We start from the raw sequence: 72,089 nt of genomic DNA on the forward strand, positions 1-72,089 counted from the left end.
TTGACACATATGCATCTGTTTTGGATTTGCAGAATCACATTATGATTCCTCTGACAATGTTCACCACTATGTCAGCCTTTTGATTTGACAAATCATAACATGATTCTGCAAATCCAATACCGATGCATATGAATCAATGATAGAGTCATAGAGTCACAGAGATGTACAGCATGGAAACAGACCCTTTGGTCCAACCCATCCATACTGACCAAATATACCAACCCAATCTAGACCCACATGCCAGCACCCGGCCCATATCCCTCCAAACCCTTCCAATTCATATACCCATCCAAATGCCTTTTAAATGTTGCAATTGTATCAGCCTCCACCACTTCCTCTGGCAGCTCGCTCCACACACGTACCATCCTCTGCATGAAAAAGTTGCCCCTTAGGTCTCTTTTATATCTTTCCCCATTCACCCTAAACCTATGTCCTCTAGTTCTGGACTCCCCCACCCCAGGCAAAGGCCTTTGATAAGGTGCCACACGGGAGGCTGCTGAGCAAGGTGAGGGCCCATGGTGTTCCAGGTGAGCTACTGGTATGGATTGAGGATTGGCTGTCTAACAGAAGGCAGAGAGTTGGGATAAAAGGTTCTTTTTTGGAATGGCAGCCGGTGACAAGCAGTGTCCCGCAGGGTTCAGTATTGGGGCCGCAGCTGTTCACGTTATATATTAATGATCTGGATGAAGGGACTGGGGGCATTTTAGTGAAGTTTGCTGATGATACGAAGTTAGGTGGACAGGCAGGTAGTACTGAGGAAGTGGGGAGGCTGCAGAAGGATCTAGACAGTTTGGGAGAGTGGTCCAGGAAATGGCTGATAGAATTCAATGTGAGCAAATGCGAGGTCTTGCACTTTGGAAAAAAGAATACAAGCATGGACTACTTTCTAAACAGTGAGAAAATTCATAAAACCAAAGTACAAAGGGATCTGGGAGTGCTGGTTGAGGATTCTCTAAAGGTAAACATGCAGGTTGAGCCCGTGATTAGGAAAGCGAACGCAATGTTGTCATTTATCTCAAGAGGGTTGGAATATAAAAGCACCGTTGTGCTATTGAGACTTTATAAAGCTCTGGTTAGGCCCCATTTGGAGTACTGTGTCCAGTTTTGGTCCCCACACCTCAGGAAGGACATACTGGAACCGGAGCGTGTCCAGCAGAGATTCACATGGATGATCCCTGGAATGGTAGGTCTAACATATGAGGAACGGCTGAGGATACTGGGATTGTATTCATTGGAGTTTAGAAGATTAAGGGGAGATCTAATAGAAACTTGGAAAGGATGGAAACTAGGAAATTGTTTCCGTTAGGCGAGGAGACTAGGACCCGTGGACACAGCCTTAGAATTAGAGGGGGTAAATTCAGAATAGAAATGCGGAGACATTTCTTTAGCCAGAGAGTGGTGGGCCTGTGGAATTCATTGTCGCGGAGTGCGGTGGAGGCCGGGACGCTAAATGTCTTCAAGGCAGAGATTGATAAATTCTTGATGTCACAAGGAATTAAGGGCTACGGGGAGAGTGCGGGTAAGTGGAGTTGAAATAAGGCCATTCGACCCATCAGCCATGATTGAATGGCGGAATGGACTCGATGGGTCGAATGGCTTTACTTCTACTCCTATGTCTTATGGTCTTATGATCTTATAGGGAAAGTACTTCGTCTATTTATCCTATCCATACCCCTCATAAGGTCACCCCTCAGCCTTCGACGCTCCAGGGAAAACAGCCCCAGCTTGTTCAGCCTCTCTCTATAGCTCAAATCCTCCAACCCTGGCAACTTCCTTGTAAATCTTTTCTGAACCCTTTCAAGTTTCACAACATCTTTCCGATAGGAAGGAGACCAGAATTGCATGCAATATTCCAACAGCAGCCTAACCAATGAACTGGTAGAGAAACACAACTAATGAAAGCATAGAAAGTCATTTACAATAATGAGTAATGCCATATCACACTCAATCTACATTTCAAGTTGAAAAAAATCCACTGAAACCAGAAGTAACAACAGGCTTGAGTGACAAAACAAAGATGAAACTGCAGAAAGCCAAATTACATTTTGACAAAGCTGCTGAACTATTGTCAGTGTTGAGCCTTGGAGAGACAGAGACAATCAGGGTACAAACCTTCAACATAGTCAACAAGAAGCATTCCAAGTGGCAATTTGGGATCTGCGTAGAGTAATTGTCTCTTGAATCATTTGTGGTGAAAGCAAACAACCAGGTATACCATTGCAACCAGAAGTACATAAGCATAACTGGTGAAGCTGTTCCCCAACTGGAGATGGTTAGCCAAAAGATGCGAGCTAACCATCTGCACAGAACACACTACAGATCAACTATCTGTCTCAGAGGTCCACAGCACCTCAACAAAAGGAAATGAAGCAAAGGCAGCATGACATCAAGTAACACACAGCAGCAACTGGGAAAGAACATCACCCAGATGAACAACCTGTAACAAAATTCACACATATCAGTCAGAGATGGGCATGATTTAAAGATTGTGTGCGATACTTTTCACTAAATATTTATGTTTGTTTTGTATGAAAAGCAAAATGTTTGGTGTAGAAATGCAGTACTGTACCAATCCCTTTCAGACTTGATGTGACCTCTACCACGTGACACCATTTGGGGGTGGCATTTGCAGCCACTTCAATATAGTACACAGTGCAGACAACATAGAATATAGGACAGTACAGCGCAGAACAGGCCCTTTGGCCCTTGATGTTGTGCCGACATGTGAACTTGTCTAAGCCCATCCCCCTACACTATCCGATCATCATCCATGTGCTTATCCAAAGATTGTTTAAATCTCCCTAATGTGGCTGAGTTAACTACATTGGCAGGGAGGGTATTCCACGCCCTTACCACTCTCAGAGTAAAGAACCTGCCTCTGACATCTGTCTTAAATCTATCACCTCATAATTTGTAGTTATGCCCCCTCGTACAAGCTGACGTCATCATCCTAGGAAAAAGACTTTCACTGTCTACCCTATCTAATCCTCTGATCATCTCGTATGTCTCTATCAAATCCCCTCTTAGCCTGCTTCTTTTCAATGAGAACAGACCCAATTCTCTCAGCCTTTCCTCATAAGAACTTCCCTCCAGACCAGGCAATATTCTGGTAAATCTCCTCTGCACCATTTCCAAGGCTTCCACATCCTTCCTGTAATGAGGCGACCAGAACTGTACACAATATTCCAAAAGCTTTTGCATAGTTGCAGCATGACATTACAGCTCCGGAACTCAATCCCTCGACCAATAAAACCTAACACACCATACGCCTTCTTAACAGTACTATCAACCTGGGTGGCAACTTTCAGGGATCTATGTACATGGACTCCAAGATCCCTCTGCACATCCACACTACCACAAATCTTTCCATTGACCCAGTATTCTGCCTTTCTGTTATTCTTCCCAAAGCGAATCACTCACATTTAGCTGCATTGAACTCCATTTGCCACCTCTCAGCCCAATTCTGCAGTTTATCCAAGTCCCCCTATGGCACTATGGCACATGGCACTAGTTTGAACTAGTAACAGTGTTCAACCTGCTCAAACTGGCTTTTTAATTGTCTGATTTGTATTTGACCCACAATGCTTCACAAACTCATCAGTAACCATCTCTGGGAAATTTAGGGAGGCAGGTGGAAAGATTTGGGTTAATGATTCATAGCCTTTTTGACAATCTTCCCAGACTTCCTGTTGACCTTGCCTCCATTATTTGGTTGCCTTCCACAGATATGTTTCATACCGCATCTCTTCTGATTTGTAAAGTGTTAGTAGGGAAGTGTGACTTTATAGAATGTGCAACTTGGAAATAAATGCTATTACAATACTTTGATAATATTTTAGTGTACATTTCATTCATATCATTCTTGAAGAATTTTGCTTTGTGTAAACTGATTGACATGTTTATCTCCAAACAATTTATAGTCTGTAAAATACTTTGGACGTGAAAGTCATTATTATAAGTGCAAGAGAAAGTTATATTCTGACACATAGAAGACATTATTTTGATCCATTTTAATGCCATTGGGAATGAAGACAGTATTGTTTAAAAACAAAGCATGTAATAGATTAAATGGTAGAGAAATTAGGTGAAATACATGAAATTTTTTATCAGAAGATTTTATAGGTATGAAATAGACAAGTCTATATAAAATTTATGATCACATTTCATACAATCCGGCAGAGTAAACATTTTTACTTGAAGTGTATATTTAGTTGCATAGGATATTTGCATGTCGATCCATACAATATGTCAAATTCTGTATTGTGTTTGAGTCTCTGTGCCAGTAAGAGAGTGCTGTTTATTCATTTCAGGTCAGGTTAAGTCAGGGGCATTCAATTATCTAGATGATAATTATAAAAGTATTTGCTCTCGAGTAGTTCAGAAGAATTAAAAACATTCATTTCTAGTGCCAGTAACCTAACCTTTTTTAATTAATTAATTGGTGGTGAAGCCCCTGATGCAGACTTATAGGATCAGCATGAAATTGCCTAATTATTAAATCCATTTAACTAATTAATTCCAGGTCAGGTTGAGCCACAGTTTGTTATTTTTGTTTATCCCTTGATCAGTTCAAGTCAGGTTTGTCATATACTATTCCTGTGGACAAGTTATGTATAATAAGGATAGCAGCATGATCAAATCAACAGTTATTTCCACATATTGTATGAAACTATTATTAGATGTAAAGTAATGAGCAGAATGTATAATGTGATTATGTCTGGTGAGATAATGTCAGTGCCAAATATTATGTAGAGATTTAGAAGGGGGCAGAAGCTCTACCAGTGTTTAAGGGAATGTGTGTATGTACAATCCCACGAAGAATATTAAGGAAAGCACCTTGGACTCTGAAGGAATGCTTGGGAGCCTAAAGGCAATCAAACCTTCTACTATAAAATATCAGCTGTATTTACCATTCCAATATTATAGAAAAGTAAACACAGATTATATTTGTATAATCTAGATATCAACGTAAATTGTTTCCTTCAGGGTCTTAATCAAAGATGGTATTCAAAGTTGTCTGTTTCAATATAGAAACTTTTCTGAAGTAAAGGTTGAAAATATTTACTTCCATATCAGATTAGTTAGCTGGTTGCAAGAAACATAAAGATAACAGTACCATACATAATTGGCATCCATATTGTTCAGACCACAAAAGTGTCATCTATGGTTTGTGTATTACAAAATAGGAGAGGCAGGTGGGGGTTTGAAATATTTTGCTTTTGGAATTCCCTTGTACCATTTTCATCCCTTTCGGATTTATTTGATTAGCATGTCGGCATGGTGATTCAATGGTTAGCACTGCTGCCTCACAGCTCCAGGGACCTCGGTCTGATTCCAGCCTCGGGCAACTGTCTATGAGGAGTTTACACATTCTCCCTGTGTTTGTGTGGGTTTCCTCTAGGTGCTCCAGTCTCCTCCCACAGTCCGAAGATGTGCAAATTAGGTGGATTGGCCATGGGAAATGCAGGGTTACGGTGGGGACTCTGGATGGAGTGCTCTTTGAAAGGTCAGTATGGATGTAATGGGCCAAATGGCCTGCTTCCACACTCTGGGGATTCTGTAATTTAATACTTTGCTCCCACACACCAAATGACCAACTGCCTTTGGGCAACTTGAACAGTCACAATGCTGAGAATATTCTGACAATGAAAATTTTTTGTCTGAACAAATTGCCTCCATGCGAAGGAAGTTATGACTTCCAAAACACATAACAATGCAAGAGGAATAATTCTAACTTGCCTTTTCCCCCCCACTGAATACACACATGCACGCACACATATTTAGAAGGGAAGCGATTTGAGTGATTCAGCAATCAAGGTAAAGATCTTGCAATGACAGTAGTGACTATAGTCATAGAGAATTGAAGCATATCAAATGCGCCAGTCAAAAATAACCACCTAACAATGCTAATCCCATTTTCCAGCACTTGGCCCATGGCCTTCAGTGCCTTAGTATTGTAAGTGTACATCTAAATTCTTTTTAAATATTATGAGAGTTTTTGCATATACTAACATTTCAAAGTATAAAATGAGTGGCCAGACCTCACTGCTCAGTATCCTGCCAGATATCTATGGTTAAAACAATCCTTTATTCGTACCTGGCTTTTCAGAACTAAGCGAATAACTTATATTTATGCATGCCCTTTCTCCCAATGAAATATCCCAAGGCATTTAATATATATAAATATAAAATGTTGGCATAGATCCGTTCAATCAGATGTTTGTGAGTGAAATGGGAAAGGTACACTCTGACTGCTGGAGGTCACTGATGAAAACAATAAAGCGATACCACAAGAGTACAAAAGTAGGGATCACCATTCACAGGCTAACAGACAACATCCAAAACTCATCACTACAGTCTCAACCAATCAAAGCACACACCAATTCATTCTGATTGGTAAACCAGTCCAGAAAGAACAGGTTAAAATTAAGTGAGTTGAAGTGGTAGTGTCCGTACATCTGGGAGGAAACCAGAGGAAACCCACACAGAATGTGCAAGCTCCACACAGACAGTCATCCAAGGCCAGAATTGAACCCAGGTCCCTAGCGCTATGAGGTAGCAATGCTAACCACTGAGCCACCATACCACCCTAGGTTTTGCTAACTTTCAATGTATTTAATGACTGTACAAATGACTAACAGGAATTTTCTAAGATGCAAATTCTCAACTATGCTGATATTCTCTATCACTACTCAATCAGAAACATTTGAGGACATTTGGTGGATCATAATTTACTCAGTGTATTTTTAGAATATTATTATACACAGTCTTTGAAGGGCAACACTTGCATAACTCCATGTTATTCACTTAAAACAGTGTCAGATCAGGCAAAATCTCCAGATAACATAACTTGGTCCGATCCTTGACCACTGTGATATCCAGTTTACATTGAGGTCATATTAGACCAAATATGGACATGGAAAGGAAAATGAAAAGAACTTCAGTGTGGTTTAACAACTGGGAGCTGACCCCAAAACAAGACAAGCAAGCAATCATGCCCTTTGCTACTCAATTGTGGGGCATTGTGCCTCATATGTTCATGGTTGAATTGTACACACACAAAACAGATCCATAATGTAATTGTCATTTTGCATCATCATTTTGAAACTGACATGCACAGGTGACCGCACCACCATATATTTGCTAAACAAAGGCAAAAGCAGGACCTTAGATATATATTCCTACACACTATCCACCACTAAAGAAACTTAAAACCAGAAAGAGCTTGATTGGAAAAAAATTTATTCGCCCAAAATACTAATGTGGAAGGTTTAAATCACTAAAATGGCAGGAAATGCCCAGAACCACGAGAATTTGGTTCATTGGATTCCTTCGACATTACCCTCAAACAAATTCATTGGTTGGAGTCAGACTTGGAATGAGAATGACTGGTGACAATATCATCAAATGAAAGTAGAGAAATAACCCCAAATACAAATGTGGGCAGCCTAATTAAACACAAACATTGCAGGGATTCAAGATGGCAGCGCCCGAGGAGGTCTGCATTGCTGAGCTCTGCACCATAGCCCAGACAAAGTGGAGCACTCACCCTCCCATCACTGTCCAATTTGTTGAAAATAACTATTTCCTGACCCTTGGAACTACTTAGCACCAGTTCTGAACAGTTTAGTGCAGTTTAAAAGACGACTAAAGGGAAAGGAGCATGGGGCTCGCATCAGGCATGGACCCCCTGCAACAACGGACTCAAAACTCTGAGAGAAGATTGACTTGTCAATGGTGGAGACCCGGTCCAGGCTGGAATTGATCTCGGTCATGCTGCAGAGGCATGATCCGGAGATCCAGCATCTCGAGCAGTGTGTCAGGGGCACGGAGCAATGGGCCGCGGATTCCGAGACCGCGACCGAATTCTCAGCGGGCTGGATTCAGGCCTTGGAATGTTAAGTGCAGGCCTTGGAGGAGCAGTTTGACGACCTTGAAAATAAAGGTAGTCGGAAGAATATCCTACCCGAGCGGGAGGAAGAAGGCCATCTCATCAACTTTCTGGAGCAATGGCTCCCACAGTTTCTAAGGCAGGTAGGCTGGGTGTGGGTTGCTCCCAGTCCTAGTGTGACTCCAGGACTGTAGAGGCAAGCAAGTGTTGCTGGAAGCCCCTAAAGCACTGGGGAAGGACCACCAGGCTATGGTATATAAAGGATCATGAATCATGCTTTTTCAGGACTTTTCCCTAGTCATGATTCACAAGAGGAAGGCCTTTGATGAGGTAAGAAGGCAGCTGAGGGACCTGAATATCCAGTATTCCGTTAGATATCCGGCGATACTGCACTTCAGCCAGAGAGGGTCCATATTCAACTTTGATTCGCCGGAAAAGGCAAAGGACTTCTTGGATGCTCTAAAATAGACTGATTGGCCTGAATTACATGGACAATTAGCCTATTCTGCTTTTTTTTCTGTAATGTGCGTGGTTTACCTGATTGTCGGGGGGGGGGGGGGGTGATCTTAGTCTTCCTTTTAATATATGTCAGGGTCATAATTATCTCTTTTCCCTTTTATTTGTTCCCTCCCCCCTCTCTCCCCTCCCCGTCATCCTTTGTTTGGATGGGGGAAGCGGTGGGGGGAAGCGGGGAGGGGTTTTTTTTTTGTTGTTCTACCAGAAATGCCGAGGATAACAGTATGGAAGGGATGGGTTGGGTGCCCACTTTTAACTCTCTTGTCATAAGATATTGTTTTTTTTCCATACTCTGTGTTGTTTGGGGTGGAGTATGGCTCCAGCTAGAAGGAGTCATGGTGGGATTGATGGATGTATGAGCCCCCCCTGTGGACAAGGGGGAAAGTCTCTTTTCAGTTATGTTTTATGCTGTTATGTTGTAGAAGTAGTTGTTAGAGTTTTGATTTAGTAGTTTTGGAAGTTGCATTTTAAGCTTATACGTACTGTTTAAGGTTTTCACTCAGCGTGCTACGAGTGGGGTTCTTCTTCCTCTATATTGGACGATCATGGCTAGCCATTTGTTTAAGTGGAGGACCTGGAATATTAAGGGGAGTCACTAACCAATTAAGACAAAAAAGATACTGTCAAACCTTAGAAAAGAGAGGGTCGATGTAGCCTTGTTACAAGAAAACATTTAACTGATAAGGAGCATTTGAAGTTGCTACAGGCTAGGTGTTTTTCTCATCTTTTAACTCGAAAAGTAGAGGAGTGGCTATTCTCATCCAGAAGAACCTCCCGTTTCAAATGCTAGGCCAAATAAAGGATGAGTCTGGGCAGTTTATAATACTTAAAGCTTTAATACATGGAGAGGAGTATGGGATTCTGAATGTATATTGCCCCCTGGCACATCCCTTTAAATACATAACGGACGCACTCTCTAGATTAATGGCCCCTGAGGCACGTGATACAATTATAGGGGAGACTTTAACCGCATTATTGACCCCAAGGTGGGCAGGATGCCTAAGGGTCTTGGGGCGGCATAGTGGCTCAGTGGCTAGCACTGCTGCCTCACAGCACCAGGATCCCAGGTTCGAATCCAGCCTTGGGCAACTGTCTGTGTGGAGTTTGCACATTCTCCCTGTGTCTGCGTGGGTTTCCTCTGGGTGCTCCGGTTTCCTCCCACAGTCCAAAGGTGTGCAGGTCAGGTGAATTGGCCATGCTAAATTGCCCGGTGCGTTAGGTGCGTTAGTCAGAGGGAAATGAGTCTGGGAGGGTTGGTGTGGACTTGTTGGGCTGAAGGGCCTGTTTCCACACTGTAAGGAATCTAATCAGGTATGTCTCCGTAATCTAGGCAGTTGGTGGACTTGAACAAGGAGTTGGGGTTGGTGGATGTATAGAGAGGTCTTCACCCCCAAGGTAGGGATTTTACCTTTTTTTCTAATTCATGTAAATGCTATACCAAAATTGACATTTTTTTTTGTCCCATCGGCCTTTTTGAACTCGTTACTGTCCTGCAGAATAGGGAATATAGCCGTTTCTGATCATGCAGCAGTGTATATGGGGGTCAAGGCCGGAGGTGGTGGGGCGGGTTCCTGGCACTGGTGCATAGACCCTTTCCTCCTGAAAGATAGCAAGTTTATAGAGTATTTTTTGCGGGAGTTTAAAATTTTTTGGGATATCAATTCAGGCACGGCCAGCAACCCATCTGAGCTGTGGGAGACTGCCAAGGCCTATGCACAGGGTTTGATTATTTCTTACTTTACGACCCAGAAACGATAGTGGGGCGAACAGCAACATTTGCTCGATGCTTTCCTGAAGGTGGCTAAGTTAGCATGCTTTGATAGGCCGTCAATAACTAAATTACAGAGAATTACAGCCCTTAGGGGTACTTTGAATGCTGCGCTTACCCAAACAGCAAAGAGGGAAATCTCTTTTGCGAAACAGAAATTATTTGAGTATGGTGATAAACTGGGTAGATATCTACTGTACTTGGCCAGAAAGGAGAATGCCCCCCCAATCTATCACATCCATCAGAGAGCGTGCTGATACTCTTAACTGCAATGCCAAAAAGATTAATGCACAATTTAGAAAGTTTTATTTTGAGTGTATCAGTCGGAGGGCTGTGAGGATAGAATGATGAAGATGGAGTTCTTTTTTAAGACCTTGGACCTTTCAGGTGTAACCTCAGAGCAGGCGCCCTTTTTGAGTGCCCCCCCCGACAATTCAGGAAGTACAGGAGGCTGTGAGGCTGCTCCAGAGTGGTAAAGTGCCAGGCCCAGACAGATTTCAAAGTGAGTTTTTTCAAGAGTTTATAGACAAGCTGGCCAGGCCACTCTTGGATATGTACAATTACTCATTCAGTCAGGGGTGCCTCCCTTCTTCTTTGAGAGAAGCAAATATTTCTCTTATCCTTAAGAAAGGAAAAGCCCCAGAATACTGCACTTTGTGCAGGCCCATATCATTACTAAACATGAATTTTAAAATCCTGTAGAAAATGCTAGAGTTAAGGCTGAAGAGGGTATTGCCTTTAATTGTAAAGGAGGACCAGACGGAGTTTATTAAGGATCATAGGTCTACCAATAATATTAGAAGAGTTTTAAATATGGTTCAAATATGTCAGCAAAGAGCAATACCAGGTTTGGTACTCTCCCTGGATGCAGAGAAAGCATTTGATCGGGTGGAGTGGCCGTACCTCTTTTATGTCATGGAACGGTTTGGTCTTGGAGAGGTTTTTACCAAATGGGTAGCAGTGCTGTATCATGATCCGAAAGCAGCAGTGCTCACTAATGGTATAAGGTCAGATAGTTTTAGTGTCGGCAGGGACTGCTGTCAAGGGTGCCCTCTCTCTCGCCACTACTATTTACATTGGTGATCGAGCCGCTGGCGGAACCCATTCGGACGGATCCCAATATAACTGCTCTGGAGGTAGGGTCAGGCAGGTATAAAATTACCCTCTATGCGGATGACGTCCTTCTCTTTTTAATCAATCCAATGACATCTGTGCCCTGCTTAATACAAGTCATTAATCTATTTGGTTTGTTTTCAGGGTATAAAATTAATTTCATGAAATCAGAGGCATTGCCTGTGGGGGGTCTTACTAGTATATCCAAATTTGGGGATGGAACCCGTTTCCCTTTCCGGTGGTCACAGGGAGGTTTTCTGTGTTAAGGCATTTTTATTACCCCGGTTTTCAATCAATTATATAAAGCCAATTATAAGCAGCTGCTAAAGAAAATCAAGCAGGACCTTCGGTCTTGGGACGATCTTCTGCTAACACGGTCGGGTAGAATAGCTCTGGTTAAGATGAAGGTTCTTCCTCGCCATGAGAATGCTCCCTTTGATGCTGCCAAGACAAACACTGTGCAGGCTTTACAGCTGGCTTGGATCTTTTATTTGGCATCATAGGCAGCCTCTTAGTAAGCTAGATAAATTGCAGCTTTCGCAAGAGATGGGGGGATGGGGGGGGGGGGGGGGGGAGTTGGAGGCGTGCGCATCTAGATTTTCCGGACTTCAGGAAGTACCAATTGAGTTCCTTTTATTCTATGTGGCTGAATGGACTTGTCACTATCCGCGACCAATTTAGCTAGACATTGAGGCCTCCCAGACAAAATGGACAAGATGAGAACAGTTATGGATCACTGGAAAAACCCGATTGGCCCAAACACAGTTAAAGCATGGAAAATGATGTGGCAGGGCGAGGGCAATTTATAAAAACTTCCCCTTTCACTCTCATAGTGGGAATGTTGGGATTCCAGCCAGGTACAATGGACTCTGGCTTTAAGCTTTGGGATTTCAGAGAAATCTTGTATTTGGGAGACCTATTCGATGGGGAGGTCATGATGTCCCTTGAACAGCTAGGTCAGAAGCTCGAGCTACCTAGGAAGTATCTCTTTTGTTACTTCAAGGTTAGAGACTTCGTACAAAAAAAAGACTACATTGCTGTTTAATCCTTACAAATTGGACATGGAGAGGAAACTGCTCCGGTCTATGGGCACCCTCTCAGTTAGCATTCTCTATCACTTCAGATTAGATTCCCTACAGTGTGGAAACAGGCCCTTAGGCCCAACCAGTCCACACTGACCCTCCAAAGAGTAACCCACCAGTCCTATTTCACTCTGACTAATGCACCGAACACTATGGGCAATTTAGCATGGCCTGCACATCTTTGGATTGTGAGAGAAAACCGGAGCACCCAGAGGAATCCCACACAGACACGGGGAGAATGTGCAAACTCCACACAGTCACCCGCGGCTGGAATCGAACCTGGGACTCTGGTGCTGTGAGGCAGCAGTGCTAACCACTGAGCCACCGTGCTGTCCCGGTAGTAATGTTTTCAAGGACATTGAACGGCTATATAAAACCTTGAGTCAAGAATTAGAGGTGGGAATCTCATGAGAGATGTGGGAGGATATCTGGGAAAATGTTAGGAAGATCTTGATTTGTAATAGGACCCAGGTTATTCAACTAAAGGTACTCCATAGGGCTCACCTGGCACCAGAACAGCTTGCGAAATTCAAGACAGGAGTGTCCCCAATGTGCCCCAAGTGCAAAATGGAGGTTGGTACTCTTACTCACTGCTTGTGGTCATGCCACAAGATCTGCAGGTATTGGGATGACATAGCGAGGGCTTTGGTAAAGATTTTTGGAACTGAGGTTAGCTTGGATCCGGTATCCCTCCTTGTAGGTCTTCCAAATCTTCCCTCCCTGGATGCGCATGGGAAGAAATTGTTTAATATTCTTTCTTTTTGCACGAGGAATAACATTCTAATGAGCTGGGTGTCGAAGAATCCCCCAGGACTCTTGAGTTGTTATAGGATAGTCATGAAACATGTACCCCTGGACTTCCTCACGAATATGGTGTACCAGAAAACAGAATTGTTTTACAGAACATGGCGGCCCTTTCTGAATTATATGGATGTTGATATATTGGCTATATTATTCAGGATCTTTGTTTAGCTATGAGGACTGTATCTGTCAGTTTGGGGGCCTCTGGGAGGAAGGATCCCGAACAAATATAGGTTTTCTTGCTATTGCTCCTAGTGATGAGGAGCTGTGATGAGATTGCGCCAAGTGCAGTCATTTAATTGAATATCATTTAAGTTACCTTGTTACCTTTGGGGCGGCACAGTGGTTAGCACTGCTGCCTCACAGTACCAAGGGCCCGGGTTCCATTCCTGCTTCGGGTAACTGTCTGTGTGGAGTTTGCACGTTCTCTCCGTGTCTGCATGGGTTTTCTCCGGGTGCTCCGGTTTCTTCCCACAGTCCAAAGATGTGCCGGTTAGGTAGATTGGCCATGCTAAATTACCCGTAGCATTAGGTGGATTAGTCAGGGGTGAATGTAGGGGAATGGGTCTGGGTGGGTTGCTCTTCGGAGGATCGGTGTGGACTTGTTGGGCTGAAGGGCCTGTTTCCACACTGTAGTGAATCTAATTTCCCTGGTTATTTATTGAACTGTAGTTATTATAGATTTTTTGTGTTTCTGTAGTCTGTGAAGTAGAGTAGTAGTTTGTTTTCTATTATTGCTATTGTATTATAAAGTTGTCATACCATTTTGTATTGGTTTTATAATTTTGTACAAAACCTAAAATCTTTTTTTGAATAAAAGTATTTATGAAAATATACAAAAGTTGCTTGATGCAGTGTATCCTGTCATATTTCTGTATGCCAGAGGAAGCAACTATTTGAGATAATTGACAAAACTTCTCTGTGCTTTCAGACTAACAATTTATAATAACGATCTGCATTTTATACTGTCCAGAACTGTACAGGATGACAGCTGAGGCATTAAATTTAAAAGTCCTATCTTAGTAAAGGTAATTGACTGAAGGGAGAAAGTACTCCCTCCTGATGTCAAATTTGGTTGTTAGTCTAGAGGACACTCACTTGTTGGTTCAATGATCACGGTGGCTATTTTCCTTTTATAATGAGTTCCAGGCACAATTACTGGGAGCAAACCAATAATATTTTGATCAATGCAATATTGTCACTCTGGGCAGCAACTGGTACAAAATCCATTCAGCCAACTAGGTACTGTACTGACTAATTAGCAAACAGAAAATCCTGCCCTCGTCTCTGTAGTATAGCAGTAACTTAGCACAGTAGAACTGTCATATGTGCCAATGGGTTTGAAATATAAAGATTTTGAAATTTGCACGATTGATTGTTATTCTGTACGTTCTGACAAAAATGTTTGTGCACAGACCAGAATTGGTTGATGTTTAGATTAGGTTCCTTACAGTGTGGAAACAGGCCCTTCGGCCCAACTAGTCCACATTGATCCTCAGAAGAGCAACCCACCCAGACTCATTTCTCCTACCCTATTATTCTACATTTACCCCTGACTAATCCACCTAACACTACAGGCAATTTAGCATGGCCAATTCACCAAACCTGCACACCTTTGGACTGTGGGAGGAAACTGGAACACCCAGAGGAAACCCATGCAGACACAGGGAGAATGTACAAACTCCACACACACAGCCACCCAAGGCAGGAATTGAACCTGGGTCCCTGGCGCTGAGTTAGCAGTGCTAACCACTGAGCCATTGTGTTCTCCATAGCCTGCCAGTATAGTGGTTCAGGAATCCATGTGGGAGCTAGCCAAATGGATATAAAACTATCTTGCAGGTCTAAAACAGGGGATGTTGATGGAGACTGCTTTTCGACTGGAGATTTGTGACCAGCGGTGTACCGCAAGGATCAATGAAGGGTCCACTGCTTTTTGTCATTTATATAAATAACTTTGATGTGAATTTAGGAGGTATGCAGATAGCACCAGAATTGGAGGTGTGGTGGACAATGAAGAAGGTTATCTCAGTGCAAAACGGGACCTTGGTCAGTTGGGCCAAACAGCTGAGGAATGGCACATGGAATTTAATTTAGATAAATGTGAGAAGTTGCGTTTTGTCAATGCAAATCAGGACAGGACTTATATAGTTAATGGTAGGGCCCTGGGGAGTGTTGCTGAGACTTAGGCATGCAGATGCATAGCTCCTTGAAAGTGGAGTCACAGGTAGTGAAGACTTTTCCCCCAGGTTAGCGGAATCTAAAGCTAGAGGGCAAATGATTAAGGTGAGAGGGAAAATATTTAAAAGGTGCGTAAAGGGTGAGCTTTTTCATGCAGAGGGTGGTACATGTATGGAATGAGCTGCCAGAGGAAGTGCTGGAGGCTGGTACAATTGCAACATTTAAGAGGCATTTGGATGGGTACATGAATAGGAAGGGTTTAGAAGGATATCGATTAAATGCTGACAAATGGGACTGGATTAATTTAGGACATGTGGTCAGCATGGATGGGTTGGATCAAAGGGTCTGTTTCCATGCTTTATAACTCTGACTCTATGTAAAGCATGGAGGACTGTTGGTAATCTAGAACCGTATTTAAGAAGGAATCAATATCTTTGGTCGAAATGGAGAATAAAAGATTACTAGTTGTGATCTGGGTACAGTCAGGTTTTCTAATCATTTCTCCACACTTTGTTGTCTGACACTTTCCTATGCAGTAGTTAGTAGGAACTACCCATTTCCAATTTCATGTTGCCAAATATCATTATTGTTTTCCCTTATAGTCTACAACCCTCAAATCTTCCTTCAGCAAATTCCTATGCATTAGAATATGCCTTATCTGAATCAGTTATCTTTCCTAGATAATAATCATGAATGATATTTCCTCTACTAACATGCTAAGGACATTTTCTTGCTCTTGTATTCTCACTAACTAACCTACTCCATCTCTTTCGAGGACTAGTATAAAAGAAGCACCAAGTGGTGCACAGAAATATGGCCAGGTAGGAGCTCAATGGGGGTCAGTGGTGGGATTTGCGATGATCAGGCCTTGATGGTGAGCACAGCAGAAGATCTAGTTACTTACGAATCGCATGAATGAAATGGGAAAATATTATAGATTCAAAACTAATGCAAAGCCAAAAGTTATAAAGATCGGATGAGATAATGGTTGGAAAAAAGAAGTGGAAATAAAAATGGAAGCAAGTGTTATACTTCACTGGAGTATCACACTGGAAATCAAGCCTTAATATTCCTGGAGTTATGACACAAGTTAAAGATTTTTAAAAGTATGAAGAATTCCCCAAATACCTGACTTTCAGACCCAGATTTTTGTGCTTAGCAAGAATTACTGTTTATGAGCAACATTATAAATGGTCTCTAACTTGTTAGCAACAAGAAAGCAATTATGAACTATCAGTATATTAAAATGCTAACCCCCTTTTAACCTCTCCATCTATACATGCAAAAAACACAAACAGGAAAAAAGAACATAGGTATTATTGTCAGTAGGAAAAGCTGAGAAAACAGTTTGAGGGTTCATGTTCACATGATTTACTCAAATAATTCTTGTACTGGTCAGAATGCTGCTTCTCAATCTTCCTTCTCCAGATACTTTCACTTGTTTGCAGGAGGCACAGGGTGACTGGTTCACCCTTATAAATGGTTTCTAAGCTGTTTGTTTAGAATCACAGCTTACAGCAACTGCCGAAAGAAAAATAAACATTTCTTTCAGGTTTAATGATTTTGCTTTTACTGCAGAGAACAGAAACACCTGCTGAATTTGTTGAGATTTGATAGGTTCTTCCCGTCTTGTTCACAACTTCCAGCTACCTCAGAGCTAACTGGTCACTAGTCCACAGACTAATCAGTTATTGTTGCTGACTGATTCCCCATTTGAACTGAGCTGTTAGCTCTGGCTCATCTGCAAACTATCCATTACTGCTGGAATCAGCAGCTGTGTAAACAGCACTTACAATGAGTGTTGAGTACTTGCTGTAATTCTTCAACAATCCTTGGTTTTTAAAACAGTTTTTTTCCCCCACTTCAATTCATAATCAAAAATACAGAAAAATAAAGTCTTCATGCAGGTATCACAATTTAAGTAGTGGGAAGCACTTTTACAGAATGTGGTCCCTGCCTTCAAGAAACAAGAGGTAGAACTGTAACTGCAAAAATATTTTCCAAACATAAAGTAAATATGATCATGACAGTGAATGTCCTGTTGTATGTGGCTGAATCATGATTCTTAAGGAAATCTGCCACCCAAAGATTAGAAAGTTGTGAGGAGAAAGGAAAAAAAAATTCATAGAATCTGTAGAGTAAGGAAAAAGGCCATTCAGCCCATCGAGTCTGCAGACGCCCTCCAAAGAACATCCCACCTAGACCTAGTCTGAGACCCTATCCCCGTAATCCTGCATTTACCATGGATAACCACCTATCCTGCACTACCCTGAACACTACAGACCAATTTAGCATGGCCAATCCACCTAACGTACATCTTTAGGGTGGCATGGTGGCTAGCACTGCTGCCTCACAAGTTCAGGGACCCAGGTTCAATTCCTGCCTTGGGTGACCATCTGTATGGAGTTTACACGTTCTGCGTGAGTTTCCTCCTGGAGCTCATGTTTCTTTCCATAGTCCAAAGACGTGCAGGTTAGGTGGATTGGCCATGCTAAATTGCTCTGTAGCATCTAGGGATGTGGGATGGGAAGCTGGAGGGGGCAGTGGGTGGGTCTGGGTGGGATGCTCTTTTGAAGGTCAATGCAAACCTGATGGGTTGAATGGCTTCTTTCCACACCGTAGGGGTTCTATCATTCTAAATGGTAGATCTGATATTAAACACAGTGTTGCAAATTTTGCAATCGTGGGCTGGTTGGTAAATCAGTGTCTTGTTTTTTGCAAACAGCTGAAGAGATGTGCTATTTGATATGCTCTGTCAGTCTTTGGGACATAAGGCCTACATAATTGGCATCCCACCAGCAGTGAAATTCATAAACAAAATTACTCATCAGAATGATAGAACATTTTTTGACTTGACAGCAGTAGCCCGTGAGTGTTGAACACCAGCTGTGTTGCTACTACATAATAGCAGGATGAATCAGTTCGCTTCAACTGTTGCTTAAAACTCTGAGTTACTTTCTACATCCAGGGCAATCTGAGGTTGATTGGCCTCTTTTCAGACCTAAACTTTCCTGAGTTTGTGCAATATAGAACTAGAAATGAACTGATTATGGTAGCTATTATCAAGCAGGAAGGCTTTGATGCATCCTACTTCAGCATTAAGCTTGCAAAGTGAACAAATGGCTCAGTCCTTATTTTCAAAATTGCTGGTAAGGCCAATTTTATAATGTGTTAAACTAAAGAAATGCTAACATGTTTACTGACCAATGGTTTTGTGGCAAACAGTAGTAGAAAACCACTAACTGATTTCTCAACTAGGACATAGATGAAATTGAGCATTTGACCATTCTCTTTCACATTTGAGGTTGACTGGATGCTACCATCAACCTGAAAAGTCTTTCTGCCTATCACACAAGTTTGTAATATGGTGTATGAACTACCATACCAGAAAGATGACATGCTTGTAAGCGAAACATCCCAAATCTGGTGTATCATGTCAAACAGAATATTTATTTGGCAGTTTGCAATAAGCATTCTCAACCAGTCCACGCTTGCACAACTGACAGCACTGTGTCAAACATTAGATGTGATTCGACAATTGAACAACTTTGGCTGGATAAGCCTGAATGTGCAAAGAATTACACAAACAGCCAATTTCGGATTGTCAGTCATGTTTGGTAGACTTGCATGCACTAGAAGCCATATATATTAATACATAGGGTCCTGTTCTTAAGGAAAAACCATGTGCATGCTCAACCCCTGTTCCAGCCAAACAAAACAGGTAACAGTCATTTGCTGATTCATGTCTCAGGCCAATGGCTTGACCAGAGTCAACCCATCAGGTTTAAAATATAAACTGTCAATCAATATTGATGGGTGCATTCTCCACGACAGCATCTCCACCAGAGTCCACTTGCCAACCAATCAGCACTTTCCTCTTGTCAGTATACATTTGTTTCCCCCTTGAGTTGGTATTTATATGAATTGTGGTGATTAATGCAAACCAAAAAAAATGGACAAAATGTGCATTTTTTAGTAATATTCAAGTTCTGTACTACCAAACAACACGTATCAAGTTATGCTTGAGTAACTTGTTATGTAACAAGTTATTTACACATATATCTTCTTCATTTTATGCTGAATTACTTTCTTTCTCTCAGAGCCGGCGTAAATTATTTTATTTTAAACTATGGAACAGAACCAAATAAAGTCATAAACCACAGATACTTAAAGAGTTACATTTCATTTGTTCCTAACACTGTTTAATACATACACTTCATGCACTTACAAGACTAATCCTCAACTATTTTATATTTGACAGATAACACGGTAGTCATTCTTTTTATTTTCGCTCTTACTAAAAAAAAGATTAACAATTATTTTAAAATGCAAAACTTTTTCAATTTAGTATATGACATTCTGGTTGCAATTTAAGTCTCTATTATCATTGTCAATGGCTTATCTTGAACAATTCTATCTGGAACAGGTGGCGGGTGTCCTGTTGTCGATGTGGGTGCTGGTACTTCCAAGATCCCTTGTTTGGTTTTCTTTTTTCCTGCAAAGAAGGCATGAATTATTGTACAATATGCAAGCCAAAACACAAGACCTTATATAATTATCAGTTACAATGTTGAGGAAGGACACAAAGGCAAAGCATAAAATTAAAGAACTCAAAGAATGTTAGAAATAAAGCAAAAGGAAAATGTAAGATAACTTTGCTGTGAAAAGCCGCAAGTCCATCTCTGTACAAGAACAAATTTAGGCAGCTATGAAACTTAACAATTAGTCATTAAGGAGGAACAAAAGCCTTTGATAGATCACTTCAAGTACATAAGAGGAAAGGCAATAGGGGTTTGAATAAAAAGTTTACTGTACAAATACATTAAGGACAAAAGGGCAACTAGGGAGAGAATAGGGCCCCTCAAAGATCAGCAAGGCGGCCTTTGTGTGGAGCTGCAGAAAATGGGGAACATACTAAATGAGTATTTTGCATCACTATTTACTGTGGAAAATATAGAAAGTAGCAAAATAGATGGTGACACCTTGCAAAATGTCCATATTATCAGAGGAGGAAGTGCTGGACGTCTTGAAACACATAAAGGTGGATAACTCCTCAGGATCTGATCAGGTGTACACTAGAACTCTGTGGGAAGCTAGGCAAGTGATTGCTGGGCCTCTTGCTGAAATATTTGTATTATTGATAGTCACAGGTGAGGTGCCGGAAGACTGGATGTTGGCTAACGTGGTGCCACTTTTTAAGAAGGGTAGTAAGGACAAGCCAGGGAACTATAGACCAGTGAGCCTGACGTCAGTGGTGGGCAAGTTGTTGGAGGGAATCCTGAGGAACAGGATGAACATGTATTCGGAAGGGCAAGGACTGATTAGGGATAGTTAACATGGCTTTGTGCGTGGGAAATCATGTCTCACAAACTTGATTGAATTTTTTGAAGAAGTAACAAAGAGGATTGATGAGGGCAGAGAGGTAGATGTGATCTATATGGACGTCAGTAAGGCGTTCGACAAGGTTCCCCATGGGAGACTGGTTAGCAAGGTTAGATCTCACGGAATACAGGGAGAACTCACTATTTAGATACAGAACTGGTTCAAAGGTAGAAGACAGAGGGTGGTGGTGGAGGGTTGTTTTTCAGACTGGAGGCCTGTGACCAGTGGAGTGCCACAAGGATCGGTGCTGGGCCCTCTACTTTTTGTCATTTATATAAATGATTTGGATGTGAGCATAAGAGGTATAGTTAGTAAGTTTGCTGATGACACCAAAATTGGAGGTGTAGTGGACAGCGAAGATGGGCCAATGGGCTGAGAAGTGACAGATGGAGTTTAATTCAGATAAATGCGAGTTGCTGCATTTTGGGAAAGCAAATCTTAGCAGGACTTATACACTTAATGGTAAGGTCCTAGAGAGTGTTGCTGAACAAAGAGACCTTGGAGTGCAGGTTCATAGCTCCTTGAAAGTGGAGTGGCAGATAGATAGGATAGTGAAGAAGGTGTTTGGTATGCTTTCTTTTATTGGTCAGAGTATTGAGTACAGGAGTTGGGAGGTCATGTTGCGGCTGTGCAGGACATTGGTTAGGCCACTGTTGGAATATTGCGTGCAATTCTGGTCTCCTTCCTATTGGGAAGATGTTGTGAAACTTGAAAGGGTTCAGAAAAGATTTACAAGGATGTTGCCAGGGCTGGAGGATTTGAGCTATAGGACAAGGCTGAACAGGCTGGGGCTGTTTTCCCTGGAGTTTCGGAGGCTGAGGGGTGACCTTATAATGGTTTACAAAATTATGAGGGGCATGGGTAGGAAAAATAGACAAAGTCTTTTCCCTGGGGTCGGGGAGTCCAGAACTGGAGGCATAGGTTTAGGGTGAGAGGGGAAAGATATAGAAGGGACCTAAGGGGCAACTTTTACACGCAGACGGTGGTACGTGTATGGAATGAGCTGCCAGAGGAAGTGGTGGTGGCTGGTACAATTGCAACATTTAAAAGGCATTTGGATAGGTATATGAATAGGAAGGATTTGGAGGGATATGGGCCGGGTGCTGGCAGGTGGGACTAGATTGGGTTGGGATATCTGGTCGGCATGGACGGGTTGGACTGAAGGGTCTGTTTTCATGCTGTACATCTCTATGACTCTATGACCAAGCATGTGAGGTGGAAAACAATGAGGAATGCATTTAAGACATTAAAAAAAGTCAGTAATCAGGTTTAAACAAGGACATGAGGTACTGAGTATGTGACCAAACCTTTGAGGATATCAACACTTAATTTCATCACCCGAGTCAGTACAAGGGCTGATTCGTCAACACTATTTTAGTAGCGTGATCAAAAGACTAACAAGTTCATCATAAGCACAGCAGGAATGTGGGGAGGGCATCAGCTTGAGTTTGACATGTTTAGTTGGCAAAAATTGTATAAATACTAAAGATAGTGAGTGCCATTTTTGGAGTAGTCTGAGCGAGCACGAGGTTGGTAAGTGCTGGTACCGCTACTCTGCTGAGGTTTTAGAACCTTTACTTTTAGAACCTCTAATTAGACTAGGGCTTGGTGTCTTGTTACTCTGTAACTGTGATACTGTAGTAAATGTTTAAATAAATGTGCTAAACCTTTAATGGACAGCTTGTAAGAATTTTATTCCAGGCAACTGAATGATCTCAGGGAAAGAACCAGGGAAGGTTGAGTAGACTTCAGTCGAGAGTCCTCCCTTACCCACTGAAGCTTTCGAGGAGGCTTTGACAATGTCACTTTTAGAGAAGAATGCTGCACAGATACAAATTATATAATATTGAAACATTCAAATATCCCTTACATGATCTTAAGTTAAATGCACAGATATCATTTTATTTTGTATTGTTAATATACAAAATGACATATATATAAAACTATTTATACCATTACGTTATATGTTAAGAGCAAACTTGGCTCAATATTTAAAGATAATGGGTTCTAACAAAAGTTAATGGACCTGAAACTCTATAGATGCTACCTGACCTTCTGTGTATTTCTGGTATTTTCTGTTTATAGTTCAGATTTTCAGCATATACATGATTTACTTTGTCACTGAAAAATTCTATCTTGTGGTCAGAAATCAACATTCAATTCTTAATGGAAAAAATGTTATCTGTGGTTGATAGAGTTTTTACCTCATTGTAATTCATCTTAAATTGCTTGAAAAATAAAGTGCACATTGCTGAGAATAGCTCTAATAGCCTTTGTTATTAGTCTGGTTGATGGTGGTTTTATATGCACTGAGACTTTATGACATTAATAAAAGATACTACAAAAACAAAATAAAGTGCAGATTAACTAAAATTCTCATTAAGCCTTTGATCTTGAAATGATGTTCATGTTTCCAAGCAGGTTGTATCTATTAAAATATTTACAAAAACCTATATCAATGTTTATTCTAACTTGAAAGCCATGGATGTGTACAGGTTTCATGGTGTTTTCAACCATGTAACTGGAAGTAGCTGTCATTGTAGTCTTGATAAAGAATTTGGTAAGTTAATATGATTATTAGTTATGAGGTACAGAGGAAACTTACAACGACACAGCCAGGAATGAAGAACTTTAGCCAGGAGGGCTGACTCTGCATGCTAGGGTTTTTTCTTTGGGATGAAGGGGAGATTTAATTGGGGTGTATCGAATTATGAGGTATTTGGACAGAGTGAATTAGAAGGAACTACATTCATTGTCAAAGAGGGGGCACGGTTTTAAAATAATTGGTAGAAGGAGCACAAGGGAGTTCAAAAGAACTTTTCATCCAAGAGATTACCTGAAAGAATGGCACAGGCAGAAATAATTGTCAAATGTCGAGAACTCTTGGATATTCCCCTGAAGTGCTAGTTGATTAAACTATGGAGCGGAGTAGAAATTAGGTTTAGGCTTTCACGACAGACAATACGGTGTGAAATACTGCTTTCTGTGCCATCAACTGTCAAGATTTGGAGATGCTGGTGTTAGACTGGGGTGGACAAAGTTAAAAATCACTCAACACCAGGTTACAGTCCAACAGGTTTATTTGGAAACACGAGCTTTCGGAGCGTCGCTCCTTCATCAGGTGGTATCAGGACAATCACCTGATGAAGGAGCAGCGTTCCGAAAGCTAGTGCTTCCAAATAAAGCTGTTGGACTATAACCTGGTGTTGTGTGATTTTTAACTATCAACTGTCAATGCTTCAATGTTTCTATGTGTGGAATAGCAGCATATTTGCAAACAGAAATGTGTGGACATATGCACGTGGTGGTGTTACCATGCATTAGTTATTCTTATCGTGGAATTCATGAGTTTGGAAGGTGCTGTTAATGAAATATCAGTGAATTGCTGCAATGCATCTTACAGTTGGTACATGCTGCTGCCATGGTGTATTGGTGGCAGAGAATGAAGGTTTTAGGTGGTGATTGGAATTCCAGTCAAGTGAGCTTCTTTGCCCTGGATGCTTCTGAGCTGCTCAAGTGTTCTTGAGGTTGCATTCACCCAGGCTGTTAATGAGTATTCCAACACACTTGTGAATCGTGCATTGTAGTTAGTATTAATACTTTGGGTGGCTCTCAAACCAGAAATTGTGGGTTTGAACCCCATCTGTGTTGACAGACACCTGGTTGGATTAGGGACCACTTGTGGCATAGTGGTAGTGTCCCTACCCCTGAACCAGATGACCTGGGTTAAAGTCCCACCTATTCTAGATAGAACACAGAACAGTCCAGGCCCTTCAGCCTTCGATGTTGTGCCAACCTTTTATCCTACTCTAACATCAAACTAACCTACATTTCCTTCATTGTACTATCAACCATGTGCCCAGTAAAGAGTCGCTTAAATGTCCCTAATGTATCCGGCTCTACTACCACTGCTGGCAGTGCATTTCATGCATCCACCACTCTCTGTGTAAAGAACCGACCTCTTACATTTCCCCTAAACCTTCCACCAATCACCTTAAAATTATGCTCCTTTATGATAGCCATTTCTGCTCTGGGAATAGGTCTCTGACTATTCTACTCTGTCAATGACTCTCATCATCTTGTTCATCTTTATCAAGTAGCCTCTCACCCTTCTTTGCTCCAATGAGAAAAGCCTTAGCTCCTTCAACCTTTCTTCATAAGATATGCCCTCCAGGCCAGGCAGCATCCTGGTAAATCTCCTCTGCACCCTCTCTAAAGCTTCCACATCCTTCCTATAATGAGGCATCCAGAACTGAACACAATATTCCAAGTGCGGTGTAACCAGGGCTCTATAGAGCTGCTGCATAACCTCGCGGCTCTTAAATTCAACCCCCCTGCTAATGAAAGCCAACATACCTACACCTTCTTAACAACCCTGTCAACTTGGGTGCCAACTTTGAAGGATCTATGGACATGCACCCCAAGATTCCACACTGCCAAGAATCCTGCCTTTAACCCTGTATGTTGTATTCAAATTTGACCTTCCAAAATGAATGACTTCACACTTTTCCAGGTTGAACTCCACCTGCCACTTATCAGCCCAGCTCTGCATCCTGTCAATATCCCATTACAGGTGGAAATGTGTTGCTGGAAAAGCGCAGCAGGTCAGGCAGCATCCAGGGAACAGGAGAATCGACGTTTCGGGCATTAGCCCTTCTTCAGGAATGAGGAAAGTTTGTCCAACAGGCTAAGATAAAAGGTAGGGAGGAGGGACTTGGGGGAGGGGCATCGGAAATGTGATAGGTGGAAAGAGGTCAAGGTGAGGGTGATAGGTCGGACTGGGGTGGGGGCGGAGAGGTCGGGAAGAAGATCTCAGGTTAGGAAGGCGGTGCTGAATTTGATGGATTTGACTGAGACAGGGTGGGGGGAGGGGAAATGAGGAAACTGGTGAAATCCGAGTTCATCCCTTGTGGTTGGAGGGTTCCTAGCCGGAAGATGAGGCGTTCTTCCTCCAACCATCGTTTTGTTGTGGTCTGACGATGGAGGAGTCCAAAGACCTGCATATCCTTGGTGGAGTGGGAGGGGGAATTGAAATGTTGAGCTACAGGGTGGTTGGGTTGGTTGGTCCAGTTTCCTCATTTCCCCTCCCCCCACCCTGTCTCAGTCAAATCCATCAAATTCAGCACCGCCTTCCTAACCTGAGATCTTCTTCCCGACCTCTCCGCCCCCACCCCAGTCCGACCTATCACCCTCACCTTGACCTCTTTCCACCTATCACATTTCCGACGCCCCTCCCCCAAGTCCCTCCTCCCTACCTTTTATCTTAGCCTGCTGGACAAACTTTCCCCATTCCTGAAGAAGGGCTTATGCCCGAAACGTCGATTCTCCTGTTCCCTGGATGCTGCCTGACCTGCTGCGCTTTTCCAGCAACACATTTCCAGCTCTGATCTCCAGCATCTGCAGACCTCACTTTCTCCTCAATATCCCATTACAACCTACAACAGCCCTCCACACTATCCAAAACTCCACCAACCTTCGTGTCAGCGGGAAACTGACTGACTCACCTACTTCCTCATCCAAATAATTTATAAGAATCATAAAGAGCAGAAGTTCCAGAACAGATCCCTGCGGAACACCACTGGTCACTGAGCTCCAGGCTGAATACTTCCCATCTCCTACCACCCTCTGTCTTCTATGGGCCAGCCAATTCTGTATCTAGGCAGTCAGATTTCCCTGTATCCCATGTCTGCTTACTTTCTGAGTGAGCCTACCATGGGAAACCCTATCTAATACCTTGCTGAAATCCATGTAAACCAGATCCACTGCTCTACCTTCATCGATGTGTTTTGTCACATCCTCAAAGAATTAAATAAAGTTTGTCAGGCATGACGTACCCTTCACAAAGCCACGCTAGCTACATCCAATCAAACAATGCTTTTCCAAGTAATCAAAAATCCTGTCTCTCAGAAGACTCTCCAGCAATACGTCCATCACTGACGTAAGACTGACTGGTCTGTAATTCCCAGGATTATCCCTATTCCCTTTCCTGAACACATTTGACACCCTCCAAACATCTGGTACTATTCCAGTGGACAGTAAGGATGCAAAGATTATCGCCAAAGGCGCAGCAATCTCTTCCCTCGCTTCCCGTATAAACCTTGGGTATATCCTGTCTGGCCCAGGGTGCTTACCTATGTTCATGCTTTTCAAAATTTTCAGCACATCCTCCTTCTTAACATCAAATTGTTTGAGCATAACAGCCTGTTTCACACAGTCCTTGCAAACGACAAACTCCCTCTCATTAGTGAATACTGAAGCAAGTTATTCATTCAGGACCTCACCTACTTCCTCTGACTCCAGGCACAAGTCCCCTGCACTATCCTTGATTGGTTCTATCCTCACTCTGGCCATCCTGTTGTTCCTCACATAAGTGTAGAATGCCTTAGGGTTTTCCTTAATCCTACTTGCGAAAGCTTTCTCATGCCCCCTTCTAGCTCTCCTAAGTCCATTCTTCAATTCCTTCCTGGCTACCTTATAACCCGTTAGACCCCTGTGTGATCCTTGCCTCCTCAACCTTAAGTAAGCTTCCTTCTTCCTATTGACTAGATGTTTCGATATCCCTTGTCACCCACGGTTCCTTCATCCTACCATTCCTTCCTTGCCTCAGTGAGACAAACCTATCCAGCACTATCAGCAAGTGCTCCTTAAACAACTTTCTGTTGTGCATTTTCCTGAGAACATCTGTTCCAAATTTCAGCAACCCAGCTCCTGCCTAACAGCATTGTAATTCTCCCTCCCCCAATTAAATACTTTCCCATACCGCATGCTTCCATTCCTCTCCATGAAAAGTCAGGGAGTTATGATTACCATCACTGAAATGATCTCCCACCGAGAGATCTGACACCTGGCCTGGTTCATTGCCAAGCACCAAATCCAATATGGCGTCTAATCGGTCTATTTATATATTGAGTCAGAAATCTTTCCTGGACACTCCTGACAAAAAACTGCTCCATCCAAACCATTTGAACTGAGGAGGTTCCAATCAATATTAGGCAAGTTAAAGTCACCCATGACAACAACCTGTTACTTCTGCACCTTTCCAAAATCTGCCTCCCGACTGTTTTTTATGTATAATAACATCTCTGAACAAGTTGTTAGAAATATATGTTAAATTAAAAATGGCTTTGGGTGGGCCCTCTTATGGCACAGTGGTAGTGCCCCTATCCCCGGACCAGGAGGCAAGGAGTCAAGACCCACCTGTCCCAGGGATGTGTAACAACATTTCTGAATAGGTTGATTAGAAAAATAGGTTAAATAAAAAAAGGCTTTGGGTACTCAACAAACAAGATACTCACAACAGAATGCATAGCCTCCAACTGCTTTTGTATTTATACAACTGGTCCAGTTAGGTTTCAGCCAGACTACTGATGATGGGATATTCAGCAATAACAATACTAGTGAATGTCAAAGGGAGATAATTAGATTGTTGTTCTTGAGATCATCATTATATATCATTTGTGAGGTTTGACAGCTACTTTCCACTCATCAGGGTTAGCCTGGAGGTTATCCAGGTCTTACTGAATACAGGGATGAACTGTTCAGAATTTGAGGATTCGCAAACAGAGTCACAGAGTCATAGATGTCAACGGCACAGGAAAAAAGTCTGCGCTGGACAGAAACCACCACCTAACTATTCTAACTCCATTTTTCAGCACTTGGCCCATAGCCTCATCTACCTTGAGCCCACTGGACGCAGACGTCACACTTAATCCATCACCTTCAGCTTGCTGCCACTCAGCCAATTCTGGCTCCAAATTGGCCGCATTTCCTTGGATCTCATGGATTCTTACTTTGTCCAACAGTGTCCCCATGTGCAACCTTATCAAAAGCCTTTCTGATGTCCAAGCAGACTCATCTACATGCTTGGTCAGATTTTCAAAACATTCAATTAAGTTAGTGAGACATGATTAATATCTTCATCTTCAAATGCAGATTAATTCTGTCCCTCAGAATTGCTTCCAATCATTTCCCTACCACTGAAAGTTACACATGAACAGCCTGTAGTGTTCTGATTTATCCTGTGCTCCATCTTCAATAACAGTACCACACTGGCTACCCTCCAATCCTCTGGCACCTCACCTGTGGCCAGTGTGGAATTGAAAATTATTGCCAGTACCTCCCTTGCCTCATTCAAAATCCTGAGATACATTTCACCTGACCCTGGAGATTTATCCACTTTTAGGCCTGCCAGACAACTCAAAAGCTCCTCTCTCTGTCTATGCTAACTTCATCCCTTGTTATTGCTGTAACAGATTCTCTGATCAATACTGTGAGACCTCCTCCTCTTTTGTGTCCTTTCCTGTCTTCTGTATCTCAACTGGTGCTGGGCATTCTACAATCATCAGTGAACATTCCCATTTCAAGCATCATGATGGAAAGCAGGCATTGAAGTAGCTGAGATCTTTGGGCCTAGTACACCGCCTTGAAAAATTCCTGTAGCAACTTTTAAATTCATTCAAGGGATGAGGGTATCACTGGCTAGACCAACATTTATTGCTCATCCTAGATGCCAGCTAAGAGTCAACTACACTGCTGTGGGACAGGTAAGGATAACAGTTTCCTTCCCTTAAGTGAACTAGATGGATTTTTCTAATAATTGGCAATGGATTCATCATCATCATTAGATTCTTAATTCTAGTTTTTTTGCCAATGAATTCAAATTCCACTATCTCCCACGGTACAATTTGAACCCAGAACAATACTTGGGTATCTGGATTAATAGTTTAGTGATAAGGTCGCTAAGCCATTGCCTCTCTCTTGCCTCCAACTAGCACAAACAGCTTCTTTGTTGTTAGGACTGGCTCAATCACTGGAGATTTTCTTTTTCCCCAGATTCCCATTGGTGCCACAATCAGTCAAATGCTGTTCTTATGTCCACATCAGTCACTCTCTACTCAATTCTGGAACACAGCTCTTTGGTCCAGGTTTGTGCCAAACTGCAATGAATTCAGGAGTCAAATAGCACTGGCAGAGCCAAGCTGAACGAGATGATCAAGTTGATGACACTTATCACTGATGATTAAGAGGAGACTGATGGGAGTGTACTTGCTCACTTTGGACTTGCCTCGCATTTACAGAGATGCCCTAACTAGGAAGATTCCCATATTATCAGGTAGACCCCAGTGTCACAGTTGAACTGGAAGGATTTGACTAACAGTGTGTCCCGGTTGTGAGTATAAATCTTTAGTATTATACATGGGATGTCCTGTTTATGGTCATTCCATGACTACTCTTCACTAACCATCAATCCATGCTGCTTTTGAGTTTTCAAAATTCCCTCAATTCCAGAACAATTCAAAAAGATTTGGAGTTGACAAATCTAACTCTCCTATTGAAAAACAGGAGGAAGACCAAACTAGGAACTTGGAGCATGTTAACCTGAAATCAGGGAAAAAAAAACAAGAACTGTGGATGCTGGAATTCTGAAGATAAAACAGAAATAACTGAAGAAACTCAGCAGGTCTGGCAGCATCTGTGGAGAGAAAGCCAAGTCAATGTTCTGGGCCCAGTGACCCTTCTTCAAAGTTTCTGAATAAAGGTCGCTAGACAAGGAATCAATCCTTTGGAAAATTCTGGAAAATCTTATCAGGGCACTTATGAAATCATATTATGACAAAATAAAGTCAAGGTAGTTTTATGAAAGAAAATTCCTCTTTGACAAATTTCCGAGAGTTTTTGAGGAGGGTAGTTAAAGGTGACCTTTAAAGTTTTAGAGGATATAATAGAAGAATAGTTAAAGGGATCCAGAAGATGTAGTACACTTGGAATGCCTCAAGTCTGCATTGCCATTCAATAGGATCAGGACTGATCTAACATTCTTCACATTGAGTTTCCTGCCTTTTCCCTACAACCCTTGATTCCCCTCCTGATCAAGAATCTACCTCAGTGCTAAAAATATACACACAGGCTTTGCCTCCACAACCCTCTGTGGCAAGGAGTTCCAAAAAATCACAACTCTGAGATGAAATTCCTCATCTCAGTCTTAAATTGACACCCCTTTATTCTGAGGGTGAAAATAAGGACCGCAGATGCTAGAGATTACAGTCAAGATTAGAGTGGTGCTGGAAAAGCACAGCAGGTCAGGGAGCATCTGAGGAGCATTTGAGATTATGCCCCCACTCCTAGACTGTCTCATGATGGGAAACATTGTCTCGGCATTTATCCTGTCAAGCCCCTTAAGAATCTGATATGTTTCAATGAGATCATCCCTCATTCTTCTAAATTTCAATGAGTAGAGTCCCAAACGGATTCACGTTTGCTCCTAAGCCAATCCCTCCACACCAGGGATCAGCCTCGTGAACCTTCTCTGAACTGCCTGTAATGAAATAATATTTATTCATAAATACGGGGACCAAAACTGCAGACAGTTCTCCAAATGTAGTCTTAAACAGCTCCTTGTCCTGTTGCAGTAATACCTCCCTACTAATGTATATAAATTTGTTGATATAAAGCGAGATGAGAACGTGAGCCTTGAAGACAACACCAAGAGGCCATGAGCAGGTTAAATGAGCTACAAGTTGGGAGATGGAATCTCACACGAGGAGGCAGGGAATTATTCATTTTGGTTGCAAGAATAAATAAGAATATTTTTTAAAAATTATAAAAATTGTAAATACTGATGTTCAAAAAGACTTGGGATACCCATACAAGGAACTTAGAAACTGAGCATGTAGGAGCAGCAAACAATAATGAAGGCAAATGAAGGTGATCTCATTGAAACATACAGGATTCTTAAAGAACTTGACAGGATAAGTGCGGAAAGGATATTTCCTCTTGTGGGAGAGTCTAAGGCCAGAGGGCATAGTCTCAGAATAAAGGGATGCCAATTTAAGACTGAGATGAGGAGCAATTTCCTCTCTCAGAGGATTGAGAGTCTTTGGAATTCCTTGCCACAGAGAGCTGTGACAGATGGATTCTTAATCAGTCAGGGAATCAAGGGTGATGAGGTTAGGACAAGAAACTTCATATTCCTGGTTTTTCTTTCGAGCCCAAAATCTATCAATGTCAACCTTGACTATACTCAATAACTGAGCATTCTCTGGGGTAGAGAGTTCCAAAGATTCATAACCTTCTGAGTAAAGAAAATTCCCCTCAAAATCAGTCCAAACAGACCAATCCCTTATCCTGAGACTATAGCATCAGTTCTAAATTTTCTTGCCAGGGGAAAGAATATCTTCTCATCTACCCTGTAAATCTTTCTCAGAATCTTACTTATTCTCCTTAAGTCAACCTTTCCTTCCTCTAAACTCAGTTTCAAGAAACAATCTCGTAAACCCGTGTTGCACTAACTTGACAGCAACTTACATCATTCCTTTTGATATACACACCAGAAAACTACAATGTATTATCAAATTTGATCTCACCAAAACCTTCCACAATTACAGCAGCACTTTCCTACTCTTCTAATTCAACCCCCTCCAAATTAATTTCTCACTTCATTGCAACTGTGGCAGTATAACATTGTTTTTTTATTTTTGGAATATTAATGTTTATATGATTATTGTTACAATATTATTATATTATTTGAATGTGCCAGGATTCACCAATATCCAGTTGTACCCAATCTTTTAAAATGGGAGCTTTCACTATTCATTGGAAATGACTGGCAGGCACAACAATAAACATGGATCCATTGTACAGTCCAAACTTTGAGCACAACAATACAGAAACCTAGGCTGGACTATTAGCAAAAGGTCGCTGATGGGAGTCGCAATGGTCATTATCAAGATAAGTTCCATTGTTTTAAAACTTTAGATATTAAATATTAACACAAACACAACAGTACATTAGCCAAATTCTTAAATAGGACATATTATGGATGTAACTTCTCCTGACATGGTAATTAATAGTTACTGAAGTGATTTACAGAAAGCCAAAATGTCATGAAAGGACAGCAAATAGCTTAGATAAATATTAGGGGGAAATGAAAAAAGTATTTGTATTCTGAGTATAACATTTTGGGACACGTAGCAGGAAAGATGAACACATAAATAATGCATCAGAGATTCTTTAGTATTGATGAATTTATTCTTACTTGTTTGAACTGGAGATGTTGTCAGGTTCTGAAGTCTGAGGCCAGAATCTAATCTCTGAGGATTAGTGCAGAGAAATAAGTAGCACAACACAAAGGCACTGATCACAAATGCCAGTAAAACAAGGGCAGCAATTCCTAATCCCACCATTGCACCTATACTAAACAAAATAAAACAAACATTCAATTATAATTATATTCAAATACATCCCTTGCCTCAAATTAAAACAGAATATTATTTTGTCTAACATGTTCTCTAGTGACAGTAGTCAAATGTATTATCTCAAGAGCTACCTTAAAAAAATGTTAGTTTCAAAGCCATGTCTTTAAAAAAACCTAGAATGGTAGAGAATGATGAAGCAATATAATTAATAATCCAGTAGTGCTTTCAAAACGCATTTAATAAAATTCCATATTAGATGCAGGTTAACTGTTAGGGTTCACAAGATTATTGATGAATTAGCTCAGCAGATTGAAATCCACTTTAATAAACATACTGGCAATAACCAACTTACTTTTACCAAATGCAATTTTTTTCTCTCCATTTTCTTTATCAAGAAAATTAACTACAGTACGATGGCACCTTTATATTGCAGCTCAAGTTGTGTTCTTCTCCTGTACATCATCATTAGTAAATTCAAAGATGAAATTTCTTGGCAGCCAGAATGAAAGATGTTCATATCACCAAAATATTGCAGTTGCAAATGTTTTCTAAGTTTCTTTTGAAAATCTGGTATTTATATAACAAAAGAAAACAATTTGGATTTATACAGCACTTTTCAGAATCTCAAGGCATCTTTAGAGTTAAATAAAAGCTATGGCTTTGATTAATACAGCAACTTTAATATAGAAAAAGGTATAAGGTATACAGCTAATGAATTATGTGACATATAAACACAATTGCAATTCAGCAAACCCAGCAGCCAATTTGAGCATAAAAATACTCTACAGTCACCAAGACATAAATAGCCCGTTAATGTATTTTAGTGGTATCAGTTGATAGATATATATTGGCAGTCATGCTTATCCAAATATTACAGTGTGAGGGGCTTTGAGCAAACAATGACCTATCATAGAAACCGGGTACAAACCTTTACCAGCCACTCAAAGCTAAACAGTGCCCTTCATTACTGAAACCTTCTGTAATTTTAAAGTAAGGATACAGTAAATGGAATATGGTGGAGTGGAGGTATGGTGGTAATGTCACTCGAGTAGTAATCTAGAGACCCAGGCTGATGTTCTGGAGGTCTGGGTCCAAATATCACCATGGTAGCTGGTGAAATTTGAATTCAACAAAATCTGGAATTAAAAGCTAGCCTAATGGTGCCCATGTAACCATTATCAACTGTTGTAAAAACCATCTAGCTCACTCGACCTTTAGGGAAGGAAATCTGCCATCCTTACCCAGTCTGGCCTACATGTGACTTTAATCGAGCAACAATGTAGTTGACTCTTAAAAAAAACTGCTGAAGTAGCCTTGAAAGCCAATTAGTTCAAGGGCAACTGACAATGGGCAGGAAACGTTGGCTTTGTCAATGCTCATGTCCCAAACTGGAATTACATCTTTTACTGCAGGCCTTTGGGCCTTGTGAGACACAGAAATTAATCCTGAATTCACATTAGTCGGCAGAAGGAGTAGCTTAGCAAATTTATAGCAGGCAGCCTCGTTTTTGCCCGAATGTAGGCTTGCAAACTCTTGATGCTGCCAAGAAAACCAAAAGGCCTTTGATAAGGTGCCACACGGGAGGCTGCTGAGCAAGGTGAGGGCCCATGGTGTTCGAGGTGAGCTACTGGTATGGATTAAGGATTGGCTGTCTGACAGAAGGCAGAGAGTTGGGATAAAAGGTTCTTTTTCGGAATGGCAGCCGGTGACAAACGGTGTCCCGCAGGGTTCAGTATTGGGGCCGCAGCTGTTCACATTATATATTAATGATCTGGATGAAGGGACTGGGGGCATTCTAGTGAAGTTTGCCGATGATACAAAGTTAGGTGGACAGGCAGGTAGTACTGAGGAAGTGGGGAGGCTGCAGAAGGAACTAGACAGTTTGGAGGAGTGGTCCAGGAAATGACTGATGGAATTCAATGTGAGCAAATGTGAGGTCTTGCACTTTGGAAAAAAGAATAGAAGCATGGACTACTTTCTAAATGGTGAGAAAATTCGTAAAGTCAAAGTACAGAGGGATCTGTGGGTGTTAGTTGAGGATTCTCTAAAGGTAAACATGCAGGTTGAGTCCGTGATTAAGAAAGCGAATGCAATGTTGTCAATTATCTCAAGAGGATTGGAATATAAAAGCACTGTTGTGCTACTGAGACTTTATAAAGCTCTGGTTTGACCCCATTTGGAGTACTGTGTCCAGTTTTGGTTCCCACACCTCAGGAAGGACATACTGGCACTGGAGCATGTCCAGCGGAGATTCACACGGATGATCCCTGGAATGGTAGATCTAACATACGAGGAACGGCTGAGGATCCTGGGATTGTATTCATTGGAGTTTAGAAGATTAAGGGGAGATCTAAAAGAAACTTACAAGATAATACATGGCTTGGAGAGGGTGGACGCTAGGAAATTGTTTCCGTTAGGCGAGGAGACTAGGACCCATGGACACAGCCTTAGAATTAGAGGGGGTAAATTCAGAACAGAAATGCGGAGACATTTCTTCAGCCAGACAGTGGTGGGCCTGTGGAATTCATTGCCGCGGAGTGCAGTGGAGGCTGTGACGCTAAATGTCTTCAAGGCAGAAATTGATAAATTCTTGATGTCACAAGGAATTAAGGGCTACAGGGAGAATGCGGGTAAGTGGAGTTGAAATGCTCATCAGCCATGATTGAATGGCGGAGCGGACTCGATGGGCTGAATGGCCTTACTTCCGCTCCTATGTCTTATGGTCTTAAAACCAGCAGATCTGCAGCTTTGGCATCAGCAGAAGGTGCTGTTGACCTAGCTTGGCAACCTGAGGGCATCCAGGAATGAAGTATGCTTGAACATGTAAAAATAAAGTGAAATTCAACATGGCTAATGGTGAGAGATCATAATAATCAGCAGGGAAACCTGTCTGGCAGTGCAGGCACAGGGGTGAGGGCATTATTTTCCTGGGGTGAGTGAAAGTCCCTGTGCAGTACCCTTCTCTTTGGGACACTGATAGTACTCTTCAAGCAGGCTACCTCAATGAAGCTCGTGGCCTCTATGGAGTGAGGGTTTAGAGTTCAGTCCACAACATTACAGATGCCAGTGTTCAATCAATCACTCCACAAGAAATGGCTGAAGATATTTAATACTCGAGAAGTCACGGATGTTGACAACATCCCTGTAGCAGTACTGAATATTTGTGCTCCAGAACTAACCACACCTGTAGTCAAGTTCCTCCATTCCAGCTACAACACAAGCATCTACCTGGCAATGCAGCAAACTGGCTTGACCATCAGAAGCATGTCAAATCCAATCCAGTAAATTAACATCCCCTCAGTCTATGCTTAATCAGAAAAGTATTGGAAGGGGACATTGACAATGCTATCAAGTGGCACTTGCAAATTAATAATTTGCTCACTGACGCTCAGGTTGAGTTCCACAAGCAGCATCCAGTTTCTGACCTCACTACAGTCTTTGCATAAATATCGACATAACAGCTGAATTCCAGAAGTGAGGTGAGAGTAACTGCCCTTGACATCAAGACATTATTTAACCCGAGTGTGGCATTAAGGAGCCCCAGCAAAACTTGGGTCAATGAGAATCACTGGGATAACTCTACACAGGTTAGAGTCATACCTAGCACAAAGAAGAGGGCTGTGTTTTGGGGGGTCAGTAATTTCAGGACGTAATTGCAGGAGTTGTTCAGGGTAGTATCCTAATCCTGACTATTTACAACTGTTTCATCAATGACCTTCCCATAGGTTTTGGGAATATGAGTTCAAATTGCAACATGGAAGCTGGTGAAATTTCAATGTGATTAGCAAACCTGGAAAATATTGGTGATTTGAGGATGATTATTGATTGTTGTAAAAATCCATCTGGTCCTTTAAAGAAGGAAATCAGTCAACTTTATCTGTTTTGGCCTATATGTGACTTCAGAACTACACCAATGTGGCTGATTCTTAAATGCCCTTTAAATGACCGAGCAAGTCACTCTGATCAATGGCAATTACGAATGGACAGAAAATGCCCATATCCCAATGAAACAATGAGGAAAAACAAAATACATCCACGAATGAGGATACTCACTGATGCTCACGCAGTATTCAATATCACTCAGAACACCTTGGCTACGTAGCAGGACCTGAACAATATTCAGGCCTGAATGGTAAGTGCCTAGAAATGACCTCCTCCAAATAGAGAGAATCTAACAATCTTCCCTTGATAGCATGAGAACTTGGGCCCTGAAATAAACAAGTATTTTCAGCATTGTACATTGAATTGAAATATGAAAAATGAAATGCACTGAAGTAACAGTCCTGGATCATAGTTAAACACACTTCAAGCAGTCCTCAACTGAAATACCAGGCAGTTGGAGCAAAAGACGTTTTTGGGGGTGGTTTTGGAATTTGACCGAGATTATGAGCCATTCTTTGATAGACTATAGAATGAAGTTCAGAAAGATAAGACTAAGTTAAAAACAGTCCAGAGTAAATGAGATGACAGAATCCAAGTGTGAGCCTTACAGCTGAATTTAAAAAAAATACAAGAAATTAAGGGGACAAATTGAAAAGTTACAAAGGAAAAGCAACAGCTTGTATCCACAGTCTTAGTGAGAATAGAATGCATGTGATGAGAAAAGCTAGGAAAAGAAACAAAGAAAATACTGAAACAAAACACTGAGTTATGAGAAGGGGAGTACCAGAATGAGGAGGAAACTAGATGGTGCAAAGAGCGCTCTGAGAGAGTTAATTTTGTAACCAGCTGTTGCCTCCCCTGAAATATACCAGATCCTTTGTACAATCAAATTCAGACAAGTCTAGACAGAGGTTGGACAACATGAAGCAAAAATATATCACTGCTAGTGAAAGGAGCCATCTTGATACATGCTGGAATGGTGAGAGGAGCTTCCTTGGCAATTTGAGGTTATACTGGGACAGCTTTGGCAAAAGTAAGCACTCCTCTAAGTCACCTTCCCTTTACAGTGAAGCAGAACCACATCAGCCATGGCAAAACCTTAAGGACTGTCACACCCCTTTTGCCACCTGAGGGCATGGCCCGTAGGGGAAGAACTGAGGATTACATTACATATGAGCTCCAGTATCCTCCTTCTCATACAAAATGGGAACTGATTAAGAGCTCACACCTAGAACAGGAGAATGGTGACTTTAAACTGACCTTCCTCGCTGCATGCTCCCTAAATTTAAGAGAGCTGAACCAGGATCTGTGGTCGAAAGCTCATTCAAAGAACTAAACGATAACAGAAGTAGGGTAATGGGGAAAGAGGATAATGATTAACTTGCATCAAATAAACCGACAGAAAAAGCCCCAGTGCATTTGCAGAGAGCTTCATTGTTATTACTGGAAGCTCCAGTTACATAGAGTTAGATCTAGTTAGTTAGAATATTGTGACTCCTCAAGTTTCACTTTCTGAACAAGCTCAAGACTGTACCACAGTCCTTAGCTATTTACAACAACAACACTGGGAAGACTCGATCTGTGTTATGCTAACACAGGTTGAAGTCAGGTTTATAATAATCTCACTCAAACACCAACAAGGGCTAAAATAAACCACTCACCCAGTCTGAAGTCGGGACCATCCAAGAACCCTGTGCAAAGATGGGGTTCTCAAATTCACTGTTTCCATTACAATTGGTTGCGTCACGATGATTGACTGTCGTAATAAGCCTGGAGTGCAGCTATCTCCTTCTCATCCTCTGAGACAGAAGAGTCCCAATCCAGTTCACAAAATCATTAGAGTGCAGTAGGAGGGCATTCAGCCTGTCCTCTATGCACTGGCTCCATTATATATTGCTGATCTCCTGCCATTTCCCCATATCCCTGGACGCCATTACTATCCAAATAATTATCCAATACTCTCTGAAGATGCTTCAATTGAACCTGCTTTCATCACATTCCCAGAGAATGCATTCCATGCTCTAACAACTCACTGTGTGAAAATTTGCTTTGTTTGTGCAACACTTTAAATTCATGCCCTCTTGTTCTTGTTTCTTTTACAAGCAGAAACAGCTTCACCCTACCTATTCTGACCAGCTCACTCATGATTTTGAAAACTTCAATCCATCTCATCTCAGCTTTCTTCTCTCCAGGGAGAACAGATTCAACTTCTTTGATCTTAGGGTTCTCATACCTGGAACGACTCTAGTAAATCATTTAGAGTCATAGAGATGTACAGCATGAAATCAGACCCTTCGGTCCAACTCGTCCATGCCAATCAAATAGCCTGATCTAATCTAGTCCCATTTGCCAGCACTTGGCCCATATCCCTCTAAATCATTCCTATTCAAATACCCATCCAGATGCCTTTTAAATGGTATAATTGTACCAGCCGCCACCACTTCCTCTGGCAGCTCATTCCATTCACACACCACCCTCTGCGTGAAAATGTTGCCCCTTAGGTCCCTTTAAATCTTTTCCCTCTCACCTTAAACCTATGTCCTCTAGTTCTGGATTCCCCCAGCCCAGGGAAAAGACCTTGTCTATTTACCCTATCCATGCCCCTCATGATTTTATAAACCTCTATAAGGTCACCCCTCAGCCTCTGACACTCCAGGGAAAACAGCCCCAGCCTATTCAGCCTCTCCCTACAGCTCAAATCCTCCAAACCTGGCAACATCCTTGTAAATCTTTTCTGAACCCTTTCAAGTTTCACAATATCCTTCTGATAAGAAGGAGACCAGAATTGCATGCAATATTCCAACAGTGGCCTCGCCAATGTCCTTTACAGCCACAACATGACCTCCCAACTCCTGTACTCAATACTCTGACCAATAAAAGAAAGCATACCAAATGCCGCCTTCACTATCTTATCTACCTGCGACTCTACTTTCAAGGAACTATGAACCTGCACTCCAAGGTCTCTTTGTTCAGCAACACTCCAATAAGCATATAAGTCCTGCTCTGATTTGCTTTCCCAAAATGCAGCACCTCACATTTATCTAAATTAAACTCCATCTGCCACTCCTCGGCCCATTGGCTCATCTGATCAAGATCCCGTTGTCCTCTGAGGTAACCTTCTCCCTGTCCACAACAGCTCCTATGTTCACATCCATATCATTTGTATAAATGATGAAAAGTAGTGGACCCAGCACCGATCCTTGTGGCACACAACTGGTCACAGGCCTCCAGTCTGAAATGTTAACCCTCTACCACCACTCTGTGTTCTACCTTCGAGACAGTTCTGTATCCAAATGGCTATCTGCACCCTTGCTAATGTAATCACATGAGTGGGTGGCACAGTGGTTAGCACTGCTGCCTCACAGCACCCAGGGTCCTCGGTTCAATTCCAACCTCGGGTGACTGTCTGTGTGGAGTTTGCACATTCTCCCCGTGTCTGTGTGGGTTTCCTCCGGGTGCTCCAATTTCCTCCCACAGTCCAAAGATGTGCAGGTCAGGTGAGTTGGCCATGCTAAATTTCCCACAGCGTTAGGTGCATTAGTCAGAGTGAATGGGTCTGGCTGGGTTACTCTCTGGAGGGTCAGTGTGGACTTGTTGGGCCAAAGGGCCTGTTTCCACATTGTAGGGAATCTATCTATATATCTTTCTTATAATGTAGCACCCACAACTGTACACAGTACTCCAGCTGAGATTTAACAAGTGTCTTCTGCAAGTACAACATTACTTTCTTGTTCTTGCACTCTGTGCCCCTATTATTAAAGCCAAGAACACGATTTGCTTTGTTAACTGAGCTCTCCACCTGTCCTGCCACCTTTAATGATCTGTACAGGTTCTCCTGCTCCTGCACCCCCTTTAGAATTTTACCCTTTATTTTATATTGTCTTTCTGTGTTCTTTAGACCAAAATGCTTCACCACACGTAGTTGAGCAGCATTTCAATAGAATGAAGACAGTCATAAGAGACCATGAAAATCAGATAGGGATCTTGGCAGCTGGCTGCACCAGCGACCTGAAAACCCAGGCTCATCCCAGCCTCCTGGATATCCATGCTCCAATACCATTTTTGTGGGAGACTGGTAGTCTGTACATTTGATGAGGGAGGCTGTCAGCAACCAATGCTAGTCAAATTTGATTCCTCAGTCCCCATTATCCATGATCCCTGCCCAGATTCTATGTCTATCTCAAAAAACACAGCAGGCGAAATTTCCAGGAACAGTGTGGGAGAAAGTGATTCCCCCAGTGATTCCAGCTGCTAGTGGGACATGGCTGAAGATGTCTCCAGTGTAATGAGGAGAAGCCAGCATGCAAATACAACCTGGACTGAATGAGGACAGAAGCAAAAGGGGTGAGTGAAGGGCTCTCTGAACAGTTAGAGAAGAGTTACAATGATGCATATGTTCCTTCTCCACCAATGAAGTTAAAGTGGCCTAGTGAAAATTGGGCTGTATTTGCAGAGAAATTCCATGATTATTATAACAACAGCTTACCTTACCTTACCTCTGTGTTGCATCATTGCTAAAACAAGGTGTTGTTCACAAACATCATAGATTCAGAAAGAACTAATTTAAGAAAAATAGTTTATAAAGTGACTTCCTGGAATGAATTTTAATTTTCAATTTTAATTTAAATTAAAAAAATTGTGCTGTGAAAAGCTGATCCAAAAAATTGATCAAAAAAAAATGCAAATAAGTGAAAGCTGGACAAAAATTCAGTTTGAAATCAGAACTATCGTATATACTCGTGTAAAAGTTGAATTTTTTAGACTATTTTTAAAGGTTCAATTTTTATACGGTCAACTCATACACGGTTACTAGTTTTGAGGGGCTGAATTTCATGCTGCAGTTCGAAATACCGTATTATTAGCAGACATTGATTTGATCACTCAACTAATCCCAGGTAAAGAAGAAAAACACAATGAATTACGGTAAAGGGAATTACCGGATAAAAGCAAGCGAAACAAGAAGGAATTACTGTAGTAAATTTTATTTTTACATACCAGTATGAAAATTGAACATGTGAAAGATTCATTGAAATCCTGAAAAATCACACTGTTCAACATCGTCATGGCCTGGTATAATGGCACACTTAAAATGAAACATTTATTAAATTCTGAATGTGTAAGTATCTTGAACTTCCTCGCCAAATTCTTCCGTTCCCCTCCCATTTACTCTTGTATGTAATGAACTTCAGCAATATTAACAAATTTGTAAAAGAATTGAAGCTATATGTAGCTAATATATCTCACTTCTATTCAGATATAATGGCACTATTAAAATGATTAACTTTTTAACGATATTAACTTTCAAATGTATAGTGAACAAAGTGTGGTAAGTACCGATAGACTTAGTACTGGTCTGAATGAATGAATTAATCCAAATGTGCTGTAGTAAAGTAAATGGGCTAAGTAGAGTTATGAATGAATGAATGAATAGAGACACAATATAGTAAACAAAGAGTGATAAGTAGAGTTACCCATATGAATGTGATTTTGTTTAAGTGGGTTAAAGAGAACATGCAGATGGAAATGTGTTGCTGGAGAAGCGCAGCAGGTCAGGCAGCATCTAGGGAACAGGAGAATCGACGTTTCGGGCATTAGCCCTTCTTCAGGAATGAGGAAAGTTTGTCCAGCAGGCTAAGATAAAAGATAGGGAGGAGGGACTTGGGGGAGGGGCGTCGGAAATGTGATAGGTGGAAAAAGGTCAAGGTGAGGGTGATAGGACAGATTGGGGTGGGGGCGGAGAGGTCGGGAAGAAGATTGCAGGTTAGGGAGGCGGTGCTGAATTTGATGGATTTGACTGAGACAGGCTGGGGGGAGGGGAAATGAGGAAACTGGTGAAATCCGAGTTCATCCCTTGTGGTTGGAGGGTTCCTAGCCGGAAGATGAGGCGTTCTTCCTCCAACCGTCGTTTCGCTGTGGTCTGACGATGGAGGAGTCCAAAGACCTGCATATCCTTGGTGGAGTGGGAGAGGGAATTGAAATGTTGAGCTACAGGGTGGTTGGGTTGGTTGGTCCGGGTGTCCCAGAGGTGTTCTCTGAAACGCTCCGCAAGTAGGCGGCCTGTCTCCCCAATATAGAGGAGGCCACATCGGGTACAGAGGATGCAATAGATGATATGTGTGGAGGTACAGGTGAATCTGTGGCGGATATGGAAGTTTCCTTTGGGGCCTTGGAGGGAGGTGAGAGGGGAGGTGTGGGCGCAAGTCTTGCACCTCCTGCGGTTGCAGGGGAAGGTGCCGGGAGTGGAGGTTGGGTTGGTGGGGGGTGTGGATCTGACGAGGGAGTCACGGAGGGAGTGGTCTTTACGGAATGCTGATAGGGGAGGGGAGGGAAATATATCCTTGGTGGTGGGGTCCGTTTGGAGGTGGCGGAAATGACGGCGGATGATGCGCTGTACATGGAGGTTAGTGGGGTGGTAGGTGAGGACCAGTGGGGTTCTGTCCTGGTGGCGGTTGGAGGTGCGGGGTTCAAGGGCGGAGGATCGGGAAGTGGAAGAGATGCGGTGGAGGGCATCGTCGATCACGTCGGGGGGGAAATTGCGGTCCTTGAAGAAGGAGGCCATCTGGGATGTGCGTTTTTGGAACTGGTCCTCCTGGGAGCAGATGCGGTGGAGTCGAAGGAATTGGGAGAATGGGATGGCGTTTTTGCAGGGGGCAGGATGGGAGGAGGTGTAGTCCAGGTAGCTGTGGGAGTCGGTCGGTTTGTAGTAGATGTCCGTGTTGATTCGGTCGCCTGAGATGGAAATAGAAAGGTCGAGGAAGGGGAGGGAGGAATCTGAGACTGTCCAGGTGAATTTGAGGTCGGGGTGGAAGGTGTTGGTGAAGTGGATGAACTGTTCCACCTCCTCGTGGGAGCACGAGGCGGCGCCGATACAGTCATCTATGTAGCGGAGGAAAAGGTGGGGCGTGGGGCCAGTGTAGTTGCGGAAGATGGATTGTTCCACATATCCTACGAAGAGGCAGGCATAGCTGGGGCCCATGCGGGTGCCCATGGCTACTCCTTTCGTTTGGAGGAAGTGGGAGGATTGGAAAGAGAAGTTGTTCAGGGTGAGGACCAGTTCAGTCAGTCGAAGGAGGGTGTCAGTGGAAGGGTACTGGTCGGTACGGCGGGAAAGGAAGAAGCGGAGGGCTTTGAGTCCTTTGTGATGGGGGATGGAGGTGTACAGGGACTGGATGTCCATGGTGAAAATAAGGCATTGGGGACCGGGGAAGCGAAAATCATGGAGCAGGTGGAGGGCGTGGGTGGTGTCCCGAACGTAGGTGGGGAGTTCTTGGACTAAGGGGGACAGGACATGCAGTTTCCTTTGTAAGAGGTTGATAATGTGATATTGTAGGATCAACTTTTACAGAAGATATAATGGAAAATACAAGATTTTTTGCCAAAAATAAGGGGTTGATATTTACATGAGATCAACTTTTACACGAACATATGCGGTAGAAAAGGGAAAAGAAAAGGACAATGGGAGTTGCTTTTTAAACTGGCGTCCCTCATTAATTCCTCTGATCTTCAAAGCGTGGTGCAGTAACATCTTACAAAATGCTAAAATATTTTCAGATAATTGGAATATTTGGGCAAATTTAAAGAAAAGACAAAATGCATTTTTATTTAAATACTTTGAAATCATCAAGAAAGTTCTTCATTTCTGAAAACAGATTTTGTAAAATGATGACATGATATTGCTTGGTGAATATTTTGTCCCCCCTTTTCAAACCAATGGAGAGTAAACTCTTTCTTTTGACAACTTTTCAAATATTTGCCACAGATGTTTCATATGGCTAGATGTGTGGTTTCCTGCATTACTAGATATCACTAAATTTAATATCTAAATATTAAATTTCTAAATTAATGATTGGGCTTCAAACTAAGAGCCACAGTGGATTTTATTTCTGTGTTTTTTAAACAGGTTGAAAGAGCCATCTAAGCACCAATGCCACAGCCAATGACTCAGAAACAAATTCAAGAACATAATAATTGTCACAACACTTGGACTAAAGGCTTTGTCCTTCACAGACTTGACCTCAACCAGTCAGATAATTTGCTATTTTCTGTGCTAAAGTGTTTCAGAATGGGAGATTCTTAAACTGACTCTGATTATTTGTGTCTCCACTGTTTAAAACCACCGAGCTTGGACACAATAGTTTCAAAAACAGGGACTGACAAAATAATCTGATACAAGCTGTAACCTCAGGCAGTCAATGGAAAATTTACATAAAGCTTGAGAAAAAAATAAATTTTAAATTAAAATGAACTTCAATAGAAATAGACTGGATGGTTTCAATTTGTATCTGAAAATGGAAAAGATTGTTTCTGAAGAAATAAATTGATCAATACTGAAACCTATCAGCCCAACAACACAGTTGAAGTCATACATAAAAAAAACCCAACAGTTTTGTTGTCATATTTGAATTTGGGATAATTTTAAAATTAGGAAAAGTCAAACATCATGTTGTAATATACTTATGAGAATTTTTTTTAAGGACAAGCAAAATTTGGTAATGCCTGGAACGATGCAACAATGATCAATTTCTGTTTTAAATATGTTACAAAATATTCTCTCTATTTGGACAGTAAAGTTTCTCCAGAGCTCCCAAATCTAATAGAGTGGTAACTGAAAAGAAGCTCCATTTAGAATAAAAGGTAGTGAGAGAAAATAACAATCACTCAGTTTGGGTGCATTTCAATAGAATTTTTGAAGTGAAAGGAAAACCAATATGAGTCTAATAAGTTGACGACTTTCTTTTGGAGATATGTGCACCCTTGCCTATAAGCCTTTTCATAAGAGAACTGAATTGGATGGTCTGGCCACCACTGCAAGCATCAGGGCGAAGTGGAAAGGTTATGCATGCCCTCAACACACATTTGATCTTTCACTAAGATCATCTGAAAGTCAGGTATGATGCTGAAATGGCATGAAACATGGAAATAATATTTACCTCGCTTCGAAGCCTACCTTTTCTTCCAACCCTGTGAGACAACTATAATAGGTCACCTCTTGATCCTTAAGAAACACCAGTGAACTGGGAATAAATCTCTCTCTGTGGAATGAGGCCATTCAGGCAATATCCAGATTTGGTCACCAATTCCTCCACTGTCCCTAAACCTCAACTCAATCTTAGTTGGATCAATATCAATGTAGGACATAGACAATTTTGCCAGCCAAGAAAAGGAACTGAACAGCTTCTACTTTCTCTGCCTCAGATGAATATTTGGGAACCTCTGACAAGACAGAGAGACAAATATGGAAGTACACCATTGTCATGAAGGCATAGAAATCTACAGCCCAGAAAACAGTCCTTTGACCTAGAGGCTGTGCCAGTTAAAAGCAACCAACCAAATATTCTGTTTTCCCGCACTTGGCCCATAACCTTATATGCCTTGGCCACCAACTATGTTGGCCAACTCCAAATAGAAACCCCACCAAGAATATTTTCCCTTCCCCACCCCTCTCTGCCATCCTCAAGGACTCTTCTCTTTGAGATCCTTGGTTCGCACCACTGTCCCCAACAACTCCCCCAAACTCCCAGCTACCTTCCCCTGCAACTGTAATCAAATAACCTACCTTCCCATCTCCAACTGTATGTTTAAGGCTGAGATAGATAAGGCTGAGATAGGGGAATCAAGTGTTATGGGAAATGGCAGAAAAGTGGATATGAGGAGTGCTGGATCAGCCATGATACTATTGAATAGTGGAGCAAGCTCAAGACGCCTCAACTTGATCCAGTTTCTAATGGTTTTATAGAAGAGACTAAGACCAGAAGGAAGAGTCTCAGAATAAAGATTTGCCAATTTAAGACTGAGATGAAGAAGAATTTCTTCTCTGAGGGTTGAGAGTCTTTGGAATTCCTTGTCACACAGAGCTGTGGGGTCAGAGTCCTTGTGTATGTTTAAGGCTGAGACAGATTCTTGATCAGTAGAGGAATCAATCCCATCAGGGAATGCAGGAAAGTAGACATGCGGCACATGAGTTCAGCCATGAACCTTTTGAATAGCACAGCAGGCCTGAGGGGAGGAACAGCCTACTCCTGTTCCTATTTCTTATAGTCTTATCAGTCCTGTCATTCTAGGATACACTATGTTAAACTCAGAGCCCCCAGAGCTAAAGAATATTAATGAGTGCTTGGAAATACGGGGCAATCCTTCCGTGTCAATGGCAGACCTCATCAGACACCAGCATCTTCAGATGGAAAATGGACCAGGAAAGACAGCAGGAAGACTAAGGGTAGAGTTCCAATCTCTGATTTGTCAGCAGAATGTTGCCATCATAAGCCACTAAGATGAACACACTCTGTGCCTACTATCTATGCATCATCTGGTATTGGTGACCCACCCTCAACTAGCTTTTTTCATGTCTTGGTAAATATATCTTTCTTTCTAGCAGGAGTACAAAAGTTCATGGGGTTGCTACAGCAGTGCTGGTTTTGTATTGTCAATGATCTCAAGTGCAATATCAATGTTTGCTAGGGATTTACAGTTGGCAAGATGGACAACAGGGTGTTCATTACACAACTCCTCTATGGCAGGGAAGTCTGGAATAGTGCTGACAGCTTCTTCAGCAATGTCAACCATTGTGTTACGTTCAAGATAGTGCTCCAGTGACCTTTCCTTCCGTTTGGTAGATTCAGTGATGATGAACACCGTTTGTGTCTTCCAGGGAACTGATTTCATTGTTGCTGGCCCAGATTATTCTTTGACATTTTCAAGCATTGCTCTCTCATCCTGGATTCAGCAACAGGTTGCATATTATTGCAAAGTTTAAACCTGTATTAACTGGTACAGCGCCAACCAGTCTACGGAGGCTTGATTTCTGTCAACTCAGACTGCATTTAAATTTTGTTTACTGGGACGAGTGTCTTGTTCATGGTGCTCTTTTCAGCTGCAGCAACTGGTTCCATTTCAGATCAATAAGCCTCAAGCCAGGCAACAGACCTCCGATCTCTTTTACCAAATGTAGTCAGTGCCGATGTCAAATGACGGTGTTGTACAGATCATCTCACTTGAACACCACATTCTAATTTGGGGCATTGTCCACAGTGCTGAAAGCAATCCAAGCTTACTCCACAGACTATGCAAGATTTCTATTGGAAGCTTGATGTAATTACTTAAGGTACAGGATAAAGGTAGCTGGGTGACCATCAGGAGAGGGAAAAGGAATAGCCAGACAGAGCAGAAACCCCTGTGGCCGTTCCCCTCAATAATAATTATACCGTTTTGAATTCTGTTGCGGGGGTGGGGGGAGGTGGGGGGGGGGGGGGGGGGGTGGAGGTAGGGAATGATGATGACCTACCAGGGGCAAGCTACAGCAGCCAGATTTCTAGCATTGAGCCTGGGGGAGAATAAGGAAGCGATAATGATAGGCAACTCAGTCCTGAGGGGAACAGACAGGAGACTCTGTGGTCACAAGCAAGACTCCCAAATGGTCTGTTGCCTCCCAAGTGCTAGGGTCAGGGATGTCTCGGATCGAATCTACAGGATTCTTAAGGGGGAGGGAGAGCAGCCAGAAGTCTTGGTACACATCAGTGTCAATGACATAAGTAGGGAAAGGGAGGAGGACCTGTAAAGAGAATACAGGGAGTTAGGTTGGAAGCTAGAAGGCAGAATGAGCAGAGTATTAATCTCAAGATTGCTACCACGTTCTAGTGAAGCTAGGAATGGAGAGTGAGTGTACGTAGCTGCAGGGCTCGTGTTGGGCTTCAGATATATGGCGCACCTTCTGGGGAAGGTGGGACCTGTACAAGAAGGATGGGTTGCACCTGAACTGGAGGGGCACCAATATCCTGGGTAGGAGGTTTGCTGGAGCTCTTTGGAAGGGTTTAAAAGAGATTAGCAAGGGGGTACGATCTGGAGCTACCGATCAGATGATGGAATACGTAGTGAACAGTCAGATACAGTGTGCAGAGAGTCTGTGAGGAGAGATAGGCACATGATAGGGCAACGGTGCTGTCAGTGTGATGGGTTGAAGTGTGTCAATGTTAATGCAAGAACTATCAGGAATAAGGGTGATGAACTAAGAGTAGGGATCAGTACTTGGAACGATGATGTTGTGGCCATTATGGAGACTTGGATATCACAGGGACAGGAATGGTTGTTGGATGTTTCAAGGTTCAGATGTTTCAAAAGGAATGGGTGTGGGGGTAAAAGAGGTGGGGGAGTGGCATTCCTAATCAGGGATAGTATCACAACTGCAGAAAGGGAGATCGCCATGGAGGGTTTGCCTACAGTCAGTATGGGTGGAAGTCAGAAACAGGGAAGGAGCAGTCACTTTATTGGGAGTTTCCTACAGCCTCCCCAATAGCAACAGAGACACGGATGAGCAGATCAGGAGGCAGATTTTGGAAAGATGCAGAAGTAACAGGGTTGTTGTCATGAGTGACTTTAACTTATTGATTGGAACCTCTTTAATTCAAATCGTTTGGATGGAACAGTTTTTATCAGGTGTGTCCAGGAAGGATTCCTTACTCATTACACACATAGGCTGATCAGAGGGGAGGGCATATAGGATTTAGTGCTTGGCAATGAACCAGGCCAGGTGTCAGATCTCTCGGTGAGAGAGCATTTCAGTGATAGTGATCACAACTCCCTGACCTTTCCAATAGCCATGGAGAGGGATTGGAGGAGATGGCATTGGAAAGTATTTAATTGGGGGAGGGAGAATTACAATTCTATTAGGCAGGAGCTGGGGTGCCAAAACTGGGAACAGATGTTCTCAGGAAAATGACAACAGAAATGTGGAGGTTGTTTAGGAAGCACTTGCTGATAGTGCTGGATAGGTTTGTCCCACTGAGGCAAGGAAAGGATGGGAGGGTGAAGGAACCTTGGGTGACAAGGGATGTGGAACATCTAGTCAAAAGGAAGAAGGAAGCTTACTTAAGATTGAGGAGGCAAGGATCAGACGGGGTTCTGGTTACAACGTAGCCAGGAAGGCACTGCAAAATGGACTTAGGAGAGCTAGAAGGGAGGGCATGATAAAGCTTTAACAGACAGGATTAAGGAAAACCCTAAGGCGTTCTACACTTATGTGAGTAACAACAGAGTAGGGTTAGGGCCGATCGGGGATAGTGAAGGGAACTTGTGCCTGGAGTCGGAAGAGGTAGGGGAGCTCCTTAATGAGTACTTTGCTTCAATATTCACTACTGAGAGAGACCTTGATGTTTCTGAGGACAGCATGAAACAGACTGATATGCTAGAACAGGTTGATGTTAAGAAGGAGGATTTTAAAGACAAAAGGATAGATAAGGATAGATAAATACCCTGGGCCACATGGCATATACCCTAGCTTACTACAGGGAGCAAGCAAAGAGATCGCTGCACCTTTGGCGATGATCTTTGCATCCTCACTGTCCACTGGAGCAGTGCCAGATGATTGGAGGGTGGAAAATGTTATTCCCTTGTTCAAGAAAGGGAATAGGGATAATCCTGGGAATTGCAGACTATTCAGTCTTCGGTCTGTGGTGGGCAAAGTATTGGAGGATCCTGAGAGACACGATTTATGATTACTTGGAAAACCATAGTTTGACTAGAAATAGTCAGCTTGGCTTTGTGAGGGGCAGGTCTTGCCTCACAACCTTACTGAGGATGAGACAAAACACATTGATGAAGGTAGAGCAATGGATGTGGTGTGCATGGATTTTAGCAAAGTGTTTGATAAAGTTTCCCACCGTAGGCTCATTTAAAAAAATAAGGAGACATGGGATACAGGAAAATCTGGCTGTCTGGCTACAGAATTGGCTGGCTCATAGAACACAGAGAGCAAAGTCTGAGCTTAGTCAACCTCTCTTCATAAGGCAAGCCCTCCAGTCCAGGCAGCATCCTGGTAAACCTTCTTTGCTCCCTCTCCAGAGCCTCTGTATCTTTCCTATAGTAGGGCGACAAGAACTGGACACAATATTCCAAGTATGGTCTCACCAGGGATTTGTAGAACTGTAGCACAACCTCCTGGCTCTTAAACTCGATCCCCCTGTTAATGAAAGGCAAAACACCATATGCTTTCTTAACAACCCTATCCATTTGGGTGGCTACTTTGAGGGATCTATGTACTTGAACACCAAGATCCCTCTGTTCCTCCACACTGCCAAGAATCCTGTCTTTAATCCTACATTCAGCATTCAAGTTCGATCTTCCAAAATGCATCACTTTGCATTTATCCAGGTTGAACTCCATCTGCCATTTCTCAGCCCAGCTCTGCATCCTGTCTATGTCGCGCTGCAGCCTGCAATAGCCCTTGATACTATCGACAGCACCTCCAACCTTTGTGTCATCTGAAAATTTACTAACCCACCCCTCAGCCTCCTCATCCAAATCATTTATAAAAACTACAATGAACAGAGGCCCAAGAACAGAGCCCTGCGGACACCACTCATCACTGACCTGCAGATAGAATACTTTCCATCTACAACCACTCTCTGCCTTCTGTCAGCCAACCAATTCTGAATCCAGACAACCAAATTTCCCTGTATCCCATACTTCCTAACTTTATGTATGCACCTACCATGGGGAACCTTATCAAATGCCTTGCTGAAGTCCATATACACCACATCAACTGCTCGACTTTCGTCGAGCTATCACATCACTTCCTCAAAGAACTCAATAAGATTTGTGAGACATGACCTGCCCCTCACAAAGCCATGCTGACTGCCTTTAATCATGTTATGCTTTCCCAAATAATCATAAATCCTATCCCTCAGAATTCTTTCCAAACTCTTGCTGACCACAGACATAAGTCTGACTGGTCTGGAATTCCTTCTTGAAAAGAGGAACAACATTTGCCTCTGTCTAATCCTCCGATACGACTCCTGTGGAGAGTAGGGAAGCAAAGATCTTTGCCAGCGGCTTAGCAACCTCCTTTCTCGCTTCCCGAAACAGCCTAGGATAAATCTGGTCTGGCCCTGGGGACTTATCAATCTTAATGTTTGCCAAAATTTCCAGCACATCAACTTCATCAATCTTGATCTGTTCAAGCCTGCATCCCAGCTCCTCAATGTTCTCATTCACAACAAGGCCCCTTTCCTTCTTGAAAACCAAAACAAAAAACTCATTTAGGACTTCCCTATCTGCTCAGACTCCACGCACAAGGTCCCTCCGCTATCCCCAACCGGCCCTACTTTTTCCCTGATCATTCTCTTATTCCTCATGTATGAGTAAAATGCCTTTGGGTTCTCCCTAATCCTTCCTGCCAAGCCTTTTTTGTGCCCCCTCCTGGCTCTCCTCAGTCCATTTCTGAGCGCCTTACTAGCAGAGCTGTAATCTTCTAAAGCTGTGCTAGATCCTTGCTTCCTCCACCTTAAGTAAGCAGACTTCTTCCTTTTGACGAGAAGCTCCTCTGTTCTCGTCATCCAAGGCTCCTTAATCTTACCTCTTCTTACCTGTCTCAGAGAAACAAATTTGTGCATCATTCGCAACAACTGCTCCTTAAATAGTCTCCACATGTCTGCTGTGCCCTTTCTGTGGAACAATTGTTCCCAGTCTGTACTTCCCAACTCCTGTCTGATAGCGTCATCATTTCCCTTTCCCCAATTAAATTTCTTCCCTCGGTAACTGCTCATTTCCCTCTCCAAGGCTATGGGAAATGTGACGCAGTTGTGGTCACTGTCACCAAGGTGTTCTCCCACTATGAGATCTGACACTTGTCCTGGCTCATTGCCGAGCACCAAATCCAAAATGACCTCCCCCCTCGTCGGTCTGTCTACATACTGAGTAAGGAAACCTCCTGAACGTACCTGACAAAAACAGCTCCATCCAAACCATCTGCACTAAGGAGGTTCCAGTCGATATTGGGAAAGTTGAAATCACCCATAATAACAATCCTGCTACATCTGCATTCTTCCAAAATCTGCCAGCCTATGGGTTCTTCAGTCTCTCTACTGCTATTGGGAGGTCCCTTGCTGTTCCTAACCTTCACCCATACTGACTCAGTAGACAAACCTTCCTCGACAACCTTCGTTTCTGTTGCTGTGATGCACTCTCTGATTAGCAATGCTACACCCCCTCCGCTTTTTCCACCCTTCCTGCTCTTTTTAAACGTTCTAAACCCTGGAACATCAAGCAACCATTCCTGCCCCTGTGAAACCATGTCTCCTTATGGTCACAACATCATAGCCCCAAGTACTGATCCATGCGCTAAATTCATTGCTCTTATTTCTGACACTCCTTGCATTAAAGCAGACACACACTAACCCATCCCTTTGTTTCATCATGTGAGAAACGTTCCCAATAGATTCACTACATCCTGTCACTGTCCCATGTACAACTGCTCCCCTCTCTGATGTGTAGCTTTGATTCCCACCCCCTTGCAAATCTCCACCTAGGACATTTGTGCCCCTCCAGTTCAGGTGCAACCCTTCCTTCATGTACAGGTCCCACCTTCCCCAGAAAGCATCACAATGGTCTAGGTATCCGAAGCCTTCCCTCTTGCACCGGCCTCGCAGCCACGTGTTCAGCTGCATTCGCTGACTGTTCCTCACCTCACTATCTCGTGGCACTGGTAGCAAACCAGAGATCACTACTCTACTCATCCTGCTCTTCAGCTTCCAACCTAGCTCTTTGTAGTCACTTTTCAGATCCTCAATCCCATTTCCTGGACATATCATTGAAGTCAATATGTACCGCGATTTCTGGCTGCTCACCTTCCCCCTTCAGAATCCTGTAAACCCAATCGGTGACATCCCGGACCCTGGCACCGGGAAGGCAACATACTTTCTAGGAGTCCCATTCCTGACCACAAAATCTCCTGTCAATCCGTCTAACTATTGAGTCCCCTACCACTAGCACTTTTCTATTTTCCCTCCTTCCCTTATGAGCCACAGTGCCAGGCTCAGTGCCAGAGATCTGACGGCTGGCATCCCTCTGGGAGGACGTCCCCACCAGCAAGTATCCAAAAAGGTATACTTATTGCTGAGGGGAACGGCCTCAGGGGATTCCTGCCTTACCTGCTGGTTCCCTTTCCTCCCACTGACTGTAACTGTAATAGAAGACAGAGGGTGGCAGTAGATGGAAAGTATTCAGCCTGGAGCTTGATAACCAGTGGTGCTCCGCGGGCATTGTTTCTGGGACCTCTGCTCTTTGTGAATTTTATAAATGAGTTGGATGAGGAAGTGAAAGGATGGGTTAGTAAGTTTGCCGATGACACGAAGGTTGGTGGAGTTGTGGATAGTGTGGAGGGCTGTCGTAGGTTGCAGTGGGGCATTGACAGGATGCAGAGCGTCCTGTGGCGGGTGGAGCGCAACTTGGAAAGTGTGAAGTCATTCACTTTGGAAGGTTGAATTTGAATACAGAACACAGGGTTAAAGGCAGGATTCATGGCAGTGTGGAGGAACAGAAGGGTCTTGGGGTCTATGTCTATAGATCCCTCAAGGTTGCCAACCAAGTTGATAGGGTTGTTAAGAAAGCATATGGTGTGTTGACCTTCAGTAGCAGGGGGATTGAGTTTAAGAGCAGTGAGGTTTTGTTGCAGCTCTATAGAGCCCTGGTTACACCGCACTTGGAGATTGTGTTCAGTTCTGGTTGCCTCATTATAGGAAAGATGTGGAAGCTTCAGAGAGGGTGCAGAGGAGATATACCAGGATGCTGCCAGGACTGGTGGACATGTCTTACAAAGTAAGGTTGAGGGAGCAAGGGCTTTTCTTGTTGGAATGAAGAAGGATGAGAGGTGACTTGATAGAGGTGTACAAGATGATGAGAGGCATAGATACAGTGAATAGTCAGAGTCTTTTTCCCAGGGTAGAAATGGCTATCACAAAGGCACATAATTTTAAGCTGATTGGAGGAAGGTTTAGGAGAGATGTCAGGGGTAGGTTCTTTATACAGAGTGGTGGGTGTATGGAATGCACTGCCAGCAGTGGTAGTAGAGTCAGTTACATTAGGGACATTGCAGCAACTCTTGGATAGGCACATGGAAGATAGCACAATGAAGGGTATGTAGGTTCATCTGATCTTAGAGTAGGATAAAAAGCACAACACTGAGGGCCGAGTGGCCTGTACCATTCTATGTTGTTATTATCCAAGCAACTGGGAGCGAAGGCCCAGAAAATCATTCAGGATTCACAGTTGCAGCTGTATAAACAGGTTCCCCATTTACCGATGATGGAATATCCACAATCATCATTCAGTATTCCTTCTCATTGCACCCATGGTCCATTGCTGCCATGGTATTGCCTACAGCTACCCTTCCCTATGCTGCCCTTGTACATGAATCAGGGAGGCTCCTTAGAGAAACTCTTCCCATTTCTTCCTGCCTTCCTTGTGCATGTTTATCACACTGCCCCTCTGCTCCCCTGAAGCAAATAGAAGATGTATATCATCAACCTTTTGCCCACATATTCTCTGGAATGTTTCAGCTTGAGAAAGGCAATATTTTGTTATTTCACTTGTGCATTCTTTCTGGATACGCCGAATCCAAGATGGCAATTTATACATCGCTCACACCTTCCTTCGTTGAAATATATGAACCACTTTGTTACATATAAACTATCGATTATACAGTGAATTCGCTCGCTGACTTCGCGTCCAGATAACACCTACCCAAGTGTTGAATTCTGTAAAAACCTCACACTTGGCCTTTACTGAGAGAAAAAAAAACATTCGGTGGATGTTGATGGGGCTGGGAGAAGGCACAATCCGATATGTGAATATTGATGGCCTTACTTGCGATGTGCTGCGTTGAAGCGCTGAACCCCTCACTCTCCAGTTCCTGAGCTACCTCAAAGATGCAGCCAATTTAACCATCGCAACGATGACCCTGGCTCGCTCAACTGCCACCTCGGTTCAGACGGTATTGCCCTCGAATGTGAGTCAGAACCAGCCCTTCAGTGCAATGCTGCTGCTTTTCGGACGAAATGTTACAGCCTTTCGCCCTACAGTTTTAAAAAAAGCACACTGACTTCCTTGCTGTTCCTAAAAATTGGCTGCTGCTGTATTTACCAAGGTGACAGTAACCACACTTCAAAACCAATGTACTGTCACCAACTGTTGAGGGATGCTTGACTTATGAATTACAAGTTTCTCTTTGCTGTCAATGCAAAAAGACCTGAGAATGCTCCACACAAATTTGGCTCCAAATATCCAGTCCTAGTTTCTGCTCAGTACTTGGAGAAACTACATTACACCTTACCCCGCATCCCTGCAGATTTCGGATTCCCTCCCCTCCCCAGTTCTCAGTATCTCCTCCCCGGGTTTACCTGAGCGACCACATGTAGCCGTGCGAGTATGGGAAATAGTTGTCCGCCTCGCTGCAGCAGTATTTGAGGTCCGAGAAACCGCAGCAGTAAACTTTGTCCATGCCATCCGCCTTCCTCGGACACCTGAAATGTTCCACCAGTTCGCCTCGCAGGTTGGAGTAGCCGCTGCAGAGCTGCAGCTCTCCGCTCGGCATCTTGCTGGTTGTCAGTCCGCTGTCCCCGGTGCCCGGTGCCCGGGGTCCGGATCTCCAGCCCAGGATCCCGCCCCCTTCCTCCAGCCACAGTCACCTCACTGCAGCGACGCCACTCCTCCCTCAGCCCCAGCCCCAGCCCCAACCCTAGCCCCGGGCCCCGAGCCCGGGCCCGGCCCCGGCCGCCTCTGTGACCTTTTGAACGTGAAATGCACACGATGGCATTGAAAGCAGTACATAGGCGGTAAGGAAGTCTACCACTTCCCGAGGTTTGCTACTTTTATACCACCTGTTTGCTCAGTGAAAACAGGGAAGTTCTAGACCAGTTGAGTATTTCCAGCAGTTTCCTATTTCCCAGCAGAGGGCAATTTGAAGCGGGGATAAATTGATGGAGAGAACTGGCTCGTGTGGTACTTGGTGCAGGGAGTAAATGTTACATTGCTCCCACTTTCTGCAGACTCGCTGACAGAGTGATTGACTGCAGTGAAAGCAAACCACTGCGGATGCTGGAAATCTGAAATAAAACCGAAGTGCTGCACGTCGGTGCTGAGCTCTGAAGAAGCGTCCGACCCGGCTGGAAACCTTAACGCTTTCTCTTCCCATTGAGACTGACTGACTGGGGTCCTGGCTACAGCAACTGTCACTCCCCCCACCGATTGACAGTTGAATTTGCAGCCTGTTTAAGGGCATTTACTTTAAGTGTGCTTGAAACTCGCAGAAATATTTCGCAGGATGTTTTAACTTAAATATATCACAACAAGCTTCTTATATACGAAGCAGGAGTAGGCCATTCGATTCTGCTATGCCATTCAATAACACCACGGCTCATCTGATTTTAAACTCAACTCTACATTCCTGCCCACTCCTACTAGCCTTTGCTTATCAACCATCCATTTTGAAAGACTGCTTTTTGAGGAAGAGTTCCAAAGACTCTCAAACCTCTGTGAGAAAAAAAATTCTCCAGCTTCCTCAAAGGGAGACCTCTTGAGTAGTGGCCCCTAGTTCTAGATTCTTCCACCAGCGGAATCTTTCTTTCCAGATGAAGCTTCCACAGGACCTTGTTTGTTTCAGTGGAGTGGCCTCTTAGTCTTCTGAATTTGAACAGACGCAAGTTTAGTCTGTTCAATCCTTCTTGTTAGGACAACCTTAACTCTTCCAGATATTAATCTATTAAACTTTCTATGAACTATCTCCAACACTTTTCCATGCTTCTTTAAATAGGAAAACCAATACTTTACACAGTGCACCAGATGTGGTCTCACATTTACCCGTGTAATTCTACTTTTGTATTCAAATCCCCTGGCAACAAGTAATAACATTCTATTTGCTTTCCTAATTACTTGCTGTACCTGCACACTAATCCTTTACAATCCATGTACTTGAACACCCAGATCCCTCTGCATCTTTGAGCACTGCAATCTCACAGCAGTTAGATAATATCCTCCTTTTTATTCTTCCTGCCAACATTTCCCATATTATGCTCTATTTTGCAGACCTTTGCCCATTCACATCCATATCCTTTTGTACCTCATTTTGTCAACTTCATAACTTACTTAGCAGTGCTACAGGCAGTAATTATTGGGTTGATGAAGGGATCAGTGCTTGGAGCCCAGCTATTCAGAATATATATTAATGATTTAGGTGAGGGAACTAAAAGTATTATCTATGTCTCTGCAGCCAACACAAAGCTAAGTTGGAGGGTGAGCTGTAAGGAGGATGAAGAGATGCTTCAGTCTGATTTGGACAAATTGAGTGAGTAAGCAAAAGCATGGCAGATGGTACAAAATGGATAAATGTGGGGTTAACTACTTTTGTAGCAAAAACAAAAAGGCAGATTATTATTTGAATGGTGATAGATTGGGAAAAGGATTTAAGTAAAAGAACAGGAATATTTTGCAGTAACTGAGACCAGAGCTGATTGTGTGCAGTATTGTGTGCGGTTTAGTCTCCTTATCTGAAAAAGAACATTCTGGCCATGGAAGATGTGCAATGAATAGAATCATAGAATCCCTACAGTGCAGAAAGAGGCCATTCAGCCAATCAAGTTTGTACCTAACCTCCGAAGAGCACTCCATCCAAAACCCAGCTCCCTAACCTATCCCTGTAACTCTGCATTGACCATGAACAACTCACATAACCTGTATACCTGTGGGAGGAAACTGGAGCAGCTGGAGGAAACCCACACAGACATGGGGAGAACATGCTAACTCCACACAGTCAGTCATCCAAGACTGGAATCAAAGCTGAGTCCCTGGCGCTGTGAGGCATCAGTGCTGACCACTGAGCCACCTTGCTGGTTTACTGCACTAATTCCTGGAATGTCCGGACTGATATATGAGGAGAGGCTGGATTGGTTAGGACTATATGCACCTTGGTTTTGAAGAATAAGGAGGGATCTCATAGAAACCTATGAAATTCTAACAGTACTAGACAGGGTAGGTGCAGAAAGGATGTTCCAGATAACCAGGGAGTCCAGAACCAAGAGTCTTTGTCTAAAGATAGGAGTGGGCCATGTAAGAGTCAGATGAGGAGAAATGTTTTCACCTGGAGAGTGGTGAGCTAAGGGATTCCCTGCAAGGGAAAGCCACTAAGGCCAAAACATTGAATGTTTTCAAGAAGAAGTTTTATATATAGGTCTCAGGTCAAAACAGATCAAAAGAGGTAGGGAGAAAGCAGGAACGGGATACTAAGTTGGATGATCAGCTGTGAACAGTAGAGCAGGTTTGAAGAGCTGAATAGCCTCCTCCTGCTTCTATTTTCTATATTCGTATGTTTTTTACTTTCCCATTTATCTTTGTGTCATCAGCAAGTCAGACAACCATATTTTCTGTCCTTCTTCCAAATCATTTATAAAAATTGTAAAGATGTGAGGGCCCAGCACCATCCATGTGGCACTTGTTTTGTTTTGCCAGCCACAAAACAATGCTCAAAGTTTGTGAGAAGATTTGTAGCTCGGGTGCTCGTTTTTGTGGTTCTGTTCACCGAGCTGGGAATTTGTGTTGCAGACGTTTCGTCCCCTGTCTAGGTGACATCCTCAGTGCTTGGGAGCCTCCTGTGAAGCACTTCTGTGATCTTTCCTCCGGCATTTGTAGTGGTTTGAATCTGCCGCTTCCGGTTGACAAAACAATGCATTTATGCCTACTCTCTGATTGCTGTTAGCTAGACAATTCCTATTCATGTCTGTATGTTACCTTCTAAACCAAGAGCTTTCATTTTCCACAATATATGTGGTACCTTATCAAATGCCTTTAAAAATCCGGACATCTGCTCATTTCCCTTTGCCCAAGTGTTACTTCTTCAAAGAACTTCAAATGATTGAGTAAATGTGATTTCATTTGTCTAAAGGTGAACTGTAAATCTAAAAAAGAATGGCAAACACTGGAAATCTCAAGAATAAAAACAAGAAATGGAGAAACAACATGCCAGTTAATGTGAAGAGAAGACAGATTATTTAATATACGAGGTTTAAAACCTATTCTCTACATTGACAAATACAAAATGGCCAGCTCCATATTCCAGCTTTTAATTCATTTAAATTTAAAAATGAAGAGGAAGTAGTGTGAAGTTTACCAAGTATCTGAACAAAATCAAAAACGCTAGTTAAAGGAATGATTTGAATGAATGACTTGGAGGGTGGAATAGGGAGAATGAGCTGACAGACTTCCTATCGTAAGGGATGTTATTCAACTCTTTATGATTATTTTTTAGATCCCGGTAAGAAAGATCTTCCTCATTTTCACTTTCTGCATTCAGTGTTTTGCTGAATTCCTCATTTATCTTTCTTTCCACAATGTGGCCACACTGTGCAGTTTATTCCTGCAACCAATATCGAAAGTAATGGGACGTTACAGCATTAGACAAATCTCCTCCTGTTATGGCATGTGCTGGCACAAGGTCTCCTAGTTATATGGCCACAACAATAGTTTGAAGTCAAAATACAGTGTACCTTTTTTGACACAGCATCCTACCTGACTTACACTGTGGCTGAGGGTAAAAGGAATTTTGACTCCATGAGTTGAGTTTAGTATGTTCACTTACTGATGGTATTGCACAAAACATATTAAAATCGAAAATTATTTCAGTGACAATGATGATATCATGTCCATTGGGCTTTTACCTTTACAACATCAAAGACATCATTGGTCCACACAGCACCAAGAACAAAGTTGTTGCAATGCATCTGTTGGGTTGATTTCCCAGTTATCTGCATTGGTTCTGTATTTGCAAAAGGGGATATCTGAAAATTCAAAGAATGCCTTTGAGTGATTCCTCCCATCCTCCATGTTCTGGGAGACTAGGGATATTTGCCAGATGTATAATTAATGATATTTAATTACGATTAATAATCTTATTAGGTTTTCACACAGCTGGCAGTATACATTAAAACTACAGTTTGAGAATTTCCCAGGATGCCTTGAATTTATCAGCATTAGACTTTAAATGCCTGCCATATTATGCTATTCATAGATTCCTCTTATACCTCTTCGATACATTGGGAAATACTTCAAAAGCTTTTGGTCTGGGCTTTAATTTTCATTTTGAACTATTGTCAGATGCTTAATGGCAGTTAAAAGAGATAGGAAATTTAGCTTTGCAAGAGAAAGGATGTGATTGTACAATTTGTGCCTTAGTTTAAAAAAATAATGAAAGTACAGCATGCCAGTCTCTTTGTTAGCTCTGCGATTAATGTAGCCTATTCTAACCTGATTGTCTCTTTCCTTTCATACTCGTTCTTTACAAGTACTTCATAGATTCCCTACGTGTGGAAACAGGCCCTTCAGCCCAACAAGTTCACACTGACCCTTTAACAGTAACCCACCCAGCCCCATTCCCCTACTACCCTATATTTGTCCTTGACTAATGCACCCAACCTACACATCCCTGAACACTGTGGACAATTTAGCATGGCCAATTCACCTAACCTGCCTATCTTTGGATTGTGGGAGGAAATCAGGTTACCTGGAAGAATCCCTCACAGACAAGGGGAGAACATGAAAACTCCACACACATAGTTGCCCAAGGCTGGAATTGAACCCAGATCCCTGGCACTATGGGGCAGAAGAAGGGCTCATGCCCAAAATGTTGATTCTCCTGCTCCTTGGATGCTGCCTGACCTGCTGCGCTTTTCCAGCAACACATTTTCAGCTCTGATCTCCAGCATCTGCAGTCCTCACTTTCTCCTGGCAATTTTTGAACCTTTCTTTGCAGCAAAATCTCTATTTCTTGCTATCATTCCAATGACTTTGTGCTAAATAATTTATTTAAGTGAAAATCAGAAGTGTTCTGATTGCGTGCCAATTAGCATGAAGAATTCCAAGCATCTATTCATATGCTAGAATAGGGAGCCAATATATTATTTCAATTTGAAACAAAAACAGAAATAGCTGGAGAAACTCAACAGGTTTCTAGCGTCCACAGTTCTTTGTTTTATTATTTTAATTTATTGCAGTCAGTGTTAGCTGACCTCTGGCATACAGCATGAAAAAAAAAGTACAAAGTTATCTATATTGCCTAACACTAAAGGCATTTCCATCTTTTCCACTAAACAACCTACTAAGCATTTCCTTGTTAAAGCTCAGTAGTTATATTTATAGAAACATATCCATCTATGAACTGAATTGAAAATTTCAGATTTTACTGAGAACATTTGTAGTTACCATATAGTGAAAGCTTGCAACTAAACAAAGTGCGTTTGATTGGAATACAACTCTGGAAAAGTTGAAATTGATATTTTGCACAGTCTTATTTCACGCACAAAGTTTACAAAAACTGATCCAGTTTTCTGTTAAGACAATTCCATTGTATTTGACGACACACAAATTAAAATAAACAGAAGTCCCTGGGAAGGTATTCTCAATTTAGGCACTTCTGTAAATGAATAGAAGAGGAAAAATATTAGGAACAAATATCAAGAAATAAACTTAATTTTGAGATAATTATCTCTAATGAAGTTAAAGATCACACAACACTAGTTTATAGGCGAAAGTGAGGACTGCAGATGCTGGAGATCAGAGTCTAGATTAGTGTGTTACTGGAAAAGCACAGCAGGTCAGGCAGCATCTGAGGAGCAGGAAAATCAACGTTTCGGGCAAAAACCATTCATCAGGAATGAGGCAGGGAGCCTCCGGGATGGAGAGATCACTGGGAGGGTGTGGGGCTGGGGAGAAGGTAGTCAAGAGTACAATAGGTGGATGGAGGTGGGGATGAAGGTGATAGGTTGGAGAGGAGGGTGGAGCGGATAGGTGGGAAAGAAGATTGGCAGGTGGGACAGGTCATGAGGATGGTGCTGAGCTGGCAGGTTGGAACTGGGGTAACGTGGGTGGAGGGGAAATGAAGAAACTGGTGAAGTCCACAAACTCAACCACAGTTTATAGTCTAACATGTTTATTTGGAGACACTAGCTTTCGAAGCACTGCTTCCTGATCAGGTGGTTCATCACTTGGTGTTGTGTGATTTTAACGTGGTCCACCCCAGTCCAACACTGGCACTTCCAAATCATCTCTGATGAAGACTATCATATTATTGAAAGTGAAGTTTGAACACAATTTCACATTAATGAAACAGCTTTACAAAGTAAGGAACTGGAGTTTTGAGTATCTTATGTAAAATGAGAATGCAGAGGTAACTCAGGTAACAATAACTTTGAAGAAAGATAACGTTACACACTTTAAGAGAACAAATTAACAACATAAAAAGTAAATCAATTGATCAAGGGCACCATTTTTAGTAAAAAGAGTTCAAAAGTCAATTTGCTTAACTTATATTTTGAGTTAGGTTGGATGTAGATTTGTTCTGATAAGGAAACTAGTAACTGAAAATTTCTGAATGTTGGGCAAGAAGGAGAAATTAATAATGAGAATTGAAATGGAAATTTCTCTATTCATTTTTATTGAAATTCACCAAAATGAAAGCTTTGCACTTTCCATAATAAGCAAAATTGCAATATTAGCTTTACACTCATATGGTTAGTCAGCTCATTGGGTAAAGTAAGGAAACTACAAACTGGAAATGACTGTTGGCGTTGGGTAAAGAAGAAACTTGATTTGGCAACTTTTAAATGTGTGAAAGCTGCAGCATAGAAATTGAGATAATAGTTATGGAGAATTCAATTTACTCTTACAATTCAGTTGTGACACTGTCTTTCAAAGGTGGACAGTGAAATTATGAAGCCAAACCAAACCATAAAATGGAGACTCACCCAAGGTTCGTGCTGATTTTACTTGTGTACCTGAGTTGACAAAAGGTTCAACAGGTGAGAAACATTGGGTCAGAGACAAATATATCATCATATTTACTCTAAGAACAAGGGGTAATAAAGTGGAATATTAGACAAACTTACAAATCTCAACATAAAGACTCAAATCGAGGAAATTACACTTTAGGGAAGAAATCCTCTCAAAAAAATGTTACAAAGACCAATGGTCCCCAATTTAAGAATTCTGATTTATGAATGCTTGTAATTATGAAAAAAAATCCATATTAATTTTAAAGGTCCCTAATGAAATTGTTTTCTTGTACTTCTGAACATCTATTTTATATTATACTGTGTTGTATTGCATTGTGTTCCAACTTGCATATGCATCAACTTACAAACGTACTCAGGAACAGATCCCACTTGGAACCTGCGACTGCTGTGCTATAAGAGAGAACGCAAACTAAATAAACACATAAAATTAGAATATTAATCACAAAAATAAATAATTACGATGAGGTTTAAAGAAGTGAAAACAAAAATTATTTCAAATTATATGAATCAAGAAGAGAATTGAACAATTGTAAAAGTACATTGCAAAGGATTTAGGAGGAGTGAAGTAATCTTGTGCAATTTGAAGTATTAAGTACATGCGCTCCTGAAGGAAATGCAAGAGGTGATTTCTACAGGAATGCTAATTAGAGTCAGAATGCCTTCAGTAATTTTATTACTTTCCCAAAGAATTCTAATACACTTATTACACACAGCCAGCCTTTTAATTGACAGAAATGAGCTCATTAATTGCAAATACACTGCTTCCTTTATAACAAATTCTAGCTTCTTTGCCCATATAAATGCTAATCTGAAAATAATATTCCTATAATCATAATTTTGACCTTATTAATATATTGAAACATGTAATTCTGCTGTTTCTGAATTTCTTTTGCTGTGATGTTTCTCACTATAACTCTGCTTTAACTCATACTTTCATCAGTATTACCTAATGTATTCCAAATGGCTCAATTTCCCAGCATTCTGACTTTTAATTCCCATTTCTTTAGAAACCGAAAGATATTTCATATTCCATTAGATATCATTTATCAGAGAATTTTCAGTTTAAAAGGCATTGCTAAAAATAAGTTTCTATCATTATTTTTCCCATAATCCCCTCCTCCATTTCCTTGAAATCAATAAGCTTAATATTTTAAGGAGCACGAAATGCTTTAATTCCTTATGTTTTTTTGATAAAACCCCTTAATGAAAAAGGAAACAGACAAAGTAAATTGACCCCACCCCCACCACACATGTTTCTTAGGAAAGCAAAACTGATGAGCATTTCTCTTTACTTCTAGTAGATTTTTAGTCTGTCGACTTATCTTCTCTCACAAAGCATTGTTGAATTGAGATTCAAGGATTATTGAATTGAAATTCAAGGCTAAGTTAGTTAGATTTCTATGAGACAAGGAAACCAAAGATTAATAGAAAAGTGGATTTAAGACCACAATCCAATCAGCCATGCTCTTATTGAATCAGGATCATAGTTAATGACCAAATAGACAACTCCTGCTCCTAAGTCATTTGTTCCCATGTTCCTAATGAATCAAAACTGCTTGACAGGCTGAAGTAGGTTGACCTTATATAATATATTACAGACCCAGTAAGATACTGTTAATGAGTCCAATGATGTAGTATAGCCAGCAGAAAAACAGAGAGGGGAATTCTAGAAGCTGAAAATAAACAGTGATAATTACTGCAATGTTTCTGTTGCTTGAAGATAACATTGGTGGATCTATATCATCCAGATTGTCAGAGCAGAGTTGAGGAAGTTCTCAAACATGTGCCAGTTTTGATTAAGACCATGGAGAATGGTTGGTTCTGCATTTGTTCTGGAATTAAGTTTAGCTCCTGGAAGGAGCTTTGATGGACTTTGATTCTGAGTTTAATTGCCTAAATATGTGTACTGCCGAGTTAAGATATAGGAATTATCTTAGTTTTATTTGTCATTTAATGTGTAACTTTTAGATTGTAATGAATTGTAATTTGCTGCATCAATCTGATCACCAAAAACAACAAGTCACATCTGCTTCCCACCATTTAAAGAAAATTATGAATGTAAAAACGATTTAAATAATCTGTTCTTTGATGCTGATTGACGGAAATATATTGACCAGGTCCACCTTCTTTTGCATCAAGTTTAATACCCTTGATCTAACAGCATATTTAAAAGGGACCATCTGCAGCAGGTCAGTTTTCTGTTGGTACTACACTGGAGTATCAGTCTTGATTGTTATGTACACTATTCTAAAGTGAACCTTGAAGCTGAGATCCTGCTGATCAGAAGCACAAATGCTAACACTAAGCTACAGCTAGCACACAGTTTGAAGATGAAGAGTTTGCAGAATTAGCATTGTCCGCTATGACAGTCAGTGGATAACTGGGAATTGTACCCATTATGTTAGCAGTGAACATCTTACCTTGCCCATCCACACATGTTCTATTATCAATAATTGTCTTAAATTCACATATGTCACATTTCTGATGCCTGCTTCAATGTGCTACAAAACCAGCAAACATTCTCAGTACATACTGCAGCTACAGTGTGTATTTTTAAAATTATATAATGTACGAGTGCCAACTGTTTAATTGTATGGAGCTTCTCCTTGGTGATGGTTAGTCACATCTGACCTCATGTTTCATCAAGGTGCCACTTTGAGGGCAATGTGCGATGAGGTTGGCTGCAGTACATCATGATTGGGATTGAACAAGCTCTCAATTGCTGATAACAAGATCCAGAAATACAGCAGCTACAGAAGTGACCCTTTCTGAAACCTGCAAACTGAAACAACTCCCCAGAGGCCGGTATCTCATCGTCAAGTCACCCTTTATTTCCACATGGAAAGTCCTTGACACTGATCCAGCTCCCTCAGAGCCAGCTCTCAGATTGACATGCCTGATCTTTTTTTCCATTTTTTCTTTTTTTTCCTAATTTTATTTTCCCCCACACTACAGCATAACAGCAATAGTGCTTATTTTTCCCCAGCACCCATTTCGTGTGTGTGCAGAGGTAGGACACAGTGAAGAACAAACAAGTGCATAAATCTTTATTCAATTTCCACCACCAGAAAGGAAACACCCAAGTGGCCAGTGACAAGCAGTGCCCTTCTCAACAAAGGGCAATGCTGCGTGATCAAAAAAGTGAAGGGGAGGATAGGGATTAAATCAAAATAGAGTTGGGGGGGGGGTGGCAGGGAGTGGGGTGGGGAAATAAAGCACTCTACACACTTGTTCTTTTTTTTCTTTTTTTGTTCTCTTTTTTCTTTTTTTCTTTTTCTATTATAAACCCCCACACTACCGCCTAACTGCCGTAGTGCTTATTTTTTTCCCCAGCACCCATGTTGTGTGTGTGCAGGTGTGAGGAGACACAGTGAAAGACACAAGGTGCACGAATCTTTATTCGGTTTCCAATACCAGGATGAAAGGAAACACCCGAGTGGCCAGTGACAAGCCACTGTCAACAAAGGGCAATGCTGAGTGGGGAAATAAAGCACTTGACACACTTGTTCTTTTTTTTTCTTTTTTAAAAAAATTTATTTATTTATTTATTTTTAAAATTTATTTATTTAACCCCCACACTACCACCTAAGTGCGGTAGTGCTTATTTTTTCCCCAGCACCCATGGTGTGTGTGTGCAGGTGTGAGACACAGTGAAAGACACAAAGTGCACCAATCTTTATTCAATTTCCACCACCAGGAAGATAGGAAAACACCCGGGTGGCCAGTGACAAGCCACTGTCAACAAAGGGCAATGCTAAGTGGGGAAATAAAGCACTTGACACACTTGTTCTTATCTGTCAGATAGGACTCCCTGATTGGACTAGATTAACAGCCCCAATCAGGGTATTCATATTCTATGAGATCCGCTTGGCTGACCTCATTACAATCACTACACAAACATCAGAAAGGGTAGAAAGAACCTGAGAGACAGAGCCATTTTCTTTGTCAGGTGGTAACCATTTCCGTAGATATACTCGAGTATTATCTTTTACAGCAATTTCCTCCATGCTACTACTTGAATGAATCACCATCTTAGCTTTCAGAGAGAAATACTATGGTTCTCCAGTTTCTGATGAATAGTCCCATTAGTCCTTCATACCTCTTGTAGTTTTCATTGTGATTTGCAGCAAGCCTCTAGTTTTTGACAGAAATTGGACCCTAATGCTTTCACTCTCCGAATCACTTCATAATCAGATTGAAAAAATGACAATAGTTTTACTGGCATCAGAGAGAAACACTGACAGAAATGGGGATGGGGATGCTGAAGGTTTCAAATAGAGATGTTTCAGCAGATTATTTCCTACATCATGCCACAACCTGAGGATGTTTTCTCTTGCTCAGCGGGTGAAAGGATAGTGGAAATGACATATTATTATCACATGTGTGTTAATGCATCTTTGCAAAGCTACCAAGATCATGATTGCAAATATAAAAATACCCTAAGAAAGTTCCCAGCATGTACTGCACAGCACTTACATCACTATTTCTTCTAGGCTTCAATAAGTTAACCAGAGAGAAATGTTTTATTTCATTGTTTAATCAAGTACTTTCCACCATTTAAAAAATAATGTATTTTAAATTCACTACATTACTCAGTGTAACTTAGCAACTCAAAGAATATCTTCTGTGAAAAGAAGCAAAGGAGACTCACTGCATCAAGTCAGAATACAGCTTTGTACAATTATACAATTTCAGTGGAAAGGCAAAAGAAACACCAATGAATAAAAACAAAAATCAGAAATTTCTGGAGAAACTCAGCAGTTGTGGCAGCATCTGTGGAGAGAAAGCAGAGTTAACATTTCAAGTCCAGTGACCCTTCATCAGAATTGATAGTAGCTAGGAGAAAGGTTGGTATTTATTCTGACATCAGGGGGAGAGCGGGGCAAAGGGGTGAGTGGACAGGCAGAGATGGAGTCCAGAGAAAGAACAACAGTGAAGGAGGCAAAGCGATGGGTGATCGTAAGCTCAGGAAAAAGAAAATCCGATAATGGGGACAATGAGCAAGCGAAAGTGGGTTGGCTGTGCTGAAAGCAGCCCACGTCATGGCAGGGTCTGGGGTGTGGGGGTGGGTAACTGACATGGAAGGTGGTATTCAGGTTGAACCTGATATTGAGTCCAGAAGGCTGGAGGGTCCCCAAGCATATGAGGTGATGTTTGGGTGGCATGGTGGTTCAGTGGTTAGCACTGCTGCCTTACAGTGCCAGGGACCTGGGTTCATTTCCACCCTTGGGTCTCTATCTGGTGTTTGCACATTCTGCATGGGTTTCCTCCCATAGACCAAAGACGTGCAGGGTGGCAGGATTAGCCATGGGAAATACAGGCTTGCAGGGATAGGTTTGGGGACTTGGTCTGGATGGGATGCTCTTCAGAGAGTCAGCCTGGACTCAATGGGTGGAATGACTTGCTTCCACATTGTAGGGATTCTATGATTCTTCCAGCTTGCACTGCAGCTTGAGACAGAGTGATCGGCCAGGGAACACAGTGGTATGTTGAAGTGGCAAGCAACTGGATGCTCAGCATCATTTTTATGGACAGAATGCCACCCAATCTGCATTTCGTCTCTCCAGTGTAGAGGAGACTATTTTGTGAGAAGCGAATACAGTAAACTAGATTCAGTGAAGTGCAGGTAAATCACTGCTTCATCTGGAAGAAGTATCAAGAGAGAGGAATATGTATCTGGCCATGCCATCCCATCCCATCAGTGCTGATGAAAATGGTGGCTAATGATCCTCTGGATGTGGATGCTGGTGGGGTGGTAGATGGCCATGGGAGACCCAATCACTGCTGTGGGAGGGAAGAAAGGGTATGAGGTTCGAAGTGTGGGAATTGGGCCAGATCCAGCTGTGGTGGCATGGAATCCTCATTTGAGGTAAAAGGTGGATATTTTTGAGGCTTCCAAGTGAAAGGTGACATCTTTAGGTCAGATGCAATGGAGACAAAGAAACTGGGAGAATGGAACTGAGTGATTACAGGGAACAGGGTGTTAGGATGTATAGTCAAGGTAACTGTGGGTATCTACTGGTTTGTAATGGCTACTGGTGACCAGTCTATCCTCAGAAATGGAAACAGAGATATAAAGGGAGGGATCAGATATGTCAGATATAGACCAGGTGAAGGTGAGGGCAGAGTGGAAACTGGAAATAAAATTGATAAGCGTTTCCAATTCCAGAAAAGAGAGAGAGGCAGCACCAATGATGCAATTAATATATTGGAGAAAGAGTTGGATGGTGGCTGAAGTAGAACTGGAACAAGGAATATTACACATACCGCACAAAAGACAGGCATAACTGGGACCCATGCAGGTACCCATGGCCATCCCTCTGACCTGAAGAAAATGAGAGGAGTTAAAAGAAAAGTTGTTCAGGGTGAGGATGAGCTTGGGTAGGCAGGGAAAGCTGGTGGTGGATGGGGATAGTTCAGGTCATTTTTCCAGAAAGGAGTGGAGAACCCTGAGACTAATGTTCACATTTCAGTATGGGAGATAGTAAAATATGAATTAAATAAAACTCTAGATTCACTACAAACCCACTGACTCCCACTGCATCCACACACCCTGCTTCCTTGTAAGGATGCCATGCCATTCTCCCAGTTTCTCTGTCACATCTGTTCTGATGATGCCACCTTCCACTTCGAGGCCTCCGAAATGTCCACCTTTGTCCTGAACCAAGGATTTCCCAGCACCGTGATTGACAGAGTCCTAGCCATATCCAACATATCTCCCGCACTTTGGCCCTCACCCCCTCTCTTTCCTTTCACAACAGCGATACAGTCCCTCTGGTCCTCACCAACCATCCCACCACTATCCACATCCAAAGAATCATGAGCTATCATTTATGCCACCTTCAGCGGGATACCACCACTATACACATATTCCTCTCCCCTCCCTTATTGGCATTCCACAGGGACTGTTCCCTCTGGGCCACCCTGGTTGACTCCTCCTTCATTCCTAACATGTCCTCACAGCCCCATAATACCTTCCCCTGCCAACACAGAAAGTCTAAGACCTGCCTGTTTTCCTCCTCCTTCCCCACTATCCAAGGCCCCAAACACATTTCCATGTGACACAGCAATTTATCTGCACTTCACTCAGTCTAGACTACTATTTCACTGATCTAAATGTTACCTCCTCTACACTAAAATGTCCTTGAGCTTCTGCCACTGTAACACACCACCCTGTTCCCTGGCCAACATCTCCGACTCAGGCTTGCTGCAGTGCTCCAGTGAGGCTCAGCACAAGCTGGAAGAACAGCACCTCAGTTTCCACTTGGGAACCCTGCAGCCTTCAGGCCTCAATGTCAAGTTTTAGAACCTAAATACATTTCTGCAAGGCCTTTACCCAGTCCCATGCCCCAGAGCCTGTCAGTCGTATTAAGACTTCTATAATACCTAAGGGAATAAGTGAAACTAAACTTCCTGACCTTGACCTGGAAATTACAAAATCAAACCCAGCTCCGTCCACCCTGCCAAATCCCCCTTACCAACCCTTGGTGGGGGGATTGTCCCAAATGTGAGAGATGTCTCAGAGTAACAGCCTGACATAATTATACTGAAAGAATCGTACTTTACAGACATTGTCCCAGACTCCACCATCAACATCACTCAGTATGTTTCCAACTGATGGCAGTGATAGAACTGTGCGTCTAGCTGAAAAGCAATTAACTTGGGTATCTTCAAAATTGACTACAGACCCCATGTCGTTTCATGGCATCAGTTTGGGTATAGGCAAGGATACCATCTGCTGATTACCAACTACTGTCATTCTTCCGCTGTCTCAAACTACCCTTTGCAGATGAATCAGTACTCCTCCATTCTGAACACCTTTTAGAGGAAATGTTAAGGGGAACAAGGGCACAAAATGTACTCTGAGTGGGGAACTTCAATGTCCATCAGTAAGTTGTGGGTGGTAGGCCACCACAGATCAAGCTAGTTGCATCCAGAAGAACACAGCTGCTAGACTTGGTCTTTGCAGGTGGGTGAGAGAACCAACAAGAGGGATAATCACACTTGACTTTATCTTCATTAATTTACTTGTAACAAATAAAACCAGAAGACTTAGGGACAGAAATAGGCCACTCAGCTCATCAAGTATGATTTGTCAGTCAACAAGGTCATAGCTGATCAGATATTCCACAACTCCACTTTTCTGTTTTTATCCAATTACCCCGGATTCTCCTGAAAACTAAAATCTGTCTCTGGAAGTCCAAATACAACACATCCACCTGTTCCTCTCTATCATCCTCCAAAAACTTTAATAAATTAGTCAGACATGATAATCATTGATTCCAATATTTTTCCAACAATAGATGTTAAGCTAATCAGTCTATAGTTACTTTTTTGCCTCCCTCCTTTTGTGAGTAGAGGTGTCACATTAGCATTTTTCCAATCCAATGGTACTTCTCCAGGATCCAAGGACTTCTGAAAAATTACAAACAATGCATCCATTATCTCTGCAGCTACTTCTTTTAGGATCCTAGAATGCAAGCCATCAGGGCCAAGGGACCTTTTTTCTAACATTCTTTCACCTGATATGTATGTCACTGGCTGGGCCAGCATTTATTGCCCATCAGAGAGCAGCTAATAGTCAACCATATTGCAGTGGATCTACAGTCATGTGTCGACCAGACCAGGTAAGGACGTCAGATTTGATTCTTGAAATAACATTAGATTTCCCCCTGA

At 42.2% G+C, this 72,089-nt stretch overlaps 1 protein-coding gene across 1 annotated transcript; it reads right to left on the reverse strand.

Moving 5' to 3' along the window:
• Positions 1–19,327: 19,327 nt before the first annotated feature.
• On the reverse strand, positions 19,328–56,170 carry shisal2a (shisa like 2A). The gene is made up of 3 exons (XM_043701616.2): positions 55,977–56,170; positions 32,769–32,926; positions 19,328–19,847 (listed from the first exon to the last, which is right to left on the reverse strand). Exons 1-3 carry the CDS (start codon positions 56,168–56,170, stop codon positions 19,723–19,725), a joined length of 477 nt encoding a protein of 158 aa, XP_043557551.2. The 3' UTR covers positions 19,328–19,722.
• Positions 56,171–72,089: the final 15,919 nt, after the last annotated feature.

This window comes from Chiloscyllium plagiosum, unplaced genomic scaffold (genome assembly GCF_037043375.1).
Source record: "Chiloscyllium plagiosum isolate Xiang-an unplaced genomic scaffold, Cpla_swu_hap1 HiC_scaffold_1, whole genome shotgun sequence".
NCBI classification, from domain to species: domain Eukaryota; kingdom Metazoa; phylum Chordata; class Chondrichthyes; order Orectolobiformes; family Hemiscylliidae; genus Chiloscyllium; species Chiloscyllium plagiosum.

Excerpts from the sequence above, each read along its gene's own strand:
- shisal2a (XM_043701616.2), bottom strand. The coding sequence starts at position 56,170 with ATGCCGAGCGGAGAGCTGCAGCTCTGCAGCGGCTACTCCAACCTGCGA. Across the intron at positions 32,927-55,976 it reads GGCTACATGTGGTCGCTCAG|TATAGGTGCAATGGTGGGAT; the intron begins GTAAACCCGGGG and ends TATTTTGTTTAG. Across the intron at positions 19,848-32,768 it reads AACATCTCCAGTTCAAACAA|GAAAAAAGAAAACCAAACAA; the intron begins GTAAGAATAAAT and ends CCTTCTTTGCAG.